This window comes from Cajanus cajan, chromosome 9, assembly GCF_000230855.2.
Source record: "Cajanus cajan strain Asha chromosome 9, NIPB_CcT2T_4, whole genome shotgun sequence".
Taxonomy (NCBI): domain Eukaryota; kingdom Viridiplantae; phylum Streptophyta; class Magnoliopsida; order Fabales; family Fabaceae; genus Cajanus; species Cajanus cajan.
The window spans coordinates 53084163-53156251 of NC_138525.1; the positions used below are offsets into that span (position 1 = coordinate 53084163).

Sequence of the window (72089 nt, forward strand, 5' to 3'; positions counted from 1 at the left end):
TTTTAAAATTATAATTATTTTCAAATATTTTTCTAAAAACCATTGAAATAATAACTTTTTTTTAATATTCTAGTTAATAATATATACATTATAATATAATATAATATAATATAATATTATATATATATTATATAAATTAATATTATATAATATATATTGTTATATATTATTTAAATTATTATTTAATATTATTTTTTTTGTTATTTTATATAATATTATATTTAATTATAATAATATATTATAATATAATATATGACATGATGTATAAAGAGAGAAAGGATGATCTTATCCTATTAAGGGTGTTTGTGAGTTTAGACAATATGATAAAATTAATTATATGAATCAAACTAATCAAATTCAAATTGTTCAATTTTTTTTCTTGATCTCGGATCAAATTCAATTCAAATTAATTAAATTCAACTTTAATTGGCTTGGATTACAAATTTTTATTTTACAAAATGATCCAAGAAGTAAATCAACTTAAATTATTATTATATTATTATTATAATTATTATTTTAACAACAATATTTTTTAATTTTATAAGTAACATAATGATTAAGTAATGACTGACTACTTGAATAATGATTGTGACTTAGATAACTTATTTACGTTTGAGGAACCACCTTAATTTTAAATATTGAAATACTTTAATTATAAATGTTAGATCACGTTTTTATTTCATTTCATATTTCTTACATTACTTTTTTATTTATGCAATTTACATTATTTTAACAATATATTTTTATTTAAATTTTGAGATAAAATAATGTATTTTTATATTTTAAAAAAGTAAATATATGCAAAAAGAAAAATTTAAGAAAACTAATTAATTCGAACCAAACCAATCCATTATTAATTGGTTTATTTTGATTTGGCTTGCAATTTTTTTTTGTAGACGCGATCCAAACCAAATCAATCAAAATTAATGGATTCAAACTTTGATTTATCCCAAATTCAAACTAAACTGATTTGCGAATATTCTTATATCTTATCTCGTTGCTACCTATTTACCTACTCTGTTACGATAAAAAAATATACTAGACCAGCATAATAGGATGAGAGATAAGATAAAATTAGCATATATATATCACGTTGATACAACAAACAATAGATTATAATAATATAAAATAATTATTTTATTCTATTTTATCATATCATGTCCACCAAAGTGATGACTAAAATCAAAATATATATGATCTATCATTGTACTACATAAATATGCTCAATATATAATAAATAAAATTATGAATAGCTCGGTTATGGCGTTTTCCTAAGATATTTTTTCTTAGCTTTGTTTAATTTTAGCAGTAAAGGAAAGGGGAATGAGCAAATATTGCTTAACCAACCAGATCATAGCATTGCCTAAACGAAGCCCAGTGTGTGCTAGCTCCAATTAAAGGTTAGTCATTAGCAAGTAAGAGATAAAATATGGAATAAAATTAAGAAATTAAAAAATATAATAAAAATAATAATAAACTGTTTGTTTTATTTAATGCTATTTTCAGTTATATCAATTGAGGCTTAATTAATGTTGTTGATATTAATATTTCAGGAATTGGATGCAGAGTTATTTTCAGCTACAACTCTCACTCCAAGATACCAACTACGGCGTACGAGCTCAACCACATTTTAACGAACATTGGTTATTCTAAATCGCATTAGATGTTCGTTATTGTTTCATCTCATTTTTGCTTCAATTCTTTATCAGAGAATATACCATTCTTTGCAAAACAATAATGAGTCTTTTGTGTTTTTTATGGACTCCGATCGACTAGTTCCGGCAGATTCAACTGCTCATTGCAGAAAAGTGGCTCGCTTATGGAGAGAACCGTGAGAAGAGCTTGAGAAAAGTTTTGATAGCTCATTCATGGACATGCTGTTATAGCATGTCATTAGGTTTTTTTTTTTTTTTTTTTTTCCATTGCTTAAATAATTTTTTTTATATCTGTAAATATTTTTTTCCCTTATATAATTTTTTATTAGATTCGAGGTTAAGTCAGATTATTTACTTTGAGTAAAAAAAAAAAAAGAAGTTATATTGTTCATTTATTATCTTATTTATTTTTATTTTAAATTTTAGTAATTGTATAGGGATTATGTGCGAAGAATATCTAGATTGGAAAGATAGAGAAGTTAGGCTTCGAATAAAGAAGAATGAAGGAAAAGAATAAAGGAAAAGAATAGTGCTGACAACAAATGTCACATAATGTATAATTATAAAATATTATTATAGATATAATATAGATTAAAATATTTTTTGTTTTTTTTATAGTTTTATTTATTTTACCTTTTAGTTCCTATAATTTAAAATAAATATTTTTAATATATATATATATATATATATATATATATATATATAGTTTAAGATAAATCTTTTATGTTTTGAGTCCTTTTAGTTCTTGTTGTTATTTTTTTTTTTTGTAACGTTGTCTACTGTTTCTACATGTAAACACAAAATAGATGTTACAAAAAAAAAATAACAATTCAGACTAAAAGAATTAAAAAAATTTGTAAGTATAAAAACTAAAAAAATCTAACTTAAACTATAGGGGTTAAAAAAGATTGAAAAAAAATAAGTAAAGAAACTAAAAAAAGTCTATTTTAAATCATAGATACTAAAATGTAAAGTAAGTAAAACTATAAAGACTAAAAAAGTATTTTAACTTATAATATATATATAAGTATAAATCTATTTTACTTATATTTATATAATTTTAGTGTTAATTTTGAATATGATCTAAATATGGTGGACAAAGAAGAAAAGGAAAAGAACTTGAGTTGTCTAACTCAATTTGCTATTTTGCTAGTATGGACACTAAAGACTCGATGTATAAAATGGATAGTTGCTACTTTAGTAATGAGTTAAAGTGTAATATTGATGGAAATGATGATGAGGTGAATGTTGAAATAGGTAATACACATTTATGGCATAAATTGGAGAAAATGTGCAAGGAATTCAAGTGGTGTTTGGGTATGAAGTTCACTAGTCGTAGTGAATTTAAAGAAGCAATTTTGGAGCATTTAGTTTCAAATGGTAAACAAATTATGTGGTCTAAGAATGATCAGAGGAGGGTTTGGATAATTTGTGCACAGGAAAATTATCCTTTTCACAGTCTTGGTCTCAAAAGTGGGAGGCAAATACACTGATAAATCGAAAACTTTAGTGCCAAACCACACGTGTGAAAGTGTTTAACAAGAGGAATGTAGGAGTGAAGTGGGTTGCTAAGGTGTTACTTAAAAAATTTAGATCAAATGAAAAGATTATATTTACATAAATGGTTGATAAGATCAGTAGGAGGTATGTTGTTGGGATAACTAGGTCAAGAGCAATCAAAACTAGGAAGATTGCATTGAAGATTGTAACAGGGAATGTCACAAATAATACTCACAGTTGTGGAGCTACAATACACAATTGAGAAGAATGAATCCACAAAATACATGCAAGATTCTATTTGATAAACTAGAACCAACATTACATCCAAGGTTTGGGTCATTCTACATGTGTTTGGATGTGTATAAAAAAAAGGACTATAAAAGGTTGTAAACTTATCATTAAAGTTGATGGGTGTCACTTAAAATCAAAATATAGGAGAAGCTACTTGTTGTTAGTAGAGATGTTATTGATCAGTACTTTACATTGTTATTTGTTGTTGTTAGTAGAGATGCTATTGATACATTGATTCATATTATTCCTAACATTTCTAGCTTGGAACATGAAAGAAAGGGCCAAAGAAATCTTAATAGATAGTGAAGTAAGGAAGAAAGACCATAACAATAATAATCCAACTAAAAAACAAGATTTATGAAAGAATAGAAGAGGATTTGGTTTTTTGTAAAAATTGTGTCTATATTGGCCTTATTTTATGCGTATTGTTTTGGAGAATATATCCAAACTTGTAAGCCATTAAATGTAGTCGGTGACTTCTTTATATGAAATATACTATCTAGACTTATAAGCCACTAAATGTGGTCATGACTTGTTTATTTTAGTGTGGATTAAGGTCAAACTAGTCCTTTTTTTTATGAAGTTACTTGGTGTTAGGAGAATCTTTTGTATTATTTTGAGGAGTATACAATGTGTATGTTGAATGCATTTGACTCACTTTTTATTTAATAGCTTTTATTTTCCAACAAACTAAATATATGCATCAATCAATTGAGTTGTATTTACTTAGCTAGGTAATATAACTAAACAATATGTAATAACTAATTTGATTATATTTACTTAGTTGGGAAACATAACTAAATAGTATGCATTAATCAATTTGTTGAACTAAAATATAACTAGCAAATTCAATATAACCACTAATTGAATTATGTGATCACAAATAAATTAACCAAGTACATAGTGATTTCCAAAATGTAAAACCAAAGTTGTTATACATATTGGTCTCCAAAATAAAGACAATATTTCTAATGGGACGTAATACACGTAGTGGTTTCCAAAATGTAAAACTAAAACACAACCACCTACTGGGACTACAACCAACTAATAATGAGATTGCAACACTACTATTGGATATAATAGTAACTCAACTTAGTTATTTTTGGACACCAACACTACACACATCATTCCCAACATTGAACAACAAAACACCAACAAACACATCAACACAAATCCTATTTAATTTAGTTTTTACTATGTTTATCATAAAAACATGTAGAATACTTGCAACTTTGTGTTGTTTCAACAATAATTATGACTTGATGAAGGTAGCTTTTGAAGGATGGTTGAAATGGAAAATCTTATTAAATGGTTTAAAATTTTGATTAAGAAATCAAAACAAGTTCAAAAGTTATATCTTCCAAAAGGAAATTTCGAAAAGGAAGATCAAAAAATGGTGAAGAGATACAAAACATGAAGTTAAGAGAGAATTCTAACTTTTCTGAAGAGATCGTCAAAGTTGTTGTACAAGGATACATTGCATAAGTTTACTAGGTTATGAGTGACTATGTTTTCGAAGTTCTTCTGAAACCATGGTTCAAAAGTATTTTTGATATTGAAGACATGAAATGAATATGCCAAGTGTAAAGATCTGGTTTTTTATTAGAAGTAGTAGTTACATCTCAATGACATTTGTAAGAATCGATCAAATCTAGTGCAAAAATGTATTGCACTCCAAACAAATGGATTATGAAGTTTAAACTTTCATGACACATGTCAAAATTATAATATGTAACATTGTGTTTTTATATAATTTTTTATATGATTATTTATTGTTGTTTGGTGTTTTTAGTGTTGTCTGTTAAAGTTATGAGTGTTGAGAAATCATTGAGAGTTAGGTTGTTATGAGTTGTTTAAGTTGAGATCAAGTTTGATCAAGAAAAGGAAAAGGTATATATGGACTTTTGGAAACAGGAACTTCATAAGTTTTATTCCAAAGATTTATAGAAAAGCTGGAGAGAGGAACTCTAAGACTAGGAAGAACACCTCTACATCAGATTCTTTCTAATGCATCATCATCCTTCCCTGAAGATGAGTTCAAGTCTCAAATGCTTATTCAAGCTTTGGGGAGCGTGAATTTTGAGGAGAGAAGTCAATCCTAGAGAGTTTAGTATTTTTTTATTCTTCCCTCTTGATTCTAGCTTCTAGGAAGTTGTTTGAAGTAAGGGAAGCTTGTTGCTTGATTCTTTGATGATGATAGATGTTGTTTATGTTGTTAACTTGTCCATTGGTGGATTATATGTTGATTTTTAATGATTTTGGATGGTGGTGAAAGTTGGTGTATTGTGTTTGTTGAACCAAAAACTTAAAGTTGTTCAATTCTTGATTTTTAGTAGTTGCATGTATAATATGAGCGTAAATTCAAGTTGTATAAGTTGTTTAGAATCAATTTGATGGTTTGCATACAAGATTTGATGGTTGAATGATGTTACAAAGTGCATGTATGTTGGAGATGCAAAGCATTCTCACTCAACAAGATATTTCTCGTTGAACTAACTTTCATAGGTTGAAGGCCAAAACCTAGATTTTTAGGTTTTTGCTCACCGAGGCATATCTCAATTAGGGAATGTTGGTGATTCAGATAAACAAGTTGAAACTTCGATGAGTGACATGTAATCATTGACAAAGCTTGGGCCTCTAGTTGGCCCTAGATGTGATAGCTCAACGAAGAGGAGTCATCTAGCTAGCTTTTGCCTTTGGTTAAGTTGTAATGTAATCTTACCCTTGTGTTTCTATATTGGAATGCAATGATCATATTTGGTATGAGAGTAGTTTAGGAATATGTTAGAAGGTTGGTTTGGAGGTTTTGTGGCCATTTATGTGGATGGCTTTTGTTAGTGTTATTCTTATGCAAACTGTATATATGTCATGACCAACACTAGGATCTTGTTTTTAGTTTCTCTTGTTTTTGTTATATTGTATATATCGAGGGATAAATGTAATCCTATAAGGGGGTATATCTTTTTAGTTATTATCCTAGGAAAAGTGTTTATGTTTTCTTGTACCTTTTATATGTCCAAGAAGTCTAGGAACTATTTGCATGAGATCCTATGTTAGTTGATTTTATGTTTTCTATTGCTTGTATGTGTTGTACCTGTGTGGCAACTTGCTTGGTCATTACATAGTAGAAACAACTATTTATATCTCTATGGTGTGTTTGGATGTGGAATTTTACAAATTCAAATAATTTAAAATTCTTGGTATTTGAATTACTTTGATTTCAATTTCTATCATTCTTAAAATGTTTTGTTTGGATTAGTCAATTTAAATTTTTTAAATTTTAAATTATTAGTTTGGATATGATAATTTGATTTTACTATGATAAAATTGATTTTAAAAATATATTTTTATATTAAGATTTTTAAATAAAATTTTATAAAAATAAATATTAGTCAATTTTTAAATATTTGATAACTTTAAAAATTAATATTAGATAATATTTAATAATTTTAAAAATATTTTTGAATATTCAATAATTAAAAACATGAAGAGATAAAAGATAAGATAAAATATATAAGTGAAATAAGAAGAAGAAAAATATGAGGAATTTCAAATTCTTACTTTTTTGGGAGAATTTGAAATTCTACTATTTCAAGGAATTTCACAAATGTTTGAATTTCAAATTCTTTATAAATTCTTCATTCAAACAAGGTATTTCACCTCAAAGAATTTGAAATTCTTCAAATAAATTAATTACTCCACTTAAATTCTCCATCCAAACACACTACTAAGGTATTGTAATTAACTATTGAGTCAATTGGAAAATAAATAAGAAATAGTAGACCATTTTCTCTTTGATTAAGACGCTTACCCAAACATGTGAAGCACCACACATGCCTCACATATGGAATGGTTACTCATTCATAGAACACAAAGTGTGTTTCCACACCCATTTTAATATATTTTTGTTTATCATTTAATATTGTCTTTACTTTTTTACGATATTCTTCATTTTAAATTTTTAAGATTTCTCATCTCCTTTTAACATTTATGCAACTTTGACATCTCATCTATTTTTTTCATTTATGCATTCTTAATCTTTTTATTTTATTTTCCCATTTTGAATTATATCTTTAAATAGAAAAGTACTTGTTATCTTATTATTAAGTCTTAATTTGAAAACCAAAAGTTGTTAACGAAGTGGTTTGTCACTTGTGCACCTTAACCCATAATTTTAAAAATTGGTTCGGATTGGTCGATAGGATTGGTTGAGCCATGAACTGGCTAGCTTGAGTCTAATGTTAGATCAAATGTGTCATCGACTCGCCTTGAACTAGTGTGACCCGACCGGTTTTTCAAATAAACCTATGAACCGATGGGTTATAAGTCGGACTGATTTCAAACATTGTGAATGCTTGCATTTCCTATGTCTGGTTCCACTTTTGTTGTTACATGTCCTTAGTCCCCCAGTTCTGTTGTCATGTGCACGTCCCCATGTTTGCACTTTTCAAGGCTTTGATATTGCACTTTTCAAGGCTTTGATTGTTTCAAATGTTTATAAAAATTTGGAAAATATAAGGAACTTGGGTGAGATAGGATTTGATCCCCACAAGGGATGGCAACGGGGCGGGGCGTGTACGGGTTTGATGATACCGTCCCCGTTCCTGCGAGTTAAACTCATTCCCGTCCCCGTAATCGTACCCATCGGGTATGTGATATTCATCCTCATCCTCGTCCTCGTCGGGTATCGGGTATACCCGTACCCGTACCTGTTAAAATTTTTATTTTTTATTTTTTTTTAAAAATATAATATTTTAAATTTATTTTTTTAATTATATTATAATTATAATTAAGTTATTTTTTATCTCATATTATAATAAATAATCACACATAAAAAAATATTAAAATTCTTTAATAAAATTAAATTGAAAGTGGGTATTAAATTAAAAATAGAAACGGGTACGGGTACGGGTACGGGACGGGTAAGTACATACCCGTACCCGATTTAATATATCGGGTTTTACCCGTACCCGTACCTGTACGCGGTCAAACCGGGTATTCCCCGTCAAAGTCGGGACGAGTTCGGGTATTACCTGCGGGTACGGGTATATTTGCCATCCATAATCCCCACATAGTTACATAAAATTAGATTTTCATTTGACCACTAAACCAAAGCGACTTAGAAACTTGAATGAGTTAAAATATTTTATATAATAACTATCGAACAACAATTTATTAATATATACTATATCTTTAATTCAAAATTATATATTAATTCACGTAACTTATAGTTACTTTATATATATATATATATATAGTTACATAAAATTAGATTTTCATTTGACCACTAAACCAAAGCGACTTAGAAACTTGAATGAGTTAAAATATTTTATATAATAGCTATCGAACAACAATTTATTAATATATACTATATCTTTAATTCAAAATTATATATTAATTCACGTAACTTATAGTTACTTTATATATATATATATATATATATATATATATATATATATATATATATATGACATAAATAAGGTTGATAGTATATTTTTTATTTGAAATTATATATTTAATTATATTATATATAAAATGTGTTATGTAATTTTTTTTAAAGTATGGTATGAATATTATTCAAATTTATTAGTATGAAATATGTATGACATGATTTTTTTTAAAAAAATAATAGAGATTAGATCATAGTTTAATTAGTGATCCATTAGTTCAACTTCTAACCTATTGATTTAATATCTTGACTGATTTGATGATTGATCCGATTTTTAAAACATTGTCTTAATTAATGACTTGGGTTTGATCCTTAACTTAGACATGTAATCTTAGTTTGAGGTATCATTTTACCCTTATAGGGGCCAACTTAAATTAATCATTGATCATTAAGTAAATGGTTCATGTGTATTGGGACCAAAGACATGAAACTCTTTATTTCCATAAAGGTTTTGATGATAACAATAGACATTAAAGTTTTATAATATGAGTTTTGATAAAAATGAAGTTTATATTGAATCTAAAGAAATTCAATACGTCCAATAAAAATTCCACTAGATCATCCAATGGTTTTAAATAAACCCAATGATTTTATTCTTGTTTTTAGTCTAAATGTTGGAATATGCTTACTTTGTGTAATTATGTTTAGCATTGATGGACTCGAAGCATGTATGAATATACCAAAATTCTTTAACTCAAGTGGTTTGACACATGTATTCCTTAACTAAGAATTGAGTTATCGAAAAAAAAATGAATATATGAATATTATATCATTTTTTGAGCAACTAATGTATATCTATTTTCAAGAAAGAAAATAATGTATTATTTTGTCTTGAGCAGAAAAGAAAGTCATCTATGTGTTAGTAATACTAATATGACAAAAATAATTTTATAAATATTTAACCAAAAACTAATATATACAAACCCACACTCCACAAAAACTATTGTAGCAATATTCTAGTTCATATTTGGCACTAAACGACAAAAACACCTATCATACCTCTCTACAACATGTAAAAAGAAGCTTCAATAACAAACACTTTGACCCCTCGCACTTGTCTCCCAACATATATTTTTCAAGGCTATATATGTAGAAAACCTTCAACAATGGAATCAACAAGTTTTTGAGATTGAATTATTGAATATCAAATTTCGTGAAGGGCCCCAACATAATAGTATAAGTTATCACATGGATATACTCAAGTTCTTTGAGTTGGAGATCTTTGTAGCCGTAATGTTATCTTAGAGTTGAGAGATCCTAAGTCTTTATAACCTTTATATCCTCATCCTTATGAGTTAAACACTTATAATCTTCAACCTTTTATGTAGTTAAGCATGGATAAGCTTATTAGAAAAAATTCATGGAAAGTTCAGTATAGTGTTTGTAATTGACAGTTTGTAACACCTAGTGAGGTTAAGAATGCTTTATTGTACTTTATGGTTGAGCAATGAATTCTTTTAGAAAAATAAGAACTATGTGTCACTTTTGAATAAAGAGTGAACCGATATAAAATTGTGTGTTTTCTCTCTTCTATAATCTTTTACGCTTTGAACAATATTTATTATATACTTTAATTGCTAATGCAATAACAAACTTAGATTGAAAAGGGTTTTAACAAAAAAAATATATATATAAACACGCAATTCAACCTTTCTTTTGTGTGTTATTTGTTGAATTGTAGCACATAACCATTCTTCTTTGCTTTTGGATAAACAATTGAACATAATTATGTTAAAAGTATTGAAGGATAATTTGAAAGAGTGATTGAACTAAGTCATAAGTTTGTACATTTCTCCGGTTGAAAGCTCAGAAGTTGTATCTTCACCAAAAAAAGAACTCATAATTGAACTTAGTTGGTAATGTAATTATGCATTTAAAGATTTATTTGTTGTCGATGACGTTTAGAAGTTGTACGTTCACCAAAAAAGAACTCATAATTGAACTTAGTTGGTACTGTAGTTATGCTTTTAAAGATTTATTTGTTGTTGATGACGCTTTCGAGTTTAATGTTGAACAAATATAGTTCATTTTGAAACTGAAACCGAATTTCACCAACAACTCTACAATCAATCATTAATCTCTTTTTGTCTTTCCTTCAACTTCCACGAACCTCCTTGTAAGGAATTTATTAAGGAATCTTCTTCAACTTCCATGAACATCCTTGTAGCATAACAATTGTTTCTTCATGTTCAAATTGCATCAATTGGCTTCCATCATTTTGTATACAGTTTTTGGATTTATGAATTTGAACCTTGTTTGAATATTTGCGTGTAACCTATATGTGAAATAAGCTATGAATTCTTGTTCGGACACCCTTGGTGTTTAAGATGTCATAAATTCGAACTAGTTAATCTATAAAGCTATTATATCATCTGTAAATAATTCAACCAAACTTTTGAAAACATTCTTAATTTGAAGTCCACGTAGCATTTGCACAACATTTCCTTCAATTTATCAGGCATATGCTCTGGTGGATATTATATATTGAAATGAATCAATTAATGATAAGTCCCTCCATGTATATCTTAGTAGGAAACTTAACCTCCTTAGACAAAAATCATTCATTTGCCTTGCTCCCCTCATTTTTTCCTCCAAAAGTCCCATTTGAAGGCAACAGAGTCCCTGTGATAATCATGACTATTTGTTATGTACCAAAAAAAAAAATATTCACTAGAAGTAACTTTGCATCTTTGCTTATATTTTTTTCTTGCTCCTCCTATTAAATCCTTTAATACAGCTTTTAGACATATCACTTGAGCATTAGTATCATTAGTCGTACATTCACCGACGTTGTATACAACATGGATTGTTGTAAATAAAAGACTAAAAATAGAATAAATTTTTTTAACTATATTATTTACTAAAATGAGAAATATTACAAAGCGTTTCCCTGTAATCCCCAAAGAAAATTTTAATGAGGCTTGGAGGGAAATTGTTCACCAAGAACATGTGAACAGATCTGTTGAAACTCAATTGAAACAACCAAATTTGGATGAAACCATAAAAAAAATTCCTAGCTCATGTAGGTATAATTAGTTTAGAAGACTAGGACAATGTTAATGTTACTAGTGATGCTTGACCCATGATGAAAATTGACCAAATGGTAATTTCCTCACGGCGTGAAAAAATAATGATATAGTTATAACCTCTCAACATAATTCTCCTTTAATTAATTAGTACCCCTCTCTATGACATACTTTGTGTTCCTTTATCCTATAACTAACTGTATAGCATCATTCTCACCTTCACTGTACCTCAAAGAATTTCCTTCTTACACTTTCTAGAGTAGACTCGCTAAATTTCATGGGCCTAGTAGAGAATCTGTCTGCAAAGGAACCGTACTTCACTTTCAACTACTTAAACCTCTAATTGGCTTTGTTCTGAGTACCTTAGTAGGGTCTTTTGTTCAGCTTTGGTGATGAAAAGGAATTCTTAAATATTGTCCGAAGTCTTCAATATTTTGGAATCTCAAGGCTTCACGAATTTACTGCCCCATCTTCCAATTAACAGTAGAAAATAGAAAGTAAGCAAATTTTAGTTTTTCTAAGATTGACTTTTGGCTATAGCTCTTTCATACTAAACCCAAGCCCATCTTGATAATTTAAACTTTATCCATACTTCGATAAAGAGAATAGATCATTTTCAAAGGCAAGATAGGATAATTTAGGGTCATCCTTGCTTAATTTAGAATTTGAAGTTGTAAGTGTATCATATTAGAAAGGACAATTTGATACTGAGAATGCGATTTAACTACGATTCTAAATATTATTTTTTACTTATACTCTCCTTCATGCCAAAAGGATTATGAAATTTGCCATACAGTTATATACACATGGAGGTAGGCAGCTGACGGATCTAATAGTAAAATTAAGTTCGCCATAGAATTTTGTCATTCTCCTTTATATCCTTTAATTATTTACTATCTAGCAAAATTTATGAATATCTATAGAATAATAAACACAATTTTAACAAAATAGTTAAAGTTATACTATGAAATTTTAGCAAAAGAAGATATTTCGCTTTAGGGTGCATCAGTAATCTTGGATTTTGCTAAGCCAAACAATTGTTCAATCGCCTAGAAATATGTAAAATCATTACTTTTGAAAATAGTATCGTAGAAGAAATTCCTAGGCAATCACTAATTCTAGTTTCTATTCATTTTCAAAAACCAATAGCATTAAAGCCTTTTCCCTTAGAAAGAGTATTCCTTGTTAACATGTTAAGACTATAGTCCACAACGCATTCATATCTGAAATTAAAATGGGAAGCTCAAATCATCTAATTACTAGCCTACTACACATTTGATAGATGGTATCTGCATCCTTGCTTAGATCTGGTGAATCTGATTGCAAGTCAGCTTCAACACATACAGTTAAACTAGTCAGGAGTCAAACTCCAGTCAAATAATGAAGCACTGAATACAGATTGAATCAGTTATTATTGATGAGATGTTGGCGCGTTTAAGAATTCAATGAACATTGCCTATAAATATTTACACAATTATCATTAGTCTATAATCTATATTTACAAAAAAGAGGGGAACGATAATATTCCAATTAGTTTACAAATTAATCCCTGAAGAATCTAATGTTGGCTTTCGCTCCCTGCTACCTGGAAGGGGAAAACATCATTTTCTTCAACCTGACAAGTGCAAAAAAATTCCAATCAGCCAGGATTAGAAAAACTAAATATAAGCTTTTATTGTCACACTTAAAAATAAGAAAGAACTACTAGAATAAGGTACAATGTTGAATGGTTGAATGCTAAAGCTAATTGTCTCCAATTATGAATGTTAAGACTTCAGAATTATGATACATACTGGTAAAACATAAGCTGGCAGCTTTCTTCAGTTCAAAAATTTAATCAAATGGCTCAGGTGCATGTGCAGATAAAACTCAGGCCAAGATCAATCTTTTTATTAATTTGAATCCACCAGTGTTGAACCTTTCGAAGTTAAACTTGAATCAGTTCAGTTGCATCCTTGCAATATATCAATTCTTTCATGCACATTAAGCAAATTAATCACAAGAAAATTACCCCAAAAAGAAAAAACAGGATGGGGTAGTTAACGAGAAGCATAAAGCAGTAACAGTTAGTTCCATAACCAATAACCATATTCTATAACCAAATTAACACTTGGAACCCAAATTAGTGCTGCTTAGCACGTGTTTAAATTAGTTTATTTTGGGGACAAAAAAGCTTTCAATCAAAAGCTTCCAAAGAGAGTTATTGAACGAAAAATAAAATGAAGTGATTATTTTTCGAAAAGTGTTTACCAAACATGCACTTTGTAAAGGTAGGATTACTAAGCCCATATCAATGGGTGAATTCTTGTTAACAACTCTGAAAATAAAAATTAGTTGAAAGGGGTCATACAGAAACTGGAAGTCTGTTGCAGATGAAGATCACTTCCTTTTAGCATCTATGAACATGGCTCGAGTCCAGTGCTCAACATCCTCACTTTGCGATGGTGGGGGAGGAAAAGTGGGATGCTCAACAATATCCCACCCTTCAATTAGGCACTCATTTTTGCCGTCAGATAAATCAGTGGCGTAAAGAAAACTAGCAGTAGAACTTGGCAGATAATTTTCAATTCTCTGCAAAAAAAAAAGAAAAGTATAAAATCCATTTGTGATTAACAAATATCCAAACTTCACCAATGGACAATGATAGTAAAAATGAAAATTCCCATTACTGGAAAATGATAAGTTATACTGGAAAATGGACACAGATCCTCGGTATTCAAGTAAAACTAAGTATCGTAAGTTGCAAGTATTATTTTTGCGTACAGATGCCCTATTTTAGGGACGGTGATTTAACTGTTGTACATATAGTCCTGCTCCACACAAACCAAATAGAAGTGAATTTAACGAAGGCATACTTTTAGAATGTAGGAAGTTAGTTAAGACAGATAGGATATTAGTTACATAGTAAGAGTGTGAGTGAGGTAAAAAAGTAGAGAAATGTAGGGGAAATGATTCATTCAGACTGGTATGATTTGAGAATTGAGCTCTGCTTTTTGTGAAGGGAAAAAACCCTTGGAGGAGAGATCTCTCCTATTTTGTGTTCTTTCCATTCAATTTACTTTTCTATTTCGGTTCCAAATGTACATAATTATAGAACTTCCAAATCAGCATTCCACCACAAGATGGGAAAAAAAAGAATGCTTGCAAAGATTAAAACATAATGGTGGTTAAATTAACAGACAAATATTAATATGCAAGTCCAGGAAGAGAGCAAACTGCAGCCTGCTTGATTCTGCTTTACATAAGCCTTTTAAAAGAGGGTGTAACTAGAACACATATGCAGATCTCTAAAAGGGCTTTATATGTTAACTTGGAACAAACTTGTATTCGGTGAATATTGAAGTATTACAGTAATGAAAAAAATTTCACACTGCCAGCATTTTCTTCCAAATTAGAAGTGAGAGAGAACCTTACCGTTGTGGGCATAGAATGTGCACTTTCCAGCAAAGTAGTTGACGAAATAGCAGAATTCATATTCCATATAGATTTGTTCAATTGTTGAACTTGCTTGCAAGTCCTGAATCAAATGAAAAAGGAGAAATAATTTCATGCACAATACTATCTGCATGTTATACAAGTGGATGTTACAGCAAACTTTGGGTGAAAATCATAATGCTACTGCACACAGAAACCATTTTACTCAAAAGGGAGAAGCCTTCCCAAAAAAAAAAAAATCAATTATCTGGTTCAGAGGCCCAAGTTACATGGTTCTTCTGATAACCAGTTTCAATAGCAAGGGAAGTTAGACGTACAAAGGGAAGAGAAACAATTTAGATACCAAGGATATTCAAAAACAATTTAACATAACCAAGTGCATCTCCTGAAACATCAGATAAAACTATCCTTTTCATAATTTCTTGTAAAAAAAGCAGAGCTAGAAGAGGTGTTAGAAGCTGCAGCCTAGATCACTTGGGTGCAGGACAACAAGTAAACAACTACACATATTTTTATAGAATACAGGTTGTAAAGAGATAATTAAGACATGTTTTACGTAGTTACACAATTTAACAGAATAATTATCTCCTCGTACACAAAATGATTGCATTGAGAGGAGATATTGGCGTGTAGCACCTATTGTTGGAAAATTGACAGAAAATCAGTTAAGGTGGTTTAGACACATGCAAAGGTCATTGGAAGCACTCATAAGGAATTTAGATTGCATAATTTTTAGTCTCATGAAAAAGGAGGAGAGGGAGACCAAGAAGAACATTGGAGGAAGTTTTTACGAGCAATCTCATGGTAAATAATATATCAAAAGATTTGGCCTTTAACCAGGACAAACGATGTCATGTGATCCATGTAATTGACCTCACCTAGTGTGATCAGGCATTTGTCTGATGCTTCTTAAGACATTAGAATGATGTCAGAATAAGGTTAATTTGTAAACATTTAGCAAAATTTGTACAATGTGCATAAAGAATCATGAATATATCCATTTTATGGCACAAGAAATAAATATAACAATACCTAGAGCGAGCCATTTTCAAGGAAAACACAGATCGAACTTCCTTGGATGATGAGAGTGTAGCCAATAACTTTGAAAATGCCTCAAATGTAGATGCCTCAGAAGGGACATCCAAACATAGGGAGTTGTAACAGTAAGCAGTGATGCATGCTACACTTTTCTTTAAAAGTGAAATTCCCTTCTGCAAATCCTTGTGTGTTTGAACAGAATGTGAAGACGCTAAAGAATAGTTAAAGCTAGAACTCCCAGATGAATCTAGGTGATGCCTCCTCTCAGATTCCATTGAAGCAACTCCAAAATTGCTTGAGCTTCTATCAGACCATGAGTTTTCTCCACTAGTAGAGCAATAATTTTGGCGAGGTATAAAAAGGGGATATTCATTGCTGAAAACAAGAAAGTATATCGGGTTAATGTAGTTATTTCCTGATAAACCATGCAAATATAATTTCAGCCAAAATACCTCCTTGAGGAAGGACGTGCATCCCAATAAGAATCGCGTTGCCATATCCGAGAGCAAGAACCCTGAGGTGAAATTAAAAAATAAAATATTCATTGCAATTGCAAATTTACTATAATATCTTCCAGACCAGAGATGAAAAAAAAAATACACAGAAAGTGTACCATTAAGCCTATATAGATGGATGGGTAAGCCATCAAAAATAGATATGAAAAAGTAAATGATAATACTAGCACCAAATAGACAGCATAGGGATCCACAAAGGAATAATTTTATGTGGATAGATATGAAAAATGCTCGAAACACACTATTATTGATTATAAATTATTGAAAATCACAAAATTTTGTGAACATAACTTGTTTAATGAGCTTCACTCATGATGAGGTATTTTACAATATATTTAACCAAAAGTAGAGTGTGTTAGGAGTGTTTTACTAGCACTCCTCAAGTTAAAATTGTATCAACATTCAACATGTGAATTTTAATGCTATTTTAACATTCAACAGCCATCTAATGATGATAGCCAAGATAACCATGGGCATGCTTGACCTGAATATTTTGAATGTTATAAACCATGGTCTTCAAGGAAACATTACTCAATCGCATAGACACTGTCACGATGCTTACCGCAAAACCTGAGTTATGAAGTGCTGGGGCAGCCAAGTTGTGAACAATAAGATTTAGAAGTTGCACCATGTATCTGCTTTGCAAATACAAACATGAAAATAAGTGGTTACTATATAACAAGAATATTCAAATTTCTATAACAATTAGAATTTTTTACCACTGGATGAACTAACTGAAAAAAGGATTTGAAATATGTACTTACAAACATTGACATGAACATTTAATACTATTTTCAGAATAAAATGAAGTGTTGTCTACATAGGCATTTCACTTGCAAAAATGCACTTTGTATGCACATAAGACCTCAGACAAAAGGAAAAAAAATGCCCACCCCAAAGAAGCAGAAAGCTCTTCTGATGGAACGGAGTGGGGATCAAGAGCTCTGGGTAATCGTGCATTGCAAATTTGATCATAATGACCACTGCAACCATCCCTTCTCTCTTCTTCTATGACCACCTGAAATGAGAAGAACATGAGCATCATAGACATGTTTGGGAGGGGTGTAATAACAGAGCAGTATGACACTATAATTGACTTCATTCTTATGACATCATACAGTGGTAGAAAATGATTGTGAAACAATAAATTACTTCGGACAAAAAAAAAACTCACCAATAAAGAAAATAGTTGTCTTGTATCTCTCATGTTTCTCCCAAAGGGAATTTTATTTTTCTTAAATTTTAAGCACATCAACAAATCATTCAAATCTTTATTTTCCTCAGTCAAAACACTAATCTCAATAATGTTTAGTATTATTACTACCACTTCCTTGAGCAAATACATATAAAAGAAGAAATAAAATTTTAAAAAAATCTCAAAAAGGCAAACAATTTGTAAAGCATGAAATCATTTTTCTTGAGATATTTCTAAATAACAATTTAGGACTTGTAATATGCAAGAAAAAGGAATTATGCAGGTAGTTATAATCAAGATACTAAGGATCTGAAGGGGAGAAGCATAGTTATTAATCCACCCAGATAGCAGTGTGGAGCAGCCGACTCCAAAAATGGGATTGCGGGATACTGCTATTCTAATTTATATATATATATATATATATATATATATATATATATATTAAATAATTATAATACATATAATTAATAATATACATATAAAAATAGAAATGTAACTTAATTTATACGTTAAATATTTCCAAGACCTAAACAAACATTAGTGATCTAGATAGCTTTGGGGAGTAGTAGTAGTACACTCTTGTCAAAGATAGGGAGCATCGTACAATTAAGCCACCTACCAGGTATGGCTTTGAAGATCTAGTTTCTTTTGCACTTCTCACCAGTTTAGTAGATTCATCTAACTTTCAAGAGGCTATAAAAATTAAAAAGTCAAGAGAAGGATAAATGGATGGGTGCCATGACGGAGGAGATGGAGTCTTTACATAAGAACAAAACATGGGAGTTAGTTGAGATTCTTGAGGACAAACGAACCATTGGATCCAAATGAGTGTTCAAGAGGAAACCTGCAGTATCAAGAAAAGAAGGGGAAAAGTTCAAGGATCGTCTTGTAGCAAGGTAGTATTCACAACAGCAGGGGTTTGACTATGATGAGATTTTCTCTCCAATCATAAGGCATACTTCTATCATGGCAGTGTTAGCCTTGGTAGCTAGCGTGATATGCATTTGGAGCATATGGATATAAAGACAACTTTTCTTCATGATGATCTAGAACAGCAAATTCACATGGAACAGCCAGAGGGATTCAGTGAAACTGAACAAGGTCGATTGGTTTGTAAATTGAAGCGATCTTTGTATGGTTTAAAATAGCCTCCAAGGCAATGGTATGAACGATTTGCTTCCTATATGCTTCGCATCAGCTATAAGCGTTGTATGATTATTGTGTTTATGTGAAGAGTCTTGATGATGGTTCTTTTATTTTTCTGCTACTATATGTTGATGATATGTTGATTGTTGCTAACCATTGGTGTCATGTTAATGAGTAAAAACCATGTTGGCCTAGGAGTTTGACATGAAGGACTTAAGTTCGGCCAAGAAGATTCTTGGGATGAATATTCACATGGAGAGGAAATCAAAGAGACTCTGACTCTCACAACAAAGCTATGTTGAGAAGGTTTTGGATAAATTTGGCATGAGCAATGCTAAGTCAATGAGTATTCCATTAGCGAATCACTTCAAACTTTCTTGGGAATAGTGCCCAAAGAAAGATGTAGAAATGAAGTATATGTCAAAGGTTCCCTATGCCAGTGCAGTTGATTGCTTGATGTATGTTATGGTTTGCACTGGACCAAATTTGGCACATGTTGTAAGCAAGTCTATAAGTTCATGTCCAAGCCAAGCCATGTAAGCGACATTAGGAAGCAGTAAAGTAGATCTTTAAGTTCCTAAAAGGCACAATAGGTCATGGTATTATGTTGGCAATCAGCAAGATGATCCTTCAGTTGTGGAATTTGTTGGATGACAGGAGGTCTACGACAAGGTATTTTTTACTCTTATAAGAGGACCTATTTGTTGGAAATCAACATTTTACTCAATTGTGGAAATCTCCACAACCAAAGCACATTACATGGCAATAGCAAAGGTTAGTAAAAAGGCCTAGTAGTTTACAGAGCTAGTAAAAGAGTTGGGCATTAAGCAAGGTAGAGTTCAATGGCACTATGATAACCAAAGTGCTATCTACCTGGCAAAGAACCTGTTGTACCATGCTAAAACTAAGCATATTGATGTAAGGTTCCATAAAATCAAGGAATTGTTTACATCTAATCAGATATTGCTTAAGAAGGTTCATACTTCTAAGAATGCAACTAATATGTTAACCAAGCCAGTAATCACTGACAAATTCAAATGTTGCTTGGACTTGTTAAACATTTCTCACTGCTAAAGACAAATGTAAACCCCAACCCAAGAAGCATATGAGAGATTTTTGTTGTTATCTCCCAAGGGGCTTGATATTTGCCAAGGTGGAGATTATTGTGCAATGTGCATGATTATGCATGGCTCATAATTAAGAATGGGCTCACAAATGCTAGAGTGGAGCACATTGGATTTGGGTCGTCTATTGTGTTGAGTTACAAACTAATTGGGTTGGAGGTGCATGGTTATGCCCTCATAGTTTATATATATTTGATATAACCCTATTTTTAAATAATAATAATAGAAATACAGTCACTTTGCTTCCGAGGACATAGACACATTGCTGAACATCGTTAAATCGTTGTTTGTGTGTTGAGTGTTTTATTCTTTTCTTTTAGAATCCAATTGATATTGCTAACAAGATCCTATCTAAATAAAAAACTCTATTTTAACATACACACGCATGTGAGCATGCGCATATAAAATAAGATATGCAAAAAATACGAAACCGTTAAATCACTACTAATATTTGATTCATGATATAAACTTAAATTAAAAATGCATAAAGTCACACACAAAGGAACATTTTCACAGAGTAAAACACAAACAGAGAAGAACCAGGTCTACAATGATATGAAAGAAAAAATATATTTTTTTGGGCAGCAGAAGCAAGAATCATGGGACAAAAACCAAAAGGTCAAAGTCAAACACAGAAGTAAAAGATCCACAAAAAACAGAGGTGAACTATGAAGATCAATGACAAAGAGGAACAGAGATCAATGATGGACTAAGAGCAGTCGAGTGATGGAAGGAGGTCAGTGATACACTATCTTCCAGAGTGATTCCACTGATTGCCTTAAAGTGACAAGAAGGAATTGGTATAAAAAATGTTTGAAGGACAAATCGTGAGCTACCAATGCAATTATCTATTACAAATTTACAACACACATGATTACTGTAAAGAATTCAAATCCCATTACATTCTATCCCTAGAGGCAGTAGTAAGCACAATATTCTGAGAATCTCAATTGGAAATTGAACTTCATAAATCACATAGTTATTGAGATAAACCAACAGAAAATTGATCATCAGTTTTTTACCCGGCGTTGAGGGAACAACTTGCAAATCTGTTTTATGACCACAGACTGTTTATGAAGACGCTCAGAGGTAATCGCCACCTGCAAAATAAAAATATAAGGATAAATTTTGAGGTTCCTAGAAGAAACAATGGATATTCCATATATGATCTTAGAAAGAAAGCAACAAAGGAATATAAACTTTCAACCTTGACATGTGATTGAACAATGAACATTAAGGGAATGCAGAAATGCAGACTGGTTTTAAATACTCATTTTTATATCATAATGTTTTATGTGGAAAATCCGGTCTTAGAATATAATAACACACAAAAACAATATACAAATATTGGAAGTAAAATAAACAAACAGTGCTCACATGCCCTAAGCTCTGGGTGCATATAAGATTAGGGTAGAACTTCTCCAATTGTTCCACTCGATTCTTTTCCAACTGCAAAGAGTAAAATAAATCATTCAGCATCTTCATATACATTCAAATTAAACTTGACCAGTAATAGTCATAACCATAGCAATAGCATTAGCACGGTAATGTCAAAAACAGTAACCAAAATACCGTAGAATGGGCAGATTCAAGCAACCCATATTTAATTTTCAGATCCGCAGACATAGTCTCTATCTTAGCTCTTCCTGTAATATTACTCACTATTTTAGGTTCAAAGAGTGAAATTTGCATCTACAGAATTCATGTTGGTATATGAAAGTTTCCAACCTTGAGTAACTTGTTCTTTACTATGAAGAAGCTTCTCCTTCAACCTTGCAAGCTTTTCATGTTGAAGCATCCTCCAATTTGCTTGATCATCTCCCTTTCCCTTATCGACATTACACGCAAAAGAATTACTTGAACTGAATAGAATACCAATGTCATAAGGTGCATTGCAAAAATATAATGTAGAGCACACTAGCACTTAATGGGAAATTACAAGCTAAATAGAAGGCCAAAAGCAATATAAAAAACCAGCCCTAAGATTCGTAGGAAAAGAAAAAGGTAGTATCATAAGCATGCAAAGTAAAAGGCATAACCAACAATAATTTTTCATAGCCATGTTATTTAACCCCTTGAGAGTAACTTAATAGGTTGGGTTGGGAGCAGGAATAGGTATTAGTTTTGACCTAGCTCTGCTCCTATATGGCTGCCATAGTACAGGTATAATACATTCAGCACACTTGGGAATTATTTTCCCTTAACTTCCACAATTGAATTTTAGGTATGTTTTACTTGCTTGATGCATTTATTTTACTATTTTTCATTTTACATATATATATATGGTTTATATATATCCATACCCTAAGCTTCAAAAATTTTGTTGCACTCCACGCTTTAAAATACAATTTAAAGAGGATCATATTCATTTTCAATACTTCCTTAACTTAGTTAGGAACATGTGTTTTATGAGTGTAACAAGTCAAGCCATAATTCAAACCTTACGAACAAGAACATCGCTCAATTTTGAGTACAACGAATCTCGACGGTCCTTCAGTGATTTTAAGGAAGTATTATACTCATTCAACCTGCCAAGATAGAAACACCATCAAAATCAAAACAATCAATCAAATAAAAGAAAACTAATAAATAAAAAAAATTATATAGGTAGCATGTTGAGCTTGATTGACGAAGTTCCAAAACCTAAAGCAGAAATTAATCAAGTAATTCAATAATGAATTAATTAAAGCATATACCTGTAGTTGACACATATAGAACATATGGAAGCTTGATTCGAATTCTCGCATATGGCACAGTTAGTGATTTTTCTGGCCATCTCCAGTGTGTCGATGAAACTTTCGATTTCGGGAGTTAGCGAAACAAAACTACGGAGGAAGTGCGATTTTGTGTTGAATAGGGTCAATTATCGGTTTCGGAAACGCATTGAAAATGTGGTGAGTGGGAAGAAACGAAGGGAAAGTGAAACTTGGAAAACCCTAACAGAATGAAGAAGATGATCGCGGAAGCAATGCCCACCCACCTGCTGGTAATCTTAGGATCAAATCCTCTTTCCGTTGAAAATATCATAAGATAAAATCATAATCCCTTTTTTTATTAATTAACTCTCAACAAGGGAAAGATTTATCTGGTTTTAGGAATTTAAAAATTTTAAAAATATATGTATCATACATCATACATTAAAATAAATATTGACCGCTTAAAAACATAAATGTTTCTTTTTATATTTATTAAATTATTAAATTATAAATGAGATATTTTTCAATCTTTCTGACAATACTTCTTAAAAAATTAAATTACATAATAAAATAATTCTTCTATATATAAATTATAACTGATATTTTAAGTTATAAAATATACAAGATAAATATTTATTATATAATTTAAATTTATAATAAATTATATTATATTTAAAATTTATTTAAATTTAAATTATAATTTAAATTTATAATAAATCATGTAATTGTGAAAATTATAATACATGGTTATAGTAATTAAGAAAATTACAATAAACTTATCTATTATTTTTTAACTATTATTATATTATATTATAAAAAAAATTATCTATTATCTTTTAACTATTATATTATATATAATATAGAAGAAGATTTTGTCACATAGACGAGTGTTACATAAAAGTTATATATTAATTTTTTTCTTCTTAAATATCATCAAATTTTTAATTTATTTTAATTCATGTCATTCATAAAAATACATAATTATAGTAATTAAATATATTATGATAAATATAATATGATTTATATGATTTCAACATTCAAACTAATAATATAAATATGCATTTTGTAAGATATGATTGACTTCTTTCTTCTATTTTCTCTGTTCTATTACATTTTCTCCTAAACTCTTCCTTATTTACCATTTCCACAATTGATCACTAAAAAGTTAAGGAAAAAAGCTCCGGGGTTGGGAACTTCGAGCAGTGGTGTGCAGGGGTCGTCTTCTCCATTCTCTTCTTCTTCTTTTATCTCAAAGTTCTTTGTTCTCTTTTTCTTCCTCCTCCTTGTAGAGCTAAGAATTGAGGTAAGGGAAGCTAGAATTTTCAAGTTTTGATTGAGACGTTAGGCTGTTGAATGAATTAAAGGTAGAATTAGTTGTTGGGATGGATTCAAGGGGGTTGCATGTTGAATATTGGGGGTTTTGATGTTCTTGATGTGAGGTCAAAATGTGATTATTTCTTTGAATTGTGGTTTTGCATATTGTTTCTATGGCTAAAAATAAATTGTTTTTGATGCATATGTGTTGTTTCTACTATTGCATGTCAGGCTTGCCTGAGTTTCATGTGTGGAGAGCCAAAATTGTGAAAAAAAAATTGTTGTAGTCTCTGTCATCAAATTGTTGAGGAGTTTAGGGACTGCTTAGCAAATTTGGGGTCGCGAATCAAGGGTGTCTTTGGAGACAAAGCGCTAAGCGCTTTTGAAGGCACTGAGCGGATCAGTTGCCTTTCGAATTAGGCTTTGTTGTCTTTATAAAAATTGTAGCCTTAGATGTTAACTTTCAAATGGCATTAAAATCACCTAAAAAGGAGGTCTAAAACTCCAGTTATGACCTTTTTAGTGAATAAAAGTTAAGTTGTCAACATTTAGGTAATTATTGCGATTTTTACAATTTTTAACATGATAAAGGATGAAATTATAACCTTAGTTCTTCATGAAAGTTGTAGAAAATTTTTTTGTCTTTCATATGAGATAAGAATAAGCATGATAGAAGTAGAAGAACTCCCTATGAGTTGTTTTATGTGAAGGTTGTCATTTCACAAAAAGTGATTTGGTTAAGTTGTATTAGTTGTTGATAGATAATTAAGTTGTAAGTTGTTCTAGTATTGCTTAAGTTGATTTATGATGTTGTTTTCTTAAGATGTTAATGTTGTAAAGATGTATATTGTTTAGGTTGACATGATGTTAAGTTGAAAGTTGAATCGAGTAGTATGTTGTGAAGTTGTGTAGTTGTGTTAAAATTTTATATGAATAATGTTGATGTGTTGTTGAGATGCATGTTGATCATAGTGTTGTAAATGAGTTGTGATGATGGTGATATGAGTTGAAAAGTTGTGTGTTAAAAATTATAATGAGTTGTTGTGTTGTTGAGCTATGTTGATCACTTATGACTAGAGGAGATATTTTCAAAAGTTGCACATCCCATTGTGTGGATATTGTGTTGTGGTGCTCCGAGAGTCTAGTTTGTTGAAAAAGCCTTCTTAGAAAGTTGACCCTTAAAGTGGATATTGTGTTATCTTTCCTTTAAGACTTTATTGGTATCGTGTGTTGGCAAGGTCGAGACACATGTGTATGAAAGTGACCACAATATGTCAGGTTGAACTATACTGATTACAATTAACCAACCGAGTAAAGTACGAAGTCGATAACTTAGTTTTTAAATAAGTCACAGAAAGTAGCAACTCAATTTCTTGGATGTCGCCACTTAAACAATGACGTATAGTCTAATGTTAAGATAGAACAGTTGGAGTACGAGCCTACCCACTCTATCTTAACATTAGACTATACGTCATTGTTTAAGTGGCGACATCCAAGAAATTGAGTTGCTATGTTGTGAACTTATATCCAATTTGTTGTTGATCTAGCAAACTCGAAAAGATCACCCTATATTATCGATTCGGTAGGATCAAGCCACTTAAACTGCTCATCTTGTGTTGTAGGAGATCTCCTAGTTAAAATGTGTGATGACGCATATTATTGTTGTGTTGAGTATATGTTGTGTTGAATTGTGATGACATGTGTATTGTTGTGTTGATTCAAAGTTGGCTTATGTTGATCTGTGTTGTATGTTGTGATGCTTGTTGTTGTGTTGTCAAAGATGAAATGATAATGTGATATTCCATCGTTGTATGTATATATATATATATATATATATATATATATATATATATATATATATATATATATATAAAGAGAGAGAAAGATCCATTTACTTTAGGAGTAAGTCTACTTAAACTTACTCTGTTCAATAACACATGTTTTACATCAAGTCTCAATGATCCAACCGTTGAATTTAAAGTTTTTAATGCACAGATCAAGTTTGCAATTTTTTTTAAAAATTGAAAAATATTTGATACTTCATTTCATTAATTCAAATTAACGGAAAATCATAAAATCATTTTATACATTGATTTGAATTAATGAAACAAAATATCAAATGGTTTTTAATTTTTTTTAAAATTTGCAAATTTGATCTATGCATTAATAACTTTAATTTTAACGATTGGATCGTTGAAATTTGATGTAGAATATGAGTTATTAAACATAGTAAGTTTTTGTAGACTTACTCTTAAAGTAAATGGATCCCTCATCTCTCTCTCACACCCACACACATACACACACACACACATATATATATATATATATATGTGTGTGTGTGTGTATGTGTGTGTTGTTTTTTCCTAACTTACCCTTGCACATTTTAATGTGGTTTGGACTGTGATGATCATATGTGGTATTAGAGTAGGGTAAGGATAGGGCTAAAGTGTTGTTGTGGACGCCATATAGTGGCATTAGTGCTAGATGTTTTGTTGACTACCTATTGTTGGTGGATTTTTGTGTAGATAGTTATATTTGTTTGATTAACAACTTATTTGTACATACATACATACATACATACATACATACATACATACATACATACATACATACACACATATGCATGATTACGGTATGCAATGTTGTACTTATTTTAGTATATGATTTTAAATTAGTTGTTGTGTCATTTAGCTTAGGAACTATGGTGGATTGTTACACATTTCAATTTAAATTAATTGATAGTACTAATATAGATTTTAATACAGAATTAAAAAAAACTATAATCAATGTAATTTTTAGGATTTGAACATTCGAATTGATAATAAAAATATACATACCGATTCAAATTAATCGATAGTCCTAATATATATTATAATACTTAATTATTATAATCACGAAAATTATGACTAATGTAGTTTTTATAATTTGAACATTCAAGCTAACAATATAATATATGTATATAGCAATAAAATTTAAATATATTTTTAATTTAAATTTAACAAATTTATTTTTAATTTCTTAAATTTAAAATTAATTTTTTAGTTTCTATAATTTTTATAAAAATATTTCAATCCTTATACTTAATTATCAAATATTGTCATACAAAATCTATTAATAAAAATATAATATTAAACTAGTTAATGTTGCATAACTATATCAATTTTCACTATCATATACACTATTGGTTACTAAAAAAATTAAAATTAAAATTTGAAAAATTACATGACTAAAAAAATGCTTTTAAATTTTAGAACAAAAATAAATTATTATAAATTTGAGGGACTAAAATTATATTTAAGCTTGTATATAATATGAAGAGGAATTCATTTACTCTTAGACTAAGTCTATCTAGACTTACTTTACTCAATAATTCATGTTTTATATTAAATTTTAATGATCCAAATGTTAAATTAAATTTTTTTAATGCATAGATAAAATTTACAAACTTAAAAAAAAATATTTGATATTCTATTTCATTAATTTAAATTGACAAAAACTCATAAAAATATTTTACACATTAATTTAAATTTATATAACAAAGTATCAAATAATTTTCAAATTTTTAGTAAAATTTTCCAATTTAATTTATATATTAAAAAATTATTTAATGATTTAATTGTTAAAACTTAATATAAAATATAAATATTAAATGAATAAAGTTTAAGTACACTTCCTTCTATAAACCTAATAGGATTTTTGTCGTATAATATATATTTTGTAATTTGAACATATTAATAGGATTTTTGTCGTATAATATATATTTTGTAATTTGAACATTCAAATTATGTGTTTCTATTATTCGCATGACCATAAAATAATGTATTATATTTTTTTACGTGCATGAACAACAATACAAATTGGGCTGCAAGAATGTATGGCATTGAATTTTGTGCAATGAAATAGAACATTTGGAAGAAGAAAAAAAAACCTGAGCCATGTGGCTTACGAATTTGTGGTTTTAAGAAAAGAATAAGGAATTTTTCATTGTATTCTTCAGACAGGCTAAAGTTATTAGATTAGTGTGTATAAATTATTGTCAATTTTTCACATGAAAATGTAAGTTTGTGTTGTTATGTAAATCAAAGGTTTAGTTGTAAAGGGACTATTAATAATTTTAGTAGAGTAAATACCAGACTATTTTATTTTCTAATTTGTTATATTTTTTCATGCCACTTATCTTTTTGTCATCAAATGATTGTATGTGCGGTAATGTATCCTAGAGATGAAAATAATCTTTTGTGTCTAATATTTATTTTTAACTACTTTTTTACATTTAACTATAAGTTTTGGTTAAAAAATGATAATTGTCAAATATGTATACAATTTTTATTTAATTTAGATAATTATTAATATATATTATACTTATAAATCTTTTTTATCACAAAATACTTAGTCAAGAGTTAATTTTATTTTAGAATTTAATTGTTTAAACATTAACTATTTTAATAGTTTTATTTGTTAAATTATAATGCAAGGCGAAAATAAATTGGAAGTTACAAATTGAAAAGAGGAAACTATCGCTCCAAGCTACATAGAAAAATCACTTTGAATTAGTGAAATTCATTTAGAGCAACCAAATTAAAGTTTTAAATGAGGCAAAACAGAGAGTATATTGGAGCACACATAAGCTCACTCAAAGCGAGTCACTCTAAGTGAGTATGTTTGACCTAAAAATCCATTAGAAAAAATTATAAAAATAAGGTTTCTAGGAGGTCTATGTATCATTAAAGAGAATTCGTATGATGTTACTCTTGTAATACAAATTGTTTAAAAGTCTCTCTTCTATTATATAATCATTAGTCATAAGTGAATAAGTCTTTGCCGATGAGATTGAGGTAATTATTGAAATTATATAATTTTCTCAATGGTTTTCATTCAATGAAGTTGTTATTTAGTTAATCATTTTCTTCTTGTACTTTAATGCTTGTTGTGACTTGATTAACCTATGCATGATTTTTATAAATTTTTTTATTGAGATTAGGAAACCCTTTTTAAAATTATAACATAAATAAAACGATATGATAACATTTATTATTAAGGAATTAGGATAAACTTTATGAGTCAACTTTTCATCTGTGATCTTAATACATGTTTGTTTAACCAAAATTATCAAGAAATTGAGATTTTCCTTAAACAACCTAAAATTTATCTCCTAAAAATTAATGTTTAAATATAATAATGTGATGTAGAATTAACTGTATAATTTCAACATTGAATTGAAAATTAAGAAATTCTACATAGAAAAAGTTAGTGAATCAATCTTTGATTCTTCTTCTTATTATTATTTTTATTATCTAAATTCAAATTCTTCATTGCTCTATTACATGTTTTTTAATTATAATTTTATAATTTTATAAATTTCTTATATTTCATGTTCAACAATTTTAAAGTTTTTTAATCCACTTGTTTATTGTCAAAATTAAATTAAACAATTATAACTCAAATTTATGTGAATTCAATAATTTAAATTTTTTTATCCAATTTATTACTTATGAGAATTAATTAAAAGGTTTGAGGCATAATATGTTAAACTACCATACAATCATCTTAGTCATCTTTGTTTTCATATTACTAACATGTACTACATCTTCCATCACTTTGTTTTAATTTTTGCACGTCCTCCTTCTTTATTATATTTTGACTCAATTGTTTGCAATTCTCAAAATTTTGCCATTAACAAGAAAATGTAGGATAAAAAAAAGTGGTAAGTTAATTGATTGATTTATTTATTTTTATTATTTATTTTTCTATTAGATATTTTTACTTATCTTCTTATTTATTCATCCAAGCACACATGTTGTGACACTTTTACTTATCCAAATACTCTTTACTTCAAAGTGTTTTTTGTGATTATTTTCTTTTATTGCATATTTATAACATAAATACAACTCAAGTATAATTAATACAAATACTCCTTTGGATAAGAGGTTTACATCACTTACTTTTTTTAAAATAAAATTTTAACAAAATAAAAACAAAATAAGTAGATGAAAATACATTCCAAAGACTTATACAAATGAGTTTCAAAATTAAAAATAAACCATTAATTTAAATAAAAAAGAAATTTGAAAACAACTAAAAAAAAAAGTCTTTTCCATACCCCAATGTCACGTGTACAAGAACATAAACCTAAAATGTACAAGAAACTTAAACTTTATTTCTCACATAATTTTTAACATTTGCATGAACCTTACCTCCAAATGACATCCAACCAAAACAAAACACAACATGAAGAGAACAAACATAGGAAGTGAAAATTGTCTCACAACTTGATTTTGCATGAAAAAAAAGTTGGTCAATATCTAAACATATATCATAAAAAGGGAAAGATCAAATTATATCGATATAACTTTTACAACTTTTATATCGTTTAATAACTTTATATAAAAAGTGAATTTGTTAATTCAACATTAAATTCAAAAGTTACTTCTACCTAGATCATATATGCAAAAAAAGATACTAATATAAAATTATTTAATATTTTATTCATATAAATGAAAATTATCACAATATATACTCTTCAAAATATAATAAAATATAAATAATTTAGTTATCTTTTTTTATTTTTATTTAATTTGAACAAAATTTAATATAAACATTCAATAAAATATAATGTTATAATTAAATATTTAAATCAATAAAATTTACATTTTTATATAAATTATTAAATAATATAATAATTATAAAATTTATATCGATGTAATTTAATATAAATATACATACACCTATAACTTTAGTTTATATCACACTTCTCAAATCACGTATCAAAAGATTCTTATACTTTTACTCTTTATATATATGGTAACGATTTGTTCAATGAACAAATCTAAAAACTTATGACATAAAAGTACATAAAAATCAATCAATCATTATATTATAGGTATCAATTATCTCTGCTTTTATCTAGTCAAATATTCAATAGGATCGGTCATAATTATATAGTTGTGTGTATCTACTTCATCCTCAATACATTGATGGTAATATCCAACATACAAAATTCCTAAGGTCATGGATGATTATGAACTTACTCTAATTATAATAAAAATTTATATATAAAATAATTTCTAAATAGTTATTTTTAAATAATAATATATGAGAATTATGGGTGTTACACTTACGTGGTGTTAAGACGTTGATGTAAATGAAATTGTTTTTGGTACGAATTTAAGTTTATGCCCACGGACTTCCCGCTTCTCCCGCACCTCCTGCATGTCTGAATCATCCTCCCCTTCCAACCTTCGACTTTCGACTTTCTACTCAAACCTCAAACGCAACAAAAACCTAACCCCTTTCCTCAAACTTTTTGCATCAATTCCCTTCGGATCCGTAAGTTCTTCCCTCTCGCTTTCCCCTCGTGTTTTCTTATGATTGCTGTTAACTTTTTTGACTCATGAATTTACTCATTCTAGGTTTCCGTATTGTTATAATCTTTTTCTATATAACTCTTTGGCATTTTTTTTCCGCCTGTTATATGGTCAGAAACCTGTATTCCGAGTTCTGATGTCGAAATTCCCGTATAGAATTAATTAGGTATTATTTTTGCACAACTTCTGGTTCTGTTTGTAAATTCCTAGCCCCTTGTAGTCATGTCATAGGTAAAATGAATCAGGGACTTAATTAGGAAAGTCAATCGTGGAAGTGAAGACAATTTTGGAATTTTGTAATAAAATGGGAAATTTGTTACTCTTGCAGTAATTTTATTTTATTTTATTTTATTTATTTATGTTCAACTTACTAGCTCTAACTTTTTGACTCTTAATTTGGTGTAACTTCCAGGTATGCTTTGGGTTATCGTTTGAGTATGGCACACTTATCATTGGTTTAGATAGGGAGACAACAGTGTCTTTAGTTTATGTGTTGTCTAAGTTTGTTGCGGTACCTACATTATATAGCACGTGGAAAATGTGATTCTTGGTTGCATGAACTAGCATACTACCTCTAGGCTGCATTCACCATGGAAAAGACAGAGCTAGTGGAGGCAAATAAGGCAAGTCCTCCGGCTGTTGGAGAGGTAAAAGGAGATTTTTTTACTGCTCGGAGTGAAGAAGATTGGGAAAAACACTCGGTGTGTCTGGAAACCCAAAATGTAGACTGCGATGGCACTGAGTTTGTTAACGATCAAGATGATGTATTGGACAATGTAACTTCTCAAGCTGTTGAAAATCTGGAAGGAGGTGCTTTTACCGTTCAGAGTGAAGATCATGACAAGGAATCCAAAGAGGAGAAAATTCAAAATACTGGTCATGATGGCCGCAAGTTTGACAATGAGCAAGAAAATATGTTAGACAAGATAGATGAGGTGGTAGATGTAGATTTGAGTAGTCATGAGGAAACAAAGGACAATGTGACAGAAGAGTCTCAGTTGGCTCGGAGAGTATGCGATAGTTGTGATTTGCAGTGTGGATCTCCACAAGAAAACTTGGAGATCAGTACTGTTCCAGGTGACTGGTTTCAAATGGAGCATGGGAGTGATTCAATGAAATCTGAAAATCAAGTTGATATTCTTGGACAAGAGAATTCTGGTGTTAAGGTAGACAACAGTGGAGATTTTGAGCCTAAAAGTCAAGAAGTAAGTCTAGATAGTAATTTCGAACACCATGGCTTGGCTATAGAGGAGGATGACAGTAGAAGCATGGAATCTGCACAAATGAATCAAAAGAAAGAGAAAACTTCAGAGGATAATAATTTGGAGCCTGTAGTTGGTGGATCTGAGGTTCATAGCAGTGAAGCTGGCTGCAGCACATCTATGCGTGCTTTGGATACCAATCCAGAGGCTCCACGTGTTGTTGATAAGGCTATTTCTCTTAGAAACTTTGTGAGGGAGAAAAGTATAATAGCAGTCTCCATTGTACTGCGTCACCTGTCTGGAAAAAGAGATGAATGTACTGTGAGTAATTCTGGTGATGTAGGTAACGATGCTTCAGATCTTTCAAGAGACAGTGAAACCAAAGAGGTTTCTGAGAAGACAGTGGAGAAAACAACTTGGAATCCCTTAAATTATATTAAAATGTCATCTGATGTTGATGCTGAAAATAAAACTGTCCTGACGGAGGTACCTATGACTGAAGGTCCACCAGTACCCATAGCTATGAAAGGAAGGGTTATATTGTACACAAGACTAGGGTGCCAAGAATGTAAAGAGGTTAGGAAGCTTTTGTATATGAAAAGGCTTAGATATGCGGAAATCAACATTGATGTGTATCCCAGTAGAAAGATGGAACTGGAGAAGAATTCTGGATCTACTTCTGTTCCCAAGGTTTTCTTCAATGAAATACTTATTGGAGGCTTGAGTTCGCTAAAGTCCTTAAATGAGTCTGGCAAGCTAAATGAGAAGATTGACTACCTTATTAATGAAGCACCATCATTTGAATGCCCAGTTCCACCACTTTCTGGAGAGGATGATGCATCCAGTAGGGGAGCACTTGATGAAATGGCTCTAATTGTCCGCAAAATGAAAGAATGTATTGTTGTGAAGGACCGATTTTGCAAAATGCGAAGGTTTCCTAACTGCTTTCTTGGCTCTGAAGCTGTGGACTTCTTGTCAGAAGATCAATATTTGGAAAGGAAAGAGGTAAGCTTGACCTCAAGTTTCAAACACTTTCTAGTGCATGTTAACAACCAATGTATATGCCCTCAAGTGTAATCATTTGCTGCATATGTAGAATTTGATTGCCTCAAACAAGAGTAGTGATGCAATTAGCGCTCTAGAAGGCTTGTCCTTTTGTGTGGTGTCTCATAATTTAATGCTTTATTATTAAGTTGAATGCGATCAATGTTTGAGAAACGAGAATCTAATTGATCTTGATTTCTTTTGATCACAGAAAATATGAAGACCGTGGTCTAGTTTAATGTCTGTTTAACTTGTAGGGCCATGGGATTGTAATTCCTATTCTAGAAATGGTACTTGTACAACAAATTGCATGACAATTTGTACAATTAAGAGAGAAATTTCAGATGTAATAAATGATGCGGTGGAGAGAGATAGACAAAAAAAATGTTGTACAAATGGTTGTATGAATTGTTATATGTATATCACTACCTGTTATTAATGTCTTTATTAACATATCACTAAGTATTTGGCAGTTTTGTTTTGAAGATATCATTTGGATTAAATTAAAAATTTGTTCTTCAGATTTGACATCATTTTTCTTTCTAATTCCTATATGAAATAATTCTCTACATTTTAATTCGTACATGAAAAATGTTTATGGATTGATCCTTGCCATAGCCGTTTGCTAAAGTTGTAGTGCTATTAGATTAGCCTCTATATTTGACATTATTTATTCTTTTAGTTCCTATGTGAAAATTGTACAGTTCATTTTTGTTTTCTGCATAAAAAAAAATTCTAGATTTTCATACCTTCACTTTACTACACTTTACATATCATATTTTGTTTTGGTCCTTTTATGAAAAAGAAATCTATCATCATGTAACTTTAATAAGTGGCAGGGACTAATTTGTAAACAGTTTTCCATATAGGGATCAAATTATAGTTTTTTTTTCTTTCACGAAGAGACTAAAATGAAACAGTCTCAAATATAGGGACTAAATTTATCATTTATCCTTTTTATCAGATGATGGCTTTCAGGTCTGGGTTGTTTTTCTATCCTTTCATCCTTTTTTCTTTTTTCATTCTTTTCCCACCATGGCTTGTTACTATTGCAAACAAAAGACAAAATATATGTCTCCCTGTCTATAAGTTTTCTTTATAGATGAAGATTATATAATTTGGGGACTTGATTGATTTTTCGTGGTCTATACTTTGTTTGAGGCAACTACCTTATTGCACATGTTGATTCTGTTTTCTTTTATAGTTTTTCTCTTTTATGTGTTTAATCTTTCAGGTTGTAGCAATGGCTTTTAATAGTTGATTTCTGCTTCTATGATTTTTGTGGTTTATTTAACATATTTCTAGTTTGAATTGACTGGCAATCCACCTTTATCCAAAATAAGAGATAAAAAAAAAGCTTATTTTCTTGAACTTTGCTAATTCTTTTGGTGGCATGCTTTTTTATATTTGCTTCATTCCATGTTGGGATTGGAAGGGGAGATATTTTTTTAAGGTTAAAAACAAAGTTAATTTGTACTTTGAGTCTGTGCTGTAGTGACACTGCTTTGTTGTGAACATTAACTGATGCACTTAATCTCTGTAACCCATACGCACTCATAAGCATGTTTATCTACATTAATATTTTCTTAAAATTGAACAAACTATTGGGGTGAGTGTTTGAGACTTTTGAAACCTAATGTTAATGAAATTGATGTAATGCAACAATAAAGTTGTCATTTGATTGATGTGTCTACAATGTTAGTTAGAGTTGCAAATGCATTATGGTTTGTTCGATCCTATCAACGAATTTAACTTCTAATATTTGTGATATGTATCTTGTTCAAAAGCTTTTTCTGGTGCACCTGTTTGTTTTTGAAATTTTAGTCTTCTTACATTTACAATCACATGATCAAACATATCATCCACTGTTTATCCAACTCATTTAATTCAATTTCTATCTTCAGAATGTCTTTTCTATCTTCCTTATTCTTGTCTGATGGTATAGGCTGTTGAGTTTGCACGAAAACTTGCCAGCAAACTCTTCTTTCAGCATGTTCTTGAGTGAGTCCAAGTACTCCATTTGGTTTTTCCACTTTCCATTTTTTTTAAAACAAAACTGAAAATTCTTACCTGTTTCAACGGTTTTGTTTTGCTTTAGTGAGAATCTATTTGAGGATGGCAATCACCTGTATCGGTTTTTGGATGATGATCCAATTGTGGCATCTTTTTGTTATAACATTCCGAGAGGGATAATTACTGTGAAACTTAAGCCTATAACAGAAGTTGCATCCAGGCTGAGGCTTTTGTCCTATGCAATGTTTGAAGCCTATGCCTCTGAAGATGGACGTCATGTTGACTACAGAAGTATGCATGGAAGTGAGGAGTTTGCAAGGTTTTTTTATTCTGTCTTTTGGTTTACTTTAAAACTCAGAAGTGCTATTTAATAACGAAAATCCATTTAGTTGTTAGTAGAATTTTACACTTATTTATACAACACTTGTTTTAGGTATCTAAGAATAGTAGAAGAGCTCCAAAGAGGGGAAATATGGAATTTGTCTAGAGAAGAGAAGCTTGCTTTTTTTATTAATCTATATAATATGATGACCATCCATGCAATTTTAGTATGGGGTCACCCTTCTGGAGTGCTGGAAAGAAGGAAATTGTTTGGAGACTTTAAATATGTTATTGGTGCATCCACCTACTCACTTTCAGCTATTCAAAATGGCATTTTGAGGGGGAACCAGCGACCACCATATACCCTTATGAAGCTATTTAGTGCAAAAGATAAACGTTTAAGGGTAAGATATCCATTTTCTTTATTCATTTTTGATTCTATGTTCTTTATCCATTCAAACTTGAAAGAGAAGGTGTTCATTAATGATTAAGTTTTGCTTCCATTCCCATGGTGTTAGATTTACTTCATACTGACATCAAGACCTTTGTTTAAGTCTTTATCCATAAAAAAAGCACCTTTGTTTAAGTATTGACATAAAAGGTTCTTCAAAGTTTATGCTCTTTATTCTTTAGACCTGAACTTTTCCTTTTCTCTTAACAACTCCTATATTGGAATTTTAGTGACCTAGTAATGCGGGAGCTCTATTATATTCTGACTTCCAAGTTTTTTTTATTCTTGTAGTAAGTGTTTACATGACTAGCATGTGATTTGACTTGGGTTCAACTGCTTAAGATAATTTGCGCCTTGAAATATTGGGCTAGGTTCAATAATATGCTTATAAATCTAGCATAAATAGGGAATTCTGTTGAATTTTGAGGGACTGGAAGAGAGGGGGAAAGGAAGGAAATGCTTAAGTGAAATTGATTGATTTTAAGATACTTAGGTTATGTAGAACAACTATATATATAGACTTTATATACTGTGGGGGATTATCTCCTACTCCTAGGAAAAGTGTAAATAGGTGCTACTCCCTAAATATTAATGCCTATAAAAACTAACTGCATTTAACATGCGATGCATCACCTCATTTAACATGTGATACATGAACCGCATGTTATTCTAACAACTACTTGGCATTTTTTAGTCATCATATTATAATTTCATATTTAAGAGGTTCCTAAACCTAGAACTCCTTTTTTTTTTTAATCATTTCACTTCAACCTATCTTAATTCTCTTCCTAAATTATGTTGCTTTAGTTCCTGATTACTACCTACTACGACACTAAGTATGTGTTTAGATAAAAATCAAGTTCGGTATAACCCACGTTAACTTCAAAGTAACATCCTTGTAACTTTTGCATTTCAGGCATTGGAAAGTGGAAACAAACATTATAAAACCTTTAAACGGATAACTAAATACAGTCTTAATGTTTTTCTTTTGTTTTATTTTCTGCAAATTTGCAAAGCTTAAGCTTTATCTTTGGGTGCTTGGTCACCAAGAAGTTACCATTAGCAGAGCTACTGATTTGTTGCTTACTTTTCATTCCATTTTTTAGGTGGCCCTCCCTTTCCATGAGCCCCTTATTCATTTTGCTTTAGTATGTGGTACTCGATCTGGACCAGCACTTCGGTGCTATTCTCCTGGGGACATTGACAAAGAATTAGTGGATGCAGCCCGTAATTTCCTAAGAAGTGGAGGCCTTTCAATAGATTTTACTGCAAAGGTTGCATATGCCAGTATGATCCTTAAATGGTAGGTTCTTTCGGCCACTCTGAATATGATTGATGTGCTTATAGGTTAATTGAAAGTAAGAAATCGTTGAATATTTCATGTTCACAAACACATTTTCACATCGAGAAGGTAAACTTCTCAAAATCTATACTTGAATGCTTCAAAGTATTTAAGATTTTACATGTTGGACTGGCTGGCAGTATCCCTTGAACTATATACATTTATGTATTTATGCAAAACTTTGAATATATATACATGCATTCCCTATGGTGATTTTATTTGTATGATTATTAAATGAAATAGTTTATAATTAACGAGTAGTAGCAATTGATATTTTATTTTGAGGATTGTAAAGTTTCTCCTTATTGATACTCAGGTTTAGTGTAGATTTCGGTAAGAGTGAGGTAGAGGTCCTGAAGCATGTGTCAATTTACTTAGATCCAGCTGACTCAGAATTATTGTTGGACTTGCTTGCCACTTCTGAGTTGAAGGTGATATATCAGCCTTATGACTGGGGTTTGAACTGCTAGTGTGTGCTATAATTTTTTTGTCAATACGACGCCTGTATTCATATTAATTGATTCCTGTTATACATATTAGCATCAATGTAATCAATAGCGTATGTTAACTTCGGTGTCAATTTCATACATCTCTGTCGGAAGGTACACGATGTAGCTCTAGGTCAATAAGTCCCGAGAAAAAAATTGTTCTTATTTTGCGTCTTCTCTCTTAATGTCTACACTAACTTCTAGGTGCCATTTATTATGGAATCCAAGTTATAATGGCCCATCAAATATACTCCGCAAGTCGCATTTAAGCGTTTGACTGTGAGTGTGGGGATAGTAGGCGATGCCAAGTTGCCAACTCTTGCATTTAAATTTTTGCACCACTGTATAGTGTATACATACATGGTTCTATATTTCTGAGCTTTTGGTGGTCTTGTTCTTGCCAAGTTCAAGTAGATATATTGTTGTATGCACTTGTATTATGATGGACAAAATTTAGATACAGGACTATAGATATTGTTGGTCGTATTCTCTAATTAGAGTTGGAGTTCCATCTCTATAATATGCATTTATATTTAATACAAAACGTTTCACAAACAATATATGGTCATGTACCTAAGTATGGTGCTATTATGATTCGTGCATAACAATAGGGGTTTTATCTAGTAGTTGTACCCTCTCCGAGCTTGCCTTTTGATGTAAATAGACTACATTTACATTCAGTTCTTGTGCCTTAGAAGTTAAAAGTTGTGTGAAACACGGGACAGGATACTTGGATCGTCATATATATCGGTCATAATTGGTCTTGAAAACAACCAATTAAGTTAAGTTTATCCACAGTGCCAGGATGTCTCACGAACAAATTGAAGTGGCCAATAAGTTTTTGATTCATCATCTAGAAGTTTATATGCCCAACCCTAAACCCTAAACAAAAAACATGTACGCTTCTAGGAAAGGATTATAAAAATCGAATGGGAAAATATATTCTGCAAAAAAATTGAGGTATATGTTTACTATTTAAATCTTTTGGGTAAAGTTATGTTCCGATTAAGTATAGATGCATAGTTAGAAAACATAAAACTTGTGGTAATTATATACATTTGTTCCAAAAAAAAAAAAAAAAAACATTTCACATAATAATGTGTTGTGATTTTTTTTTCATCGAGTCGATCTTTATAGAAGTAAAACAATACTTCCATTTACAATTTTATGTTTAAGACTGGGATCAAACTTTAGTATTTGAATAACGAGCATAAGTGTTGAATAAGAAGATTCAATCCAATTCTTTCAATTGGATTTATAATTGAAATAAGAGAAAATTAATCGTATAATGACATAATTAACTAAATATAAGATATTAAATATTTTTCTTGATAAAAAAAATTTAGACACAAAATTATAGACAAGAAAATTATTATTCTGTGTACAAGTATAGTGAAAAAAAAAATAATGATAATGTCACGTGAGGTACTAAAATAACTTCAATATTTTAAGATAAATAATTAAATTAATATACTTTTATGTTATTGAGAGACCAAATTAATATTATTTTCTTATTAATGTCTTATCCTTAAATATTTGTTTAATAGAAGTTATGTTTTGTGAGGGTAAATTAATATTTAACTGTTAATTTTAAAATATTGCGTGAATTAAATTAATATCTCTTATAATTTAATTGAGGTCAACCTAATTAATTTTAACGTTTGTATACAAATTTAAAAAGTATTTTTAAGAGATTTTTTAGTCAAAAAATACTTTTTCTTTTTAGTAAAGAACCTCTTAAAAAAAAATCCTTCTGGACTGTATAGAAACAGTCTTAATCATTCACCTAATTAATTTCAGTGATATAGTTAGGGTTGTACATATTCTCATTCGTACATAGAGCAAATCGATCCAAAATTAGGTAATTAAAAATCTGATAGCCTTATACCTAAAAGGGTGAGGAGAAATCTTACAAAAGATTATATATTTGATGTGGGTGTTGATCCAACCCAGCATGATCATTGTCCGGTTTATTAAATATCTTGTCTTTTCCTATGAATCTTATACACGTGAGGGACCATAGCCTAGTGACAGAAGCGGAGCTTGAATAAAAAGATTGGAGTAGCCATCAAAATAATGCCATTGAATTGAAAGCTCTATTATGAAAAATCTTGTCATTCAAAATGAGGATTTTATTTATTTATTTATTTTAATTGTTAAACGGGCCTAAAGAAAATAAACTACACAGTAAAAAAAATTAGGTATTAATAGCCCCCGACATTATCCCCGTGATTCTCCACCATTGTTTAGTGACCACCGACATCTAAAACTATTATAATCTATTTGAATAATTTAAATAAAAAAAAACACACACTTTAAAGAGAAATTTTTTTTTTTTTCATAAATTACACTTAATCATAAGTAACAAATAAGATTTTAAAAAACTCCAAGCGTGTGGTTTAACGGTAGGGGTTGATCTACGCTTAAACAAAGTCAGGAGTTCGAATCTTGACTTGTGTATGCGGCCGCGTTAAATTTTAGGGCCAGCTATCTCACCCTTCACTGTTATCGACGGTGGATACTCAAGGGAGGAAAAAAAAAAGATTTTACAAAATACTAAACTTATGTATAAGTTAATTTGAATTTATAAAAGAAATTATTTCACTTTTTCTACAATTTTTTTTTTTACTTTTGAAAGAATTTATCTGAAATTACCGCAGTGAGACTCTGGCTGCTTAGAGAGGAAACTAAATTAAATCCTGACAATATCAAACTAAGGACGAAGAGGACATTACCATTGGACCTCTATAATTAATAGCAGAATTAATTACTAAGAGGATATATTTAAACCTTCACATTTTTACATAATTGATTGTTGGAGTGCATTACACGTTTAGGAGTGGGGCAAAATAATCTCTGCCAACCAATACTCTCAAAACGATTATTAGCATTATTATCTATGTTAGAAAGGAGGGAAAGGTTAGAATCCCAAATTTTAGAAAGAAAAATGCTGTATGAATATCTTTCTCGTCAAAACATTAAGAAGCATTTGATTGGTTAAGAATGTACGTATAAGAAGGGTATGAGTTAATGTAAAAAATTAATAAGGACCCATGTATGATTAATGTTTATTACTTTGTACTTCATTTCGTAACGACCAGTTCGTACTAAATAACACTACTGTTTCAAAAATACATAAAGGCTTGAAAAGTTTCTGATAGAATTCCCTCACATGCAAGTAGGAATAATTAATAAGATTAGATTGGTTTACTCGTACAATAGACAAATAATGATGATTGTAATGAGAATTGGTTCTTATATTTCTAATTATTTCAGTCTTTTCTCATTTAATTACTAGGCTGATCTTTTTATTTATTATAATAATTATTATATAAGTTGAGATGAAAATTATGGTTAAAGTAACATCATAATTTTTTTTTAAAAAAACTTACAATTTAAATTTTTTTCTATTTTATCATCATAAATTAACCTAATTACTTTTTATTAAATAATATAACTATCGTGCACTTTTTAAATATAACTAATGCAATTAATTGATACTCATTTTATTTTATTGTAATTTTTCTTATACTTTGAAAATTCAATAAATATAATTAATGCATTGATTCTATATTGTGACCACATGAACTTAATAAGTTCATGTCACTCACATGGAAATAGGAATGTCAATTAGACGAGATCAGTACAAGTAGTATCTCTTCTCTATTATTCTATCAGATAAATATTTGTCTCATATTTATCTTTATATTCATGTGAATATTCATTTAATGGATATTTAAATATATTTTTTTAATATCAATAAGCATCCATGAATATTTGCTTAAAAATATAAGTATTTTTTTAAAATAATTTTTTTTATTTTAATAATTTCTTTAAAAATAATAGTTTAAAAGTCAAAATTGAAATTATTCAAATATTATACATAATTTTATTAATCAAAGTTTCAAAATTAAAAACTAAATTTAATTATTAAAGTACATCATTCTCATATGTTTAAACAAATTTAATAAGTTAAAATAATTCAACTTAACAAGTCCAAATTTTTAAAAAAAATTATAATATTTCAATATCACAAGTCTAAATATAAAAAGAATTAAGTAATATCATATTTTTACTTAACACATAATATATTTTAACAAAGAAATTTAAGTAATTTTATTATAACGGATATTTACCGATTATTCCTAAGTACTTTGATATTCATTCTTGTCCCTGTTTATTAACGGGTACGAATATATCAATTTAAATCTTTATAGGTACCCATTTAAGTATTCATCTATTATTTGTTGTGTATTTTATCTACGAATATTTGTAGATACAAATTTTTTTGTGATCTTTACATGAAAACAACGTTATAAATACATTAACGGTAAAGACTAAAAATGATTAAAAGTTTTATAAGTATAACGACTAAAAACAAATATATTTTAAACAATAGGGACTAAAAAGTAAAATTAGTAAAATTATAAAGACTAAAACAAATATCTTAACCTATTTTTTTCCAATAAATATAACATGTATTTACAATAAATTAGCAAATGCACTCATTTACATGATACATAACTAGATTTCTTATTAATATATTTCATAATAAATAAATGATATAAAAAAAAAAATTAACAATCAATACACCTTAAAAATAAGTTTACGTTTCTTATAATTAGGAAAGAAAAAAGAGTACTCACTTGTTTCTCATCCTCTTTGTCTCAAAATGGTTGATTTCAAGGTTTTTATACTTAAATTAAGAACACCAATAAATATATTATTTTTTTAATATAATTTCATTAAAATAGTTTCATTCTCTCAATTATGTACTCTTCTATTAGTCTGTTTTCTTGTATAAGCAATAAAAAATATATTTTTTTCTTAAATATAAATAATTTTTAACTACTTTTACTTTATTTAATAAAATCACCCCTTTAATAAAAATTTGACTCAAAAATGATCTTTTAATGTAGTTAAAAAGAAAATTTAAGAAGAATATTGTAGAATTAGTAAAATTTAATGCACTTAAACTATTTTTTTAATCTATAAAATCATTTTTTATGGCTTATGTATAAGTGAGAATAAAGAAAGTATTACTTTTAATTGTAGAGATTGAAAAATTTATGAAGAAATAAATTAAAAAAATAAAATTAATATTACATTAAAAATTGAGAATATTAATTATTTTGAGATTTTTTAAAAAAAACCTAAAATTACAACTATTTTAAGATGGAAGGAACATATAAAGTACTGATAGGAGTATATTTTTTTTATTCTCTTATTTTTTAATTGCTGACAGAATAAACTCAGAAAAAGAAATAATTTTCACTAAAAAAATATTATAATTTTTTTTATCGTCAGTCTTTCACGATTTTATGAATTTTATTTAAAATTAACTACAAATTTCATTAGTTATATTAAATTATAGATTAAAAGCTTAATTATACTTTAATTATATCACTAATCTTGTGGAGAAAAGAGAGAGTAAACAGGACATAAGATATTTTTATATTAGTTTATCTTAATTACTGAGACTATGTCTAGTTTTCAATCTAACCATATTGAGTTTCATTATCTTAATCAAGATACAAATATTCTTTCAATAAGTCACTTCTAGCTCAAACCTGAGTGTTCTTTGAATTGTCTCTTTAAACAATCTATCCAAGTATTCTTTTCACACAAAACCTCTCCAAGCTTCAAAATCGAGTATTCCTTTATAGTCAAGCTTCTCTAGACTCAGACAATAAATATTCTTTTACAAATAAGCTTATCCGAGTTCAAACTACAAGTATTCTTTTACAGACAAGTCTCTCCAGGATCAAATCCTATAACTTAGAGTTATTAAGACTTACAAAGTTGTTTCATCTTCCTATGAAGACGTGACACAACAAATTAAGTCACTTCTTATTTGATCAAAGAGATTATTTATCATCTTTAGGATACCAAACGAATTATCTATTGCGTGTGTCAGCGAAAAGCAGATTCTACATCAACTTTTGCCAACTTTCTCTATGATTTCAAGGATCCGTTTGTCCTTGATTTTAGCACAAAACATGGCTTCATTCTCTTTAACAGATTTTTAAGTTCCAAAGAGTTTTCTTAGTTCAATATATTAAGGAATCACTAAAACATGCAAAAAGTAGTGGTTAATCATTATAAATGATAGACATATAAGACAAATTGGATGCTTCGTCTGATAACATATATCTTTGTAACGAATTGCTTCTTATGTTTCGTTTGATGAGTATTTCACAATAAAAATTTTCTCTTAAAAAAATGTTTTGTTTGTTATCATTAAAATTTGAAAGCTTTAGGGATTCAATATCGTCTTTTGATTTAACAAGTCTTTTACGATTTTATGAATTTACTCACCCAACTTTAAAATTTGTACATTTTATAACTTGATTTTTTTTAATTTTACAAATTTTATAACTCTACTAATTGATCATGACATGATACATTGATCACTAAAGTGACACATGTAAAAAACGATTAAAAAAATCATAGAAGGTAATGTTAGAGTTTAGTTATAGATGAAGGAAAGGTAAAGAAAAAATAGAGAGAAGTGCTTTTGTATTATTGATATTGAATAGAATGAATTACAGATAGAAGGATAAAAGTCTTATATAAATGTGGTCATAATAGTTAAAAGGAAAAAACTAATACACATGTGCATAACAAATCATAACAAATTCTATCTTAGTTTATTAGTTCCATTTACACCCCTTCCCCTCAAACTCATGTTACCTCCTAAGGTAACCATGAGTTTGCTTTGAAAGGCTTCAAATTGAGAGCCAGAGATGGGTTTGGTAAGGATATCAGTAACCTGAAATTGTGCAGGTAAATGGATGACTTAGACAACTCCTTCAATGACTTTGTCCCTGACAAAATAGAGGTCGAGTTCAAAATGTTTGGAACTTGTGGATCATTGGATTAGTTGCTAACATAACCACACCAAGATTATCACAATAAGCTTTTGGAATTGTAGACGGGACCCTTAATTCACTAAGGAGGGACTATAGCCAAAGTAATTTTGCAATAACAACTGCAAGACTTCAAAAGTTAACCTCAATGCTATTGCGAGAAATAGCTCTTTGCTTCCTGAAACACTATGAAATAAGATTGTCACCTAGATAGACACAAAATCCCGTGGTAGACTCTCTGTCATCAAGATTGGATCCCCAATTAGAATAAAAAAAAGCTTGAAGAGTGAGGTGAGATGGTTTCTTAAAGGGTAAACCATAGTCAATGGTGCTTTGTAATTATCTCAACATCATTTTCAATGCTTTCTAGTGATGCTCATGTGGATTTTGCTGGTAAACTTTGTTAATGGAATAAAAGTTGTGACTTTAGTTTTTGAACTATATGTGACTATTATATCATCCACATAACATAGTCTATCTTAGTTTATTATTTCCTTTTACAGGTAAATAATAAAGGACATATATTATTCTTAATATAATTTTTTAATGATATTTTTGCAACACTTTTTTTTTATTTTATCCTTCTCTTTCTTATTAATAAACTTATGTCATTTTCTTCTATTTTTTTTTCCTTTTTTTATTTTCTTATCTCACTTTATTATAAAAATTATATAAATACAATTTTTTTAAAAAAAATTAAGATGTGAAAAAATAACATTTGAGATACCCCGTAGGTAATGCCACCATTTCAATGGCCTGAATTTTAAATTCTAATTTTAATTATTTAGATTTAGTCCTCATAATTTTTAATTACTCAAATAAAGTCTCTTATTTGAAAATTAAATTTATTAATTATTAGAAATATAACAAAGGTATCACACATTATTAATTTATATAAATTAGTAAATGGAAAATATATAAATTATTTAGATAGGCATGAAAAACAAAATATTAAAAATATAACTAATTTTATTTTATTTAATTATTTTATATATTTTTATTATGAATATATATATATATATATATATTTATTTATTTATGTTAATATTAGTATAACACACATATATCACATTTTTATTATGTTTTTATTAATTATTGAATAAAATCTCAATATGAATGAGCTAATTTAAAATAGTAAAAAATAATGAAAACTAAGTACAAATAATTAAAAAATGACAAATAAATTAAAATATGAAAACTAAAAGTATGATTAAGACAATATAGTGTCATCAAATCATCTTCACAACCGTCAGTGTTTCTATTGCGACGTACACCTACTTACTAACTTTTTTATTATTAAGACTCTTCATTAACACTATTCCATGTTAGTTGGTTGGTATGTTTATTGTTTACGGTTGCTTTAACCATTTTAATTTTGCGTGTTTGTGAGATACTAGGCTCACCTTATTAATTAAGACTCTTCATTAATACTAGTTTGAAATACTTTTTTTTAGATGTAACAACAACAAAAATAGTTAAAATTATTCTATAATTTATACATGTATTAGAAAAATAATTAAATATCTTTAAAGTACTCAATATCATAAAACTTGATTTTAATTCAAATTTTAAAAAATTTTCTAATAAATTTTAATTTATTAAATGATTTTTCACCATCAAGATCATAAGAATTATCGTGTTTTATACAAGATTCAAGATGTTTGTAGTATAATTTCAAGTTCTAATAAGATAATGATCTAAGTTTTTTTTTTAATAAATATAAAAATTCAATATTAATTTTAATTTATTTCTTTCTTTTCTAACCAAAATTTTTTCTAAACCACATGTTTAAACTCAAACTATTTGATAAGTATAAAAAAAAATTTAAATTATAATCTATCAATTAAATAAAAAGTCTTCATTGAGTACTTCCTTTGTTCTCTATTATAAATAAAAAAATAATATTTTTTCTTCTTAAATATAAGCAAATTTCAACTACTTTGTCTCATTTAATGATACTTTTTTTTAAAAAAAATATTTCTCCTTTAATGCTTGATTTTTTATTTGCGGTACTTCTTTTAGTATTTATAACAAGGATAATTTAAAAATAATATAATAAAATTTTGCAGATAATTAATTTTTTTAATATACATAAAATCAATTTTACTTATAATAGACAATGAGATTTTAATTGCTTATTTTTAAATATTAAACTCTTAATTTGTTGTAATGAAAAAGATCAATAATAACAATATTATAGAAAAATTTGTGATAACTAACAAATGGGTGTTTGCAAATTAATTGATATTCTAGAGTAAAATAGAAAATGTCATGATTAAGAGAATAAAAAGAGAATAAGAGAGTTAGAAACAGAGAGAAAGATAGAAAATTCAAGGTGACTCTTATTTATTAACAATAAGAGAAGTTCAAACTAAGAAAAATAAAAAGAAATAAATTAATAATATATTATATAATACTTTCTTCTTTACATTTAATATCACTTATTTATTTTACTAAAATTATGGACAAATTTTTTCAAAATTTTAATAGAAATTTGTTGAGAAATTAAATCATCATCTATCAATCGATTAATTGTTAGTAATTAAATTTTTTTTTATAATACTTCTTATATAATTTAATATTATGTAAAAATTTATTTTTATTTATATAGACTTAAAAAAATTAGTGTCCTAAAATTAGAGCCCTGAGAGAACAGACCACCTTAACCTAATCTTACTCTGTATCACTACCGATAAGATACTTTGCTTTTTATAATTCATTCTCGTCTTTATCAAAGTCCCTATCAGCAATATTGGCTTACATTAATTCTCTTTAACAACTATCTAATATATCTGGGGACAATATTCAAGGACGGAGCCAAGGGGGGACCTACGGGTGCCACGGCCCCCCCAACAATTTTAATTTTTTTTTATATACATATATATTACTATATGGCACCCCCTATTTTTAATATAAACTCATATGTATAATTAAATGAATAACCCAAATTTATTTTTTTATTCAACTTTTGGACTTCTGGTACGGCCTGCTATGTGGTATCACTTTGGAATTTATTCTCGGCCCCCAGTATTGAAATCCTGGCTCCGTCCCTGACAATATTATCAATATTTATAGTCTTTCACATATTTTATATAAAACTTTTGATGTCATCAACTAATATATAGATAGTTTGGATACAATTTTTTTTTTCAAATTTCTTTAATAAAGTTTCATATTAAATTTTATAAATCATGTTTTTTTTATAGAAAATACACTACTAAAAGTTGGTCAAACTTTCTGGTGGATAATTATATGAAAAAAGAAAAATCTGCAAACATGTAAATTTCACCGCATATTAACACTCATGAGGAGCTCTTTTATTTCACTGACCCACACTAACATTGGGTCACTAACATTGATAACTTGCATTTCAAACTAAAACAAGGTTGGGATACTTAAAAAGGAAAAATTATTACATAGTCACGAACCACACCAACCTGCTAATCTCTATCTAGCATGTAAATGAAACTTCTGAAAATGAGTTAATAAAACGCAGTTACATATCATAAGATGATTTGATACGATGACCATTTTACATTATGTAATAATTTTTCCTGTAAAATACAAAGGCTAGTAGCTAGTGGCAGTTATGGCAAGACTCTCCATTGACACCCTCATTACCTGCCAAGATCATATATTTGTCTTTTCTGGTCAAGCTGGTGCATGCAAATCCTAATGCATTTCCAATCTCGTGTTGCACAAAATTGGCAACTTCAATTCTTGATTTTCCACCTTCATGGCATGTTTGTGAGGGTGGTAACCGCTCGAGGATTTTAATGGAGTACGTAGGATTTGGATTCAGGAAGTGAAAAAATGGGTCCAAACATTTGTGTCCACTAGCCGTTGTTCCATAGAACATGCTAACCCTTACATCAACAGCCACAGGTACAATGTCATCTGTGAGTTCAGCAAACAAAGGACTAAACCTTAACAAGTAAGGTTCCCTGCAAGTTGTTCCCTCAGGACACACCACAAGGTTGCCAAGGCTAAGCAATTTGTCCATTGTTTCTCTGTCTCTATCTCTGTCCCTTGTTAGTCTTATAGTTCTGATGGGGGCAACTAGCTCATTGAATCTACTCAAGCTGTATGTGACTGCAGAGAGAGGTTGGTCCAAAACATATGCAATGTAAAGAGGGTCAAGCAAGGTTCTGTGATTGCACACATAGAGCATACCCTTTTGTTTTTTCTCGTTTGGGATCAAAGACAAAGGGTAATGGAGCCTTGAAAGAGTGGTCCTTGTCCCTGAGAAGGCCAATATTGGTGCAGACACATTGAAGGGCAATGCTATGCCAAAAGTGAATCTGAAGATTGAAAGAAATAGTGCAAGAGGTAGCCACATTAAGAAAACAAGAGAAGATGCAGGGGTTGGCCTGAAAGCCAACCTTCCATCATGGAAGATCAATGGCTTAGGGTACTTCTCTTTTGGAAGGACATGCCAGTTTCTCCTCTCCTCACAACTTAACTTTAAGCAAACCTTCTGCAGAAAGAAAGCAGTTAGAAAAATTAAGTTATAAATATGAAAGTGCACAAAAGCACATGTATGAAATATCATATATATATGTATGTGCTCAAAAATGGACAAACCTTGAAATGAGGGAAAAGTTCTTGGCCAATATACTCAATATGGCTACCTACAATACCAATGTTGTTGTCGGTGTCTTGTTTAGCCTCATATAAAGGGGTTTTGTTTTCCTTCCAATTCTCAAACATTCCCAAAAAGTAACCATTGAAGGACTTAATGTCTCTTGCTTCAACAACTTCAACCCCTAAGTAGTCCTTCAAGAAGCCTTCTACCATGACCCTAGGCAACTTACTTGATGCCACCTTTTTCTCACACCGCTTAAAAACTTCAAAGCCTTCCTCCGCCATATCTTCCAAGAAGAACTTTGGCAAAACCGCTGATCCTATTCTGAATGTGTCCTTTCTGATGCCAAAAAAGGTCAAGAAGACCATGATGCTCAAGCCAAGTTGATCTTCTCCCACCAGCAACACCAAAGGGTATGAGAGAAACAAGATGAGAGACCTTAGTAACCCACCAGCTTCAACAGCAACCAGCATGAAGTAAGGAAACAAAGAAGCTGATCGTAGCAGAGTGCCCTCAAAATCAAAAACCACTGTTTTATTAGCCAGTTCTTCTATTTTGTGCACTCTTTTCATCTTGCTAAAAGTTTGGTTCATTGTGTAACAAAGAAAGTGATTTTGGCTTTGCTGTTTCTGGCTCCCCAGACCAGTTTGACTGGAATCAAAAAATCAGAACCCTTTCACGTGATGGGTCGCTGCTTGCAAATTCTGTAGCAATTGACAATCATACAAGAGAAAGAACATTTTATATATATCTTTTAGCATCACTTGATTTGACTTGGTAGACTGTGATGTATCAATGGTCACAGAAGCCTAAGAATTAAATAAGGAAAGATTACGTTGCTGAGAGGTCATGTGGCCATTCAATGGTTTAGCAATTTGAATATCTTCTTTGTTATCAACTTTGGGGTTACGTTCATGTAGTTTAATAAAAGACACTGTTAAGGTACTGACACCATTAACCATCCCCACGAGCCCACAACCGTACGTGTGTTCAGTGTCATCTTCACATGCTTACTGAACTATTTTCATCAATGTATTGATGGTAATATATTACCCCATTTAGATCTTTTTCATCAAAAATAAATAAACATCATTCACAAATTTTTAGAGACAAATGAAGAAAGAAAAAGGGAGAGAAAGAAAAAAAATGTAAATAATAAACACCCACCTTCATCCTGAATTTGAAAGACACCGGTATATTGATTTCTTAAAATTAAAAATTTGTTAAATAAATATTTAGAATGTTAAATAAATTCTTTAATTTAATTATTCATTGTTATTTTGGTCCTTGAGCGTATATTTTTTATATTATTATTTAATCATACACTTTTTTTTAATTTTAATTAATATAATTGTAAATTTATACTTTTAAGTATGTATTTAACAATTTTTTAATTTTAGAAGATCAATTAATTTAGCTGTTTACTTGAAAAAAAATCATACTTGATAAGTGATATAATAATAAAGAAAAAAAAAGGTGATAAAAAAGAAAAGTAAAATTAATATGCAAAGATCGTTATCAACATGATACAAGCACACAATGGATACCATGATATTTTATGAATGTATATTTTAAACATAATTTAAAATCTTTTACGTGATTATTACGAATGGAAATAAGTGAATCTTTTGCATGATTATTAGGAATGAAAATATATAAGTTAAGATAGTTCTGATTTTGAATATATAAATTGAATTTATTTTATAAAATTAAAATTAAAATTTGACGTATTATTTATTATAAATTTTTTTATAGACTATATTTTTTTAAGTTTAATATGATGTATTAATTTATTTAAAAATTTATTTTATATTAATAATGATAATTAGGTTAATTTTTAAATGTCAACAAATTTATTTTTAAATACGTCATTGTAAGTTATTTTTTAATTTTTATGATAAAAAATAGCTTATTTAATATTATTAAAATTTAAAATTTAAAATATATACAATGTTACAAAGAGAAAAAAAAAAGTGAATCATTTTATATTAAAAGAACAATTCATGCATAGTCATGTATGTTAGCATATATTTACACAAATGACATAAGTTTATAAATCTATAATGAAAAAAAAATAATCGTGGAAAAAATATGTTAAATATTTACTATATCTAATTTGGTATATTATAAATAACCAACTCATATTTTAACAAAATAAAATAATTATGATAACACTTTATAAACTAAAAAAAATAATTGCACATTAGGTGATATGCAAATATCAAGTACACTACAATGTCATAAAGAAGAAATAGATGAAATTATTTTCTATTAAAAGGATAATTCATGCACATGCATATATACTAACATATATTCATGTGCAGATTATGATAAAAGGATAATTTTATTCAAATAATATATATATATATATATATATATATATATTACTTTTTTGTTATATTATATTCATAATAGGCTGACTTATCAGATTTACTAGACTTTTTTAATAAATATAAGTCTAACCTTTTTAAATAAATATATTTTTTAAAAATTTAAATCTAATATTTTTATTAAACAAATCAAATTAGACTTTAAAAAAAGAAAACTATATATCACTATTTAAGATAGATCATATATCACTATTTAAAAATTAATCTATTCATAATGCTTACACATTTGTTGGTGTGATTATTAATCAACTTTTATATCTTGTTCTAATTTTTCTCAACATTAAATTTCAATACAACTATAATATTTTTGTTTTCATCCTTTAAATTTAAATAGACATTACTTATTAGATGTTTATCCAAAAATGGAATAACGTACAGTGATTATGTGACCCTCTAATAATTTTATAAAATTAATAATTGCGACGCACCACAGACTCAATAATTTGGCTAATTAATAAACCAATGAAATTTTGTAATGGAGCACATACTTTTAAAAGTTTTTAGAAAACTCGTTGAATTTATGAAAATAACATATATTTTTATAAGATTTTAGTTCATCTATATTTTTTTATGTAAAAATAAAATAAGATATTTATATTGATTTAGATTTCTGTTAAGTGAAATTAAAAAGTTAAGGAAAATAAATATGAACAAAATTTCACCATGAAAAGGGAAACGTGAATAAATGTATTGGTTATAATCTTGTTATTAAAATTATTTATTAATAAATAATAATTTTATTATAAAATATATAATAATATTAATTTTTTCTCATCTATATATATATATATATACATACATATATATATATATACATATATTTATTAAATTATACTTTTGATTCTTTATCTTATTTTTAAAATTCATATTAGTTATTTATCTTTTAAAATATTTATTTTGATGCTTTATTTTCTTGTTTTGAGTTGATTTGATTTCTTTAAAATAATGATTTTTATTTTATTTTTGAGACACAATTTTAAATATTTTTTGACTAATTTAAAACTTTAAAACTCATTTTGTTAGATTTAATTACATGAAAATTATTTAATACAAATGAAATTTAAACCAAAAAAATGTCATAAATATAATAAAAATTATATAAAAATAAGTCTAAAAAAAATTAAAAAAATTAATTTCATATTATTTTCTGATTATTCAAGAAATATATTTTTTTTATATGATTTTCACTATATTTATAATTCTTTGAGATTCAAACATCAATTCAATTTTATAATTTTTATATAAATAAACTTAATGTTATAAGTTTCACATCATAAATTAATTGAAAATTAATTCAAAAACATGTTACAAAATTGAAAATGATTATTATTTTTAAAAGAAGTAAATTGATTAAAATATAAAAGATAAAAATTAAAATAAATATTTTAATAAATAAAGAATCAAAACAAATCTAAAAAATATAAGATAAAAGATAAAAATATAATTTAACTTATATATATAATAAAAGGAGGGATCCTTTTACTCTAGGAATAAACTTATTCCATTCAATAACTCATGTTCTACATCAAATTTTAACGATCCAACCGTTCAATTTAAAGTTGTTAATGCATAGATCAAATCTGCAAATTTTTAGAAAACTTGAAAATCATGTGATACTTCATTATCCATCAATTTGAATTAATGAAACGAAGTATCAAATGATTTTCAAAATTTCTAAAAATTTACAAATTTGATCTATGCATTAAAAACTTTAAATTAAACGGTTAGATCGTTGAAATTTAATGTAAAACATGAGTTATTGAACGGAGTAAGTTTACGTAGACTTACTCCTAGAATAAAATGATCTCTCCTCATATTATAATAATAATAATAATAATAATAATAATAATAATAATAATAATAATAATAATAATAACATATTTATTTTTATATAATTTATCTTGCTGTTAACGAACGTACATATATGTCCGTTTCTCTCTGACTAGGTAGTTGTAATTAATACCGTGTCCAATGGTGGAAAATTACTACTATGTTTAAATGACAGATCTATCTACCATTTCGGCAGTGCATTTAAGCCAACAACGAATCCGACAATTAGTTGTATAAATTGACATTTTTTTAATTAATTTTTGTGTCTATTAAATACAAAAATTTAAATACTTTATTTTTAAGAAACTAATATATTTAACTTTATTTAATATTTTTATAAAATAAAAGTTATTAAAATTTATAAAATAATAAATTTATTCTTACACAAGCTATTAGAAGTGATGAAAAGGTGATATAAACTACTAAATGCGTGTGAAGTAAACACAACCTATCAAATCATACATGACGGGCAATTTATTGTTATTGAGACATCTTGCGTACTAATTAATTAGTTCTTTAATTTTGGCCTGCTTGGTTCTTACTAAACAAACAATGGTGCGAAATTTGTAAGTGCAAAACAGCCGTATATATAGAACTATTAACTATTTTTTTTAATGCTTACTAATAGTAAATACAAATGATATCATTGAGTAGAAAGCCAATCAAATATTATTATTCAATATTATTTATTTTTAATTTTGTGAGAATACATTTTAAAAAATAAAGTGTAATAATAATTATTAAATTAAAAATTAAAGATTAAAATTGTAATTATTTTTAAAAAAAATTATATTCATATTTAATTTTATCATAATTTTTAATTATTAATTTTTTAATCAATAATTATAACTGTGTTGTGTTTATTTTCTAGAGTACATTTATTGTTATAAAAAAAATTAAATCAATCCATTTGAAAAGAGTGAGTGGCAGATTTTAAGCTTGTCATGGGAAATCATGCATATGGTCCTTCCAAAACTTGTATGGATTGTTAGAGATATATTGAGATAAATTATTGACTACCTTAAATATAATGAATTTTGAAAGAGTGCAAAAGAAAAAAAAAAGTAGTTATGATTGCTTATTATGTTTTCTATTTAGGAGATTAGTTTTAACACATTGTTAATATATAATAACTTTAATAAATAAATTTTATGAGTTTAATAAAATATTTTTTATAAGTAAAAATTATAATGACATTAACAATATTTAAATATATCTTCTTTTTGGTGTTGAAAAAGAAAACATAGCATTTTGTATTTGTAACACTCAGATTTATGGAGTCACTGAAAGTTGTGGGGTTAAGTAGAGAGTTATGGCTAGTTGATTGGTTCAGCATAGAAGGAGGGTCTTATAAAGTTTTCTTAAGAAGGGGCAGAGATTTCTCTTTTCTTTTCACCCTTTCAAAAGCATTGAGAGAATAATTAGAGTCTTTTCTCCTCTATCCTTGAAGTCTCCCTTCCTCTTCCTTTTCCTTGTAGTTAAACTAGTGGACTAGCTTGGAGATCAAAGCTCTTAAAGCCGAGGATCTCTCCCTGAATTCGTACGGAGATTGTTGTCTTATCCTTCTCTCTTTTCGTTTATGGATCGTTAAGAGGTAACATCAGCTTGTAGATTGATGTATTTTGTGTTGCATGTGGTGATTTCTATGTTGTTTGGCTCATTAGTGACATTTATGTTGAGAATGCATGAATTTTATGTTGTGGATTTTTGGGGTTGTTGAATGTTGAAGATGGGTTGATGATTTTGAGTTGGTAGTGGTTGCATGTGATTATTTTGTGGTGTTTTGAGTTGTATAAGGTGTGGAGAAGTATAATGATTTACATTAATTCCATGTTGTGAAGTTGGAGTTTCTAGGGAAGGTGAACCTAAACCCAAGGTTGTTAATCTCTTGTTGTAACAGCCCAATTTTCAATGGGCTAAGAGCCCAATTAAGGTGGTTTAGTAGGCCGGAACGGGCCGTTCCAAAATTGGAACCGGCCATTTCGAATTACTAAATAGACCTACTTTTGGTAGCCCGGAACGGGCCGTTTCAAAATACAAAAATTGTCTACAAATTTTAGATGGGAACAGGCCGTTCCAGAGTTGAGAACGGGCCGTTCCAAAATATGGCCGTTGTGAGTATTAAATGCACCCTAGAACGGGCCGTTCTGGTTTGAGAACGGGCCGTTCTGGATGTGATTTTTAGTCGTGAGTTAAGGGTCCAGAACGGGCCGTTCCAGATTTGGAACGGGTCGTTCTGGCGAAGCCTAATGCCTATAAATAGAGCACTCTACCACTCTCAAAAAGCACACCTTTCATTTTCTGAATTCTTTTCTTCTTTTCTCTCTTCTCTTCTTCTGCACTCTCTGAAGACCGAGGGGAACCCAGCGGAGGAGATCAACTAAATCCTTAGTTTCAGCCACTGTTTATCCTGGTACGGGAGAAAAAGGGATTATTTGTATGCAAAGTTACATGAGGGAATTGGGTAGAAGAGGAAGCCCGTAGGATTATGAATAATTTTATAATTATTTCTGTTTGAAAAATTATTGGTTTTATGTGATTCTATATGTATTTAGGACTATGAATATATGATTAATTTATAAAAATGATACTCTGGGAGAGAGAACAAAATTATAGAAAAGTGTATGTAAGTTAGGTTTTGGAAAAATTGGATTATTTCTGTTTGAGAAATTGATGATCCCATTAGATTCTGTATGTGTTGAGGATTAGAAATATATATTTAATTTGTAAGAATGATGATCTGAGAGGGAGAACGAAACTGTAGAAAAGTGCCTGTGAGCTAGGTTTTGGAACAATTGGGGATTTTACCGTTATGTTGAAATTATATTAAATTGATAATTCTGTTGAGTATTATATTAATATATGAATGTTATTTTTATATTACTTGATAAAAATTGATGATTTAGATGTGAATTGCTTGATGTGTATGAAACCCATTATTTTGGACTTGTTAGATGTGTGTATGGTATTGAGCTATGAGATGAGATATTGTATGGATGTGATTATGATTGTGGTTCCTCACATCAATGACCAGGGATGGCATGACCCCTGGGTAAGTGATGCTACAGGGAGGGCATGACCCTGGAATGGTGTGGGATGAATGAGACAATTGACACATATCACTTATGTCAAATATGGCAGCCCTGGCATAGGGTTAATTGCAAGAGATTGTGTGGATTGTGATGTGATTGTGGTTCCTCACATCAATGACCAGGGATGGCACGGCTCCTGGGTAAGTGATGCTACAGGGAGGGCGTGACCCTGGCGTGGTGTGGGATGAGTGAGGCAATTAACCCGTATCACTTATGTCAGTTGTGGCGTGGCCTTGGCATAATGTTAATTGTAAGATTTGTGTGGATTGTGATGGATTGATGTAATTGAGATGTGAAGATGATGAATGATTGATAAATTATGGTATATATAAATGCTTGTGAATATTTCATTCAGTAAGGAGTTATGATGGATTATGTTGTGTTTTTCCTTGTGTCTTTCCATATAGATGTTTTCTTTTCTCACCGTATAATTTGTGGGTGTTTTAGGTGAGGAAGATCCGGCTTTGAGTGGCATCTAGAATGCCAACCATTGAGTTATGGGTGTACTCTGATATTGTGACATCGGGGCAGAGGACTTTTAGGACATAATTTTTATATGTATTCAGAGTTATACCTTCTCTTTTGAAAACAATTTGTAAACTCTCAAGTTTTACTTTCTAAATTTCATTTTTAATTATTTTGGTTATTTATGAAGGTTTTATGTGAACCCTTTTTACCATTGTTGAATATTTTATTCTTTAGTTAATTACAAGATTTATTTATATATGTGTTGGGGTAGTAAGGGTGTCACATTTAGTGGTATCAGAGCAGGTCGATCCAATCGGCCGTGAGTTATGAGTCTACTATGCTTGTTTGGTAGATGAATGATGAAATGAATTGTGGAACTGATTGATGTGCTAATGATTAACGACTATGTTTGTTGTTTATTTAATTGTGTGTTCTCTGACAATGTTTTGCTTTATGATGAAGATAATGATAATGATGATGATGTTTCCCTTGCGTTGTTAGTGTTGTGCTTGCACTTATATTGTTTTCTCATAGTTTGGCTAAAAGACATGATATAGCTTAGTTGATGCTATTCATGATTGCTTATTTGTTTTGATACTTCTTGCTTATGTAAGAAGTAGTGGTTGAGTGGTATCGTTTGTGTTGCGAGCATATGTGCCAGTAGTAGTAGACAAAGCCTTGATAATCAACTAGAAAATATTGGGACCTTAGATTTGGGTGAGACATTGATTTTTCGAGAGTTTACGGTTAATGGAATTTCTGGAATCTATAGTGGTAGCGATTGAATCCAAGGAGGTTGTATCTGAGAATATGAGTTTGAGGTGGAAAGGAGTGAGTTTGGAAGAGTTGAGGTATTTTTGTGGCCTTAGATATATTGATACACTATTGCTGTTTGGTGTAGAGGATATTTTTGCTGCAATTTTGTTGTGCCAGTTTGAGTACCGTATTGACAGAATTAGATTTTTGTAGTCTTCAGGAAAGTTGTAGCCTTGGATGTTATTTTTCTAATGGAACTAGAATTAGATAAAACGGAGATCTAGAACTCCAGTTATAGTTGCTTTGATGGTTAGAAGTCTAATTGTAAGCGTTGAATATATTTGTTGGATTTTTGAATTTTTAGCTAAGAAGATGATTTTTTTAGAATCTCATGACTTCATAAGAGTTATAGCTTATTCTCTTAGCTTTCTTTTGAGATAGGTTTGAGATCATGTGGAGGAGTATAACTCTTTAGGTGTCATTTTTTGTTGCCAGTTGTTGATGGAATATGTACCATGTCATGATGTTTTGAGTTGTTAGGCAATGCAAGGATGAAAACTGATTTGGATATGATATTTTGAGGTGTTGTCATGTGGATTAAGAGGTCGTTTAAGGTTGTATGATGCTATGTGGTAAAATTGGTTCACGTACATGCTATATGGAGTAAACGATGATTGATTCGTACATGCTTAAGGATGGTATATATGAAGGTTTAAAGTAGGTATTCTAATATGATTTGATATGTATGTATGTTAATATGAGGATAGATGACCTTATGGATTAATTAGCGAGTGTTTATGTGTTTAGTAAGATTGACCTTAGGGTGTATATGATCATATTGGAGATGAGGATGAAGATGTATACAAGACAAATTTAAGCTAAGTTATCTAAGTATGATTTTTGATTGTATGAAGTGAATTTTCAGGTCTTGTAATTTCTAGCGAAGGTATAATATTAATCTATTTAAAGTAGAAGTTGTGCTTAAGTGAGAGATACCTAAATCAGTTAGTGAGGTGAGGAGTTTTCTTGGATTAGCTCATTATTATAGGATATTTATTGAGTAACTTCCTAAGATAGCATTACCTTTGAGCAGATTAACTAAGAAGAATGTTGTTTTTGTGTGAGATAGTAAGTGTGAGAATAGTTCCCAAATTCTTAAGGAAAGATCGACTAGTGCACTAGTGTTAGCATTGACTGATCTTAGTAAAATTTTTGTGGTATAGGTTGATGTTTCTAAGATAGGTTTGGGTGGAATGTTGATGCAAGAAGGAACAGTAGTAGCTTATGCTTCTAGGAAATTGAGAATTCATGAGAGGAATTATCTTACCCATGACCTTGAGTTAGCGATTTTAATATTTATACTAAGATTTGGAGACACTACCTATATGATTCTAAGCTTGAGGTATTTAGTAATCATAAGAGCCTTAAATATCTTTTGACCAAAGGAGTTGAATATGAGATAAAAGAGATAGTTGGAATTTCTTAAGGAATAAGATTTTGATCTTATTTGTTATCTGGGTAAAGTCAATATGGTGGTCGATGCTTTGAGTAAGAAACCTCTACATTTATCTTCCCTTATGATTAGAGAGATGAATCTTTTTGGCTCAAATTAAAGATTTAAGTTTGGCTTATAAGGTTATCCTTAGTGGTGTGAGACTAGGTATGACTCGAGTAACTAATGGATGGTTAAAGGGAGTTGGAGAAGCATAATTAGTTGATTCATTTTGGTGATAAGATATGAGGCTATAGGATAAGGTGATGGATAAGAGTTTGACTTAGGTGTAGATGGAGTGGTAAAATTAGAGATTTGGTATGTATACCTAGTAAACTTATGTTTAGGTGTTTGATCTTTAAAGAGGGTCATAGAAGAAAAGCTAATATTGTGGTAAATGCCTTGAGTAGGATGACCATTCACCTACCATCTTTGATGATTTAAGGGTTGGATTTGATTAAAGAGTTAGAAACTTAAGCGTGATGTGTGAGCTCACCCTTAGAAGCATTGAATTGAGTATGTCGAAAGTGACTAGTGAATTAATGGATGAGATTAGAGAAGCCTAGGAGTTAGAGCCTTTCTTAGTGAACCAAGTGGAGAAGATTGGTAGGGGTATAGATAGCCCTTTACGAGTGGAAGTTGATGGTGTTTTGGGGTTCAAGGATAGAATCTATGTGCCTAGTAACCCCAGATTAAGGAAAATGATCTTAGAGGAAGGACATAATAGTACTCTTAAAATTCATTTAGGAGCTACTGAGATGTATCGGGACCTTAGGAGGATGTATCAGAGTGGTGCAGCGGAAACATGGTGGCCTAAGATAAAGAAAGGAGTAGAAGAATTTGTATACTTGTGTTTAGTATGCTAGAAGTCTTTAGGAATTTTTGTAGCACTTAGACGTCCCATTTTGGAAGCGAGATGGTGTGTAGATAAACCTTAGTTATAGGTTTGTCTGAGATGCTTAAGAAATTAATTCTTTTTGGATTATAGTGGATAGACTCACCAAGTTTACTTGTCTTACCCTTATTGATAATAGACATTCTATGGTGAAATTGATAGAGTTGTACATCTATAAGGTAGTGAGGTTGCATGAGAATTAGAAAGCAAGATGCGAGGAGTCTAACCATTGCAAAAATTTCGGGGACGAAAGTTCATAAACGAGGGAAAAATTGTAACAACCCAATTTTCAATGGGCCAAGAGCCCAATTAAGGTGATTTAGTAGGCCGGAACGGGCCGTTCCAAAATTGGAACGGGCCGTTCCGAATTACTAAATAGACCTACTTTTGGTAGCCCGGAACGGGCCGTTTCAGAATTGAAACGAGCTGTTTCAAAATACAAAAATTGTCTACAAATTTTAGATGGGAACGGGGCGTTCCCAAATTGAGAACGGGCCGTTCCAGAGTTGAGAACGGGCCGTTCCAAAATATGACCGTTGTGAGTATTAAATGCACCCTAGAACGGGCCGTTCTGGTTTGAGAACGGGCCGTTCTGGATGTGATTTTTAGTCGTGAGTTAAGGGTCAAGAACGGGCCGTTCCAGATTTGGAACGGGCCGTTTTGGCGAAGCCTGATGCCTATAAATAGAGCACTCTGCCACTCTCAAAAAGCACACCTCTCATTTTCTGAGTTCTTTTCTTCTTTTCTCTCTTCTCTTTTTCTGCACTCTTTGAAGACCGAGGAGAACCCAGCGGAGGAGATCAACTAGATCCTTAGTTTCAGCCACTGTTTATCCAGGTACGAGAGAAAAGGAGATTATTTGTATGCAAAGTTACATGAGGGAATTGGGTAGAAGAGGAAGCCCGTAGAATTATGAATAATTTTATAATTATTTCTGTTTGAAAAATTATTGGTTTTTATGTGATTCTGTATGTATTTAGGACTATGAATATATGATTAATTTGTAAAAATGATACTCTGGGAGAGAGAACGAAATTATAGAAAAGTGCCTGTAAGTTAGGTTTTGGAAAAATTGGATTATTTCTGTTTGAGAAATTGATGATCCCATTAGATTCTGTATGTGTTGAGGATTAGAAATATATATTTAATTTGTAAGAATGATGATCTGAGAGGGAGAACGAAACTGTAGAAAAGTGCCTGTGAGCTAGGTTTTGGCACAATTGGGGATTTTACCGTTATGTTGAAATTATATTAAATTGATAATTCTGTTGAGTATTATATTAATTTATGAATGTTATTGTTATATTACTTGATAAAAATTGATGATTTAGATGTGAATTGCTTGATGTGTATGAAACCCATTATTTTGGACTTGTTAGATGTGTGTATGGTATTGAGCTATGAGATGAGATGTTGTATGGATGTGATTATGATTGTGGTTCCTCACATCAATGACCAGGAATGACATGGCCCTTGGGTAAGTGATGCTACAGGGAGGGCATGACCCTGGAATGGTGTGGGATGAATGAGACAATGACACGTATCACTTATGTCAAATATGGCAGCCCTGACATAGGGTTAATTGCAAGAGATTGTGTGGATTGTGACGTGATTGTGGTTCCTCACATCAATGACCAGGGATGGCATGGCCCCTAGGTAAGTGATGCTACAGGGAGGGCGTGACCCTGGCGTGGTGTGGGATGAGTGAGGCAATTAACTCATCACTTATGTCAGTTGTGGCGTGGCCTTGGCATAGTGTTAATTGTAAGATTTGTGTGGATTGTGATGGATTGATGTAATTGAGATGTGAAGATGATGAATGATTGATAAATTATGATATATATAAATGCTTGTGAATATTTCATTTAGTAAGGAGTTATGATGAATTATGTTGTGTTTTTCCTTGTGTGCTTTCCATATAGATGTTTTCTTTTCTCACCGTATAATTTGTGGATGTTTTAGGTGAGGAAGATCCGGCTTTGAGTGACATCTAGAATGCCAACCATTGAGTTATGGGTGTACTCTGATATTGTGACATCGGGGCAGAGGACTTTTAGGACATAATTTTTATATGTATTCAGAGTTATACCTTCTTTTTTGAAAACAATTTGTAAACTCTCAAGTTTTACTTTCTAAATTTCATTTTTAATTATTTTGGTTATTTATGAAGGTTTTATGTGAACCCTTTTTACCATTGTTGAATATTTTATTCTTTAGTTAATTACAAGATTTATTTATATATGTGTTGGGGTAGTAAGGGTATCACACTTGTCGTTGAGTGCATGCATGTTGCATTTGAATTGATTTTCATGTTGCACATGTTGCTTAGAGTCTTTTGGATGAGATGTGTGTGAGTTGATGGTTTCCATTTGTTTTTAGGGCTTACAAATAAGTTTGGGATGGTTTGGAACTCATTGAAAATGTTATTAAGGGGTTTATGTTTGTAACCCCATGTCTGGGAGCCGTCACAGGCATGACTCTTAAGGTCAAAAAATGTTGTAAGAGTGAGAATAAAGTCAGTTACGAGCATGAATCAAAGGTCACATATGTGATCCTTGCAACTAGAAGTCAAAAAAATGTGTAGTAGCATAACAAAGTCTCTCATGGGTGTGATGAAATTGTCACGACCATGATTGACTCAAGAGTCCCTATTTGAATTGAATTATCTATTGAGGTCTTCATGAAAGTTGTAACCTTAGATGTTAGCTTTCCAATGACTTTGGAATCACCTAAAAAAATAGGTCTAAAACTCAATGTATGACCTTTTTAAAAAAGGTTAAGTTGTTAGCATTATTCCAAAATGTTGCGGTTTTTGTAATTTTCAATATAGTAGATGATAAAATTAGAACTTGAGATATTCATTAGAGATGTAGATAATCTTATTATATTCCATATAAGATAAGGATGAGTTGAATGGTGTAAGTTAGTTGAAGTGTAAGTTATAAGAATTGTATAATGCTAAGTTGTTGGAGATGTGTGATGAAGTGATATGTTGATAATATAGATAAGTGTATGTTGATGTTATACGTGATGATGTATATGTTGAATATTGTACTTATTATTTTTGTTAAGTTGAAAGTTGGTATGCATGTTGATAGATGGTTAAGTTGTAAAGATGAAAGCTAATATGATGTTATGTTGCCTGTGACACCCTTCTACCCCAACATTAATATACAACAAATGTAACAATAAAATATTTCTTTTCTTCTTTTTGGGTAAATAAAATCTTTCATAGTTGACAAATATTTCAAATATCACAAGGTAGAAGATTCACATTCGTAACTCATAAATCATAACTCCAGTGTAGAAATTATAAAAGAAAAGAAGTTAAGATTTTCAATACAATTTAGTGAAAAACAAGAAATCATATATATACAAATAATAATAAAGGAAATATAAATTAACTCCAGTAAAGGTGGCAGTGCCTCCTGGTTAGGGATTAATTTATACTCCCAAATCATATAATAAAAATATAACAAAAATGTACATTTTGGTCTTTTATCAAGAACGTTTAAATTACAATTCTTAACATACATTTTCCTTGAATTATAAACTTTATCTACGTTGTCTCTTTGTTAGAAATTACAAAAGAAGAGAAACTAAAGTTATTAAAATAATAACATATTAAACTAAGCTAACTATGCCCCGATGTCACATCCTATCAGAGCATGCCCAACTGAAGCCTTAAGCCTCATCAACCACATCCTCATGATGTTGATCGCCTGCAACATAATTTAAACATATACAAAAAAATAACAAGGGAGTGAGAAACATCTCACTCAGTTTCAGGTGCAGAAATAAAAGTTAGATAGCACCCACACACACACAACAAATACACATACATCATTAATATCACATATACATTCATTTATCATGCAGTGATATCATGGACTCGACTCATAAATGCATGCATGTGGCGCCATAAGGAAGTTTCACAATTCATCACTGGTGACCCTAAGGCACAACTGGTTACAACTGTCGGTGACCCTAAGGTACACCTGGTTAGCATATCATCAACTGTCGGTGACCCTAAGGTACACCTGGTTAACATATCATCAACTGTCGGTGACCCTAAGGTACACCTTGTTAGCATATCATCAACTGTCGGTGACCCTAAGGTACACCTTGTTAGCATCGTTGGTATGCGGCCTCAGCGGCACACCTGGAGTAATATATGCATATGATGCATGTCATACATTCATTATTTCATGAACTCAACATTTAACTTATTACAGAATTTCATTTAGTACATCATGTCCTCATTTGTAATAGTCTCAATCATAGTTTGTCTCAATAGTTCATTCTTAGGTCTCATAGTCCATTCTTAGGTCTCATGTCATTTGTCCATATTTCCATGGTCATGTCATCAATACTCCTCATAAGGTCCGCATAGGTATTCACAGAGAGCATTCTTATTCATATTAAAACTCATTTATTATTAACATTAATTTTATACTCATTCATTACTTTCAACAAAGAACAAAGTAGAATAAATAGAAAATCAGACAGAACAACGACACCTTCAACAAAAACAAAGTAGAGTAAATAGAAAATCAAACAGAACAACGACATCTTCAACAAAGAACAAAATAGAGTAAATAAAAAATCAAACAGAACAACGGCAAAGGATTGGGATTACATAATCATTTATTATTTCCAACAAGGAATAAAGTAGAGCAAACAGAAAATAAGACAGTACAACGGCAAGGGATTGGGGGCCAATCCGATAAATAAACTATCCAACAATTATCCCCACACCCCTGAGCGAGGTTCTCACTCCCCCCCTTACCTGGATAAGCGGAGTTGAAACTTGGGCAGAGCCTCCTCTTCTGGATTCCCTCTTTCTTTCCCTCTCTTTCTTTCTTTCTCTCTTTCTCTCTTCTCTCTCTCACTCTAAAATTTTCATTTCTTACTGAATATAAAATTTTCACCCCCCTTGGCCCTATTTATAGGCAACCTGGAGTACCCGGAACGGCCCGTATTGAATTCGGAACGGCCCGTTTCGGATCCTTCGAATCTGTGCAAATTTTTGAACTGGAACGGCCCGTTCTAAAGTCGGAACGGCCCACTCCCAAAAAGCAGAACGGCCCATTCTAAAACCAGAACGGCCCGTTCTCAATCTCAGCAGAACGTCCCGTTCTCCCTCCGGAACGGCCCGTTCTCCTTGTTGGAACGGCCCGTTCTGGGCCCGTTCCCAACCTAAAATTTTAGCTTATTTTTAATGCTCAGAACGGTCCGTTCCACTTTCGGAACAGCCCGTTCCGAGTTACTCAAATACCCCTAATACCTTTATAAAATTACGAAAATGTCCTCAGTAATTACAAAAATGCCATTACTAATAAAAATATCCTTTTAAAGAAATTGGGGTGTTACATTGCCAAGTGGTTAAGATGTAAGTTGAATGATGTTTAAATTGTACTGATGTACGATGATAAGTTGTTAAGTTGTTAGGCATGTGATTGTGATACATATCTATGTTTAGATACATAGAAACTAGATGAAAGTTAAACATGTTTTTGAATTTTAATATCTCATTGTGTAGATATATGTTGTGTTGAACCCTTTAGTAAGTAAGTTGAATTTTGAATGAGTATGTTATTTTTAGTTGTCTCCTCTAGGTTCTATATGGTATCCGTATGTGGGCAAAGTCAAGGCATACGTGTATAAAGTGACCATAGTATAGGGGCAAGGTTGAACTATATTGATTACAAGTGACCAATCGAGTAAAGTACGAAGTTGGAGACTTAGTCCCAAACCAAGTATTGGAGGTTGTGGTATTTGGAAGGTAGTTAGTGGGCTAATCCCATAGGAGGCTTAGTGTTGCAAGCTAATGTCATGGTAAACCCATACCCAAACTATTCTTCATTGACATAGTACTACTATACTTCATAGTTTAAGTGACAAAACCTGATAAATCAATCTAGCTTTATGCTAGACACTATTTTTGACCCTAGTGCCAACTGTTATTTTTTGCCTTAATGTCAGTTAATTTTTTTGGTTTTATACTAATCGTTGTGATTTGATAGGGTAAGTCACTTAAACTGCTCACGTTAGTTGTATATGTACACTATTCTGTTGAATGTGTTGAGTGGATTGAAGTTTTATAAGCAATTGTATTACTTTTGATTTTTGTGATGTATTGGTGCTTATCATTGTTTGTGTTGCCTGTTATATAACTAGTGTTGGTTATATATGTATATATGTATGTAAATGTTGTTAAGTTAAAGGTGTAAAAGTGTACGAGTTGTTATACGATGAACGATGTGAACGTAATATTGTATGAAGACAATGTATTGTTTGATAATTGTGATGAAACTATCTAAGTTGTATAATGCATAGGTACTTTAAGTTGTATGGCAAGACATGATATGATGTAATGAATGATGTTCCTTTTAAGTTGTTTATGTTGCATGTTGTTGTATGACATTGCTTTTGTTGTATCACAAACTTACCTTATGTTTTGCCTTGTGATTTGGGATTGTTATGATTATACTTGATACGGGAGTAGGACAAGATTAACAGTTGAGTTGTGTTATCTGATGGCGAGTCATGTTGGAGGTGGCTCTCTTTTGGATGTTGCTACCTCAAGGTAGCTAGGTCTTATATAGATGTTTAATTAACGACTAGGTTTATTGTGTATACAATAATTACTTTTTTTGTATGATGTATGTATATATTTTCAAGAAAAATTATTTTATTTCCTACATATATGACTGCTTGCATGAGATTTATCTACTTGTTGCATGATATCCTAGACAGATGTTTAATGCTTGTGTTTTCACTTAGTTGTTGCTTGACCATAATAAATGTAGAGTCGTTATAATATATATTATCTTAATTCTACTATTATAAACATGTGAGAAAAAAGGCACTATGTGCCTCCATTAAAAAAAGAGAAAATAATAACTTTATCCTGGTAATTTGTATAGTTATTAAAAGTTATGTATAATTATTAAAGGTAAAATAGGAAAGATAAAGTAAACAACACCAAATGATGAAAACCTTTTTATTATTAACTAGTGAGATTGAAACACCTTATGCCTTTATATATTTTCTTTAAAAATAATATAAAATAATAGAGGTTAAAAAATGTAGATCAAGAAGATAATATATAATTAGAAAAAAGTTAAATGATTTTTAACAAAATTGAAAACTAAAGGTGGTTAAAAAATAAGAGGATAGTTATTATTGTTAGAGTGGATAGTTAATTTTTCTATACATATTTTGTCTCTTCTATTTTACCCTTAAGAGATATGATAGTGAGAAAAAATAATATATTAAAAAGGAGTATAAATGTCTAAAAATTATGGAAACCAAAGGATATAACGATCCATTAGGTCATTACACTTTAAGGATAAGCTACTCCCAATAGAAAACATAATTATTATTGCGTAAGGCTAACATACAAGCAATACTTAGATATACATGAAATAATATATACACTTGTGAAAAATTTCATCAACAACCATAATAATAAAATAAATCCCTCCATAGGATTGTAACTATAACTATTCAACACACAAACACACATATATATAGTAATTCAATACTAAAGATGTAAACCAAGGTCGTCAATCAAGCAACAATTATGAAAGAGTTACTACACAAGGGTAGTACAAAACAACATTGCCACCCAACATGGCTCCCAACTAAAATTTCTCTTCCAGCCTATCCTTACTCTGCTTTCATACCAAGTATAATCATCAGAGTTCAATCACAAGGAAACATGCAAGGATAAGTTAGTATTAAAAGATAATCAACAAGTAGAGAAGAGTTATCTAACTATACTACATTCAAACAGTCTCAACATGCACCAACAATTTTCCACTTCTAGTTCAACTATTCAACACAACATGATTTCAACTTACAACACCAATTAATAACACTACAACTTATCCACATAACAACATGACATTTACATCACACAACTTAACAATTCAATAAAATATGCATAACATAACAATTACGTGCATTGTCAAGCATTCAACTAAGAAATCTCTTACAACACAGATAAGTAGTCTGAGTGGTTTGATCCTACTAAATCAACTAAAACGTCATCTTTTACACCAACATCATCAACAACTAATTTCGATAAAAATCCACAATATGATTTCTTGAATTTTGTCACCTAAATTAGAAAGTCTAGTATTCATGTTAGGGTAGGACAATTTGGGTGCGAGTCTACCACAAATTTAACATGGATAACTAAACTTTTATGGGACTAGTTCGTTGACTATCCTCCAAATAATTCATCCCTTCTAGTACTTAATTAGTGATTTTGGCTCTCGACCTTATATCTTACTCAATTTGGTCATTTTGTACATGTATGGCTCAACCTGACCTCAATACTATGATCACTTACTCTATAAGAAAATTATAAATCTGTTGGAAAATTTATATTTTCGATGGAAAAAAATTCGTAGGAAAAGTTATATTACCGATGGATAATTTTTGACAGATACAAATCTGTCAGAAAATTTATATTTCTAACGGATTTTACCGAAGGTTATAAATCTGTTGGAAAATTTATATTTTTGACGGATATATCCGTTGGTAATTTTCGACGGATATATCTATTGGTAATTTTTAATAGATACAAATCTGTCGAGAAATTTATATTTTCGATAGAAAAAAATTTGTATGAAAAGTTATATTATCGATGAAATATTTCCAACAAATTTATATTTGTCAAAAATGTAAGAATTTTTTATGAAAATTTTTGACAAATGCTTAAGCCAAAAAATTTCGACGGACTGTTACTAACGGATAATTGTTTGTCAAAAATTTGATTTGTGAAAAATGTTTAATATTTTGTTCGGTAACAATAAAGATGATTAAAATTGACAATCAAATATTAAAAAAGATCAATAAAATTATATATATATATATATATATATATATATATATATATATAGAGAGAGAGAGAGAGAGAGAGAGGAGGAATCAAATGATTAATAAAGTAACTCTTGGTAAAGTTACTCCACTCAATAACTCATGGTATATCTTGAATTTTATCGATCCAATTGTTAAATTAAATGTTATTAAATTTTACTAATAATTAATATAGAAAAAATTGATTAGCTTTGAAATAAATTATTTTCTAATAATATAGTTGAAAAAATAATTATTTTAAATTATTTAACTAGAATCTTATTGACAATTTATTATATGATCTTGATATTTTTGTATAACTAATATCTGATTTTAAATTTGATATGAAAATATTATGATATAATTAGATAAAATTTTAAATTAGTATTTTATTAATAGTTGATAATTAAAAAATAAAACAAGGATAAATACATTTTTTGAATTTTATACCTTAGATTTAAGATAAATAAATATATTAAGTTAATTAATAATTTATATAAAATGTTAAAATTTAATTTATAAGTATGTAATAAATATATTTATAAATTTATAAATTATATTATAATTATAAATTATAAAAATAATATTTTAAAATATATAAATTGTTATTTAAACTTTTAAATTTATAATAAAAAATTTAAATTGTATCATAATATTAATTTTAAATAGAAATAAGTAGATTTTTAATTATAAAAATAAGTATATATACAAATAAAGAAAATGGAGATTTCCCAACCAACTCCGCAAGACAACTACGACTGGTTTCTCAGTTCTCCAACACTTTGAATCCCAATACAACAACTCAACCACACTTTGGGGAACCTGGGCACTCAAGGAAATTTGTAAGAGAGGAAAGAACTGATGGAAGTGACTAGTAGAAGTGGTTGTTGTTCTTCAACTAGCTCCATCTTCATGTCCAGTCTTCTCTTAAGGTTTGGAACTTCGCGAGACAAAGCTTCAAACTCTTCAAAGTTTGAAGGAAGCAACAAGAATGGCGTGGCAATCTTCTTGAAGAAGAAGAAGAAGAATTTCGAAACCAAGGCAAAAAGGAAGGAATCCTTTGTGAAGGTTCTTAAGGAGAAGGCTTTCTCCTAGGTTTATACCTTTTAAAGTAGAGAGAATTTCTGAAAATTCTGATCTCATTAACATTAAAAGTGATTACAAAGCCAAGGAAAAGACTTATATAGTGAGGGGAAGCTTGTGGTGCAAGCTATACTAACTATGGTTCAAGGAGAACCATGGTTAGCCTTCTTACACTCAAGCTAACCGGTCTAGATAGTTTAGGAGGCTTGTGGAGAAAGGTTATAACTTAGAAGCTTGGGAAACAAGCTAAGTTTAGAAGCTTGTAGCACAAGCTTCCCAAGTGTGTAGAAGAAGCTAGGTTAATTCGGCCATAAATGGGAGCTAGGTGGCCAAGATGTTTTCCCACATTTAATCCAATCCAAAAATTTTAGAGTTGGTTTAGTTAGGTTCACCAAATGATGGTGAGACCTAGCTAAATCAATTCCTTGGAAAAAAAATGGAGGAAAACAAGCCCAATATGTAAAATTTAGCCGAGACCCACTTCTGGCCCAATTACTAGTTACTCCTATACACCTTACTATTTGACACCCCACTTCTGCCACTAAAAATATAAAAATCAATGACCCTTAATACAAGGTCAAATGGAGCAAAAGTCTCCAAGTAACATAGCCTAAAATCTCAAGGAATATCCTATAAGAAAAGAAAGAAAATGTCTTACAAATACAAAGACAAAAATAAACCTATACAAGAAACTACTATTTACAAATGAGTTAGGCCAACTCTAAAGATGTGATGGCCCACATGAAGAGTATCTTGGGCCTAGAAAGCCCACTAACTTCCAAGCTAGCCAATTCTTCCTGTATGCTCCTAGTCATAGTTCAAGTAATTGGGCCCTTGGCCATGGTCTTTCATCAAGAACTCTCAAGCTTTAGAGCCATTCTCTCTAGACTATCTGTCTAAGTTTCATTAAGAAATGAATTTATGAAGTGATTAAGTCTTGAAGAAAACCTTATATACCTTCCCTTACAGATCAAATTTGACCTGTGCTCATAAAAACTTCTAAACAACTAAAACTCTTGATAATTCCTAAATTTTCAGAGTTTCTCAACATTTAAGCAACAAATCACCATAACACAATTTAATAAAATAAATAATTATTAAAAAATGCAGTGTTATAAAGGGAGGTATCCCCTTTATATATATAGTATA

The 72089-nt window shown here is 29.9% G+C and overlaps 4 protein-coding genes across 8 annotated transcripts in view; 2 read left to right on the forward strand and 2 right to left on the reverse strand.

Annotated features, from left to right (window-relative positions):
* LOC109814804 (ABSCISIC ACID-INSENSITIVE 5-like protein 3) overlaps window positions 1-2197 on the forward strand; it is a 6345-nt gene extending 4148 nt beyond the window's left edge. Inside the window, exon 4 of one of the 2 annotated variants that reach the window (XR_014429550.1) lies at window positions 1554-2197. Coding sequence is in view for 1 of the 2 variants with exons in the window: in XM_029274650.2 (XP_029130483.1) it covers window positions 1554-1634 (81 nt within the window). In the remaining variant the exon portion in view is untranslated. The remainder of the gene's footprint in view (window positions 1-1553) is intronic. The other variant, XM_029274650.2, reaches the window with a different exon arrangement.
* Window positions 2198-13302: 11105 nt separating this feature from the next.
* LOC109814799 (DNA-directed RNA polymerase II protein) lies at window positions 13303-23414 on the reverse strand. Of its 4 annotated transcripts, none has more exons than XR_002241098.3 (14): window positions 23071-23414; window positions 22815-22902; window positions 22103-22236; window positions 21947-22020; window positions 21752-21823; window positions 21397-21474; window positions 17803-17927; window positions 17472-17544; window positions 16847-16908; window positions 16389-16769; window positions 15336-15438; window positions 14272-14492; window positions 13715-13839; window positions 13303-13536 (listed from the first exon to the last, which is right to left on the reverse strand). XR_002241098.3 is itself a non-coding variant. In XM_020379306.3 (13 exons), the coding sequence occupies exons 1-12, from the start codon at window positions 23148-23150 to the stop codon at window positions 14301-14303; spliced, it is 1428 nt and encodes a 475-aa protein (XP_020234895.1). In that variant the 5' UTR covers window positions 23151-23413; the 3' UTR covers window positions 13303-13536; window positions 14272-14300. The 4 variants fall into 4 exon arrangements, 1 of the variants encoding a protein (XP_020234895.1); XR_002241097.3 differs by having other exon boundaries at window positions 22103-22202; window positions 23071-23413; XR_014429515.1 differs by having other exon boundaries at window positions 13715-13875; window positions 22103-22202; window positions 23071-23413.
* An 8096-nt stretch (window positions 23415-31510) lies between these two features.
* LOC109814814 (uncharacterized) lies at window positions 31511-38823 on the forward strand. The gene is made up of 7 exons (XM_020379328.3): window positions 31511-31710; window positions 32161-33955; window positions 35940-35995; window positions 36093-36326; window positions 36441-36732; window positions 37886-38082; window positions 38438-38823. Exons 2-7 carry the CDS (start codon window positions 32339-32341, stop codon window positions 38589-38591), a joined length of 2550 nt encoding a protein of 849 aa, XP_020234917.1. The 5' UTR covers window positions 31511-31710; window positions 32161-32338; the 3' UTR covers window positions 38592-38823.
* A 9603-nt stretch (window positions 38824-48426) lies between these two features.
* Window positions 48427-50937, reverse strand: LOC109814806 (putative glycerol-3-phosphate acyltransferase 2). The gene is made up of 2 exons (XM_020379316.3): window positions 50063-50937; window positions 48427-49955 (listed from the first exon to the last, which is right to left on the reverse strand). Exons 1-2 carry the CDS (start codon window positions 50654-50656, stop codon window positions 49056-49058), a joined length of 1494 nt encoding a protein of 497 aa, XP_020234905.1. The 5' UTR covers window positions 50657-50937; the 3' UTR covers window positions 48427-49055.
* Between the last annotated feature and the right edge of the window lie 21152 nt (window positions 50938-72089).

Coding starts and splice junctions, on each gene's coding strand:
- LOC109814814 (XM_020379328.3), top strand. CDS start 32,339: ATGGAAAAGACAGAGCTAGTGGAGGCAAATAAGGCAAGTCCTCCGGCT. Junction 36,327..36,440: donor GGAAGTGAGGAGTTTGCAAG/GTTTTTTTATTC, acceptor CACTTGTTTTAG/GTATCTAAGAATAGTAGAAG. Junction 38,083..38,437: donor GCCAGTATGATCCTTAAATG/GTAGGTTCTTTC, acceptor ATTGATACTCAG/GTTTAGTGTAGATTTCGGTA.
- LOC109814806 (XM_020379316.3), bottom strand. CDS start 50,656: ATGAACCAAACTTTTAGCAAGATGAAAAGAGTGCACAAAATAGAAGAA. Junction 49,956..50,062: donor AACTTTTCCCTCATTTCAAG/GTTTGTCCATTT, acceptor TTCTTTCTGCAG/AAGGTTTGCTTAAAGTTAAG.
- LOC109814799 (XM_020379306.3), bottom strand. CDS start 23,150: ATGGCCAGAAAAATCACTAACTGTGCCATATGCGAGAATTCGAATCAA. Junction 21,475..21,751: donor GCACCCAGAGCTTAGGGCAT/GTGAGCACTGTT, acceptor TTTATTTTGCAG/GTGGCGATTACCTCTGAGCG. Junction 15,439..16,388: donor TTGAAAATGGCTCGCTCTAG/GTATTGTTATAT, acceptor CATTTGATTCAG/GACTTGCAAGCAAGTTCAAC.